This window comes from Mytilus californianus, unplaced genomic scaffold, assembly GCF_021869535.1.
Source record: "Mytilus californianus isolate M0D057914Y unplaced genomic scaffold, xbMytCali1.0.p SCAF_3, whole genome shotgun sequence".
Classification (NCBI taxonomy): Eukaryota; Metazoa; Mollusca; class Bivalvia; order Mytilida; family Mytilidae; genus Mytilus; species Mytilus californianus.
This window is the reverse complement of record NW_026262679.1, coordinates 85,864,999-85,937,087: the sequence shown is the minus strand read 5'-3', so window position 1 is coordinate 85,937,087 and position 72,089 is coordinate 85,864,999. Positions and strand designations below refer to the sequence as shown.

Below are 72,089 nucleotides of genomic sequence, written 5' to 3'. Positions count from 1 at the left end.
CAGAGTTAACCAATTAACATGCCTTTGTAATGCGTGCTTTGCCTTTTTAACGCATGTTTTTGTCTTTGTCCTTACCTTGTTTGACATTTTTATCTTTTTTATTATAATTGGTTTGGTGTTCCTCTAGTTTAGTTATTGCCGCCATCATTTGCTTTTTCTTACTAGTTAAGCATTTTTAAAGGTCATGTGATTTTAATCCTAACTTATTAATCTATAATGATATTTTGAATATTTAGTATGATGTGTTTTCCTTTAATGTGACCGTCGTTAAAGAGCAGGGTGATTTGAAAATAGGCTTTCGCAATACTTTAGTCTAAATGCTGCTACATGGCTTTTATATCAATTGTATGTTTACATTTTATCTTAATCAGGAAACAATGTTTAATGAAATGTTCCTATATTTGATTAGGAACACTGTGCAAATCTTGAACATTTTTAATCCCTTAACTTTCGTGATAATTTTATGCGGTTGGTGGCAGAAAATAACATATTCTTTTTTGATAAGGCAATAGTCATATATTCATTGGATTAAAAGATAATTCTTCATATTACCTCTGATTAAAAATATTTTTATATTTCATGATGTTAGATCAAACACTAATAAAATGTTATGCACTTACTGAGCCATTTTTACTAATTTTATTGAATTCATTTACACATCTTTGAATGTACGTGTATGCGGACGCTATCACTACTTGTTGGACCGATAAGGAATATCGTGTCGTAGTAATTAACGGATATGTTCCATACCACCGTCTTAGCCGCGATCCCCTCATTTACAATGTATCACTGTGTACTTTTCATGGGAAACAAGAGCCAAGGTTTCATAAGCCGATCAACAAATGTTCATATCAACGGCAATACCCACGTTCATTGCATGTTCTTTTAAATTGAAATGGTGTTGCTTTTTCTCCAGTTTTTTGTGCTTTATTTAGTTTTATTTTTCAATACAAAAATAAGTTCATTTTTAGTAGATGTGGTATAATTGCCAGTGAGACAACTATACACCGTAAGGCCTTCAACAATGAGCGCTTAACCCTCCCCTGACGTGGAGCAGCGACGTACATGTAACAGCACAACATAAGAAATAACTATAAGTTCTTATTCGTGATATCGGTACGAATCACAAAGACTACTTACAAAAAGGACACAAAGTTCCGATCTACGAGTACTCGCAAGTTCAAGGCCATTTTCATCTAATAAATAAACAAGGTTCACTCGGAATTTAATGTTAATAAGGAGACATTGAACGGATTAAGTTTAAAGACGGCATTAGCAGTCTGACAAGCATGACCTTGTGCAATGCCAAAATATAAGTATGGACAGAATTTAGGACAATAAGTGTTCATCGATGTATAGCAATATTCGTTCTTAGTAATGTTTTAATTTATTCAATGACAATAGTCAAAGATCATACTACAGTGATTATAAAAAAAAAACAATCTTATAAATGTATTGCGTCCGAAGCTGTTTTCTAGAACGCTCAAAGCCAAAAACTTGAAAATCATGGGTGCACAGGTACTTAAAAACGTGAGGAGTTGTACGACCAAAATCGACCCAAAAAGAATAGTGAAATTGATTATGTCAATTGATAACGATGCATGTGATATTTATTTCAGTCATTCATTTGTTCTGAATATCCTGTATCATTTTCTTCGTTTCAAAATCTCATTTACAGCAGCTGGTTTCGAAAAGGGTGTATATCCTAACGCAAGATACGACACAAATTAAATATATCAACATAATTGAAAACTGAATGCAAAAAACTTTCATCCGTTAAAAAAAAAGGATTTACGAAATCTGCAAATTAGTTGCTAGAAAGGTAAAGTTAAATTAGATCTGAAGTTACTCGTAAATAAAGTAATTTGCTCTTTTTATGAAAAAATTAGAGAATGTTTAATTACTTCTATCCAGAAAAAAATCTCAGAATTATTATTATGCCACTTTGATAAATAAGCAGAACAAGAAAAATTAGCAAAACCTACTAAGTTTGCTCTGCAAAGTGTGTCGACCAAAATGAAGGGTGTGGAATTTGGACTGGCACGGGGAAAACGGGGTATATTGCCCTGTAACAGTGACCACGGAACTCATCAAAGAGTTTTTGTTGGAAGAGTTCTTTTACGTGCAAAGAATCATAGGCACTGGAGTGTATGTCTCCGTTCTGATCGGACGTGAACGTACATGTATCAATGTATCCAGTATAGTTAAACCTACACGCCGTTATCTTGCGCAGGGTTAGAAAAAATTACAAATTGGTTAATAATGCAAAGCTTTTTGGGCAGAGTATTTAAAGATCATGGTGACCTTAGTTGATATCGAATAGAATCCTAACTGGTGTGATGTAGGGAAAATATCACTTGTTTTGCTTACAATATGCATATAGCTAACTGATGTCTATGCAAGAACACTTTGTGAGAATTATGTTGCCGATTTAAGGGCTTTTTGGCCTTCCTCTTATGTAATTGTTCTTATGTATCAAGGAAAGAACACTTTTATGGTTGAACAATTTCAATTTAAAATTATTTTTTTTATATATATATATACCCTGACTAAGAATTGAATCATCAACTTTCCAAACTTACGGCACTATCCACTAATCGTTACATCACATTTACATTAAAATACTTCTTTTCAAGGCTTAATATTAAGACACATAAATAATTAAAAAAAAACTGAATATTCAAAAGACCAGCTTAAACTTTTACTCCATCAAAGCATTTTTTAAATACAATTTATTGTTGTTAATGAAGCTAGCTGATTCTTGTGGATATACAGTATATTGTTCATCATTATTAATTACAATATCAAAGCGCTTTATTATCTGAGAAATTTAAATGTGTATTTATCCCACTTTGATGATGTCAAAGTTCCAATTCATGTCTCTTGTTTTATCAGACACACCTGTCATGAGGGAAGTTCCATTTAACTAGTAAAAACGTGTCAGGATATATATTACATGTAATTAATTTAAGGAAGTGACTCAACTTTCCTTAACACAAAAGAATAACTGCATGTTATGTGAAGGAATAATTTGAATTGATCAATCCTATGAGTCCTTTTTAAATAACGATACCATGTTCGGAAGAAAAGAATGTGTGCTCATGGGAAAACGAAGAATATGTAATGAAAGAAATATATATATATATATATATAAACTTTACACTCATGGGTTGAATTTTACATAATAATTTGTCATTTTAATGTGAAAGAAAAGAAACATCAAAGTAAAACAAAGAGAGAAAACGCAGTACTGATTTAAATTTTAAAACGTACATCTAAATAACTTAAAGGACTGTTTGAAAAAAGTATTGATCCTATAAAATTATATGCTTTTAACAAACAAGATTTGTTAAGTAAGAAAGACATGTAAGCGAGACGAAAACTTTGTTGTATTCTAGGCTTATGTATAGTGACGGGTCGATGCAACAGTCATGTGATGTCTTTGGGTAATTGATTGACAAAATCAGCATTCAGGTTCTTTGATTTCATTTGCAATCAACATTAAATCTTACAATTCTCACAACACATACTGTAAATTCAGAAATTAGCGAGGTTTTTATTTATGCGAATAATGCGATTTGGTGAGTATCGCAATAATAAGGACTCGCATTCTGAAATCTGATGCATATATCTGTATGGAGATGTTTCTGAAATCGCAGTAATTAATCTCGCATTTTTGTCGATTTCTCAAAAATCGCAATAATAAATGCACGCAATAATTTCTGAATTTACAGTATTCAATTATAAACCGATAAGAGAGAGATCTGATGTCATAGTGCATTCACAACACTTGTTCTGGAACTGATTGCTCTATTTGTTAAACAAATACAAGCTTGTGGCGAATGATCACTTTAATTGAAGTCTGTTTAAACGTTATGTATAATTATGCTTTTCTATGCACTTACAGTAACTACAAGCAATTGGAGTCACCAAAACGTGTGATTGTGATGATCTGTTGTAAATACTAGATATTTTAAATTACGTAAAATGTCATTTCTTATTTAATTTATTACTTTTACAAAGTAATTGTAATCTAGTTATATAATCATGTTCCATTCAACTGTGTCATTATAATTAAATTGGAAATTTTGAAAATGTAGTTATATATAATAATTTTATTACATCGCGATGACCTTGAGGTCATTCCGATGTATTGCTATCGCCTAGATTTCCATTATGTAAATTAGTTTTGGGTTTGTAACCGATCTATAAACATGATAAATACGCGCACATAAACGAGTGCAAAATAACATTCCTTATCGTTTGATATAAATACATCTCTTTAATGAATACTGATAAGAATATTTTTGTTTACAACATAAATTAATAATATGAAAATGTTTTGTAGTTAGATATATATATATAAGTAAAAAATCATTGATAATATCAATGCACACGTACCGAAAAATTGTGATCAAACATGCGGAAGAATATCTCAAAGAACCTTTTGCGACCATACCGGCAAGGACCGGTAACTCTATAATTGTTTTTGCGGGAAAATATGAATGAAATTGAGAATGGAAATGGGGAATGTGTCAAAGAGACAACAACCCGACCATAGAGCAGACAACAGCCGAAGTCCACCAATGGGTCTTCAATGCAGCGAGAAACTCCCGCACCCGAAGGCGTCCTTCAGCTGGCCCCTAAACAAATATGTATACTAGTTCAGTGATAATGGACGTCATACTAAACTCCAAATTATACACAAGAAACTAAAATTAAAAACGATACAAGACTAACAAAGGCCAGAGACTCCTGACTTGGGACAGGCGTATGAATGCCTACTCGTATCCAATCTTTAAGAAAAATTGAATTTTTACAGAAAAGTGTCCACCATGCACTTGCATTGCACTATTATTAGAATAGTAGAATAGAATGATATACAAATGGATGGAAATCATATATACATGTAACTGTTATTTTAATATGATATATAACAACAAATCAGTGTATACTGATTTGTATCACTACAATATAATAGTTATTACGGTGAAGTTGAATTTCCTGTCATTTATTCATCATCCCCGCACGAACTTGTCTCTCGCTGTACATTAACCTCAGTTTCAGGTAAAGAGATATGTGATTTTTTTCTGAGACAAGTGCTTTTGACCATCCACCAGAACTTGTGGTCATCCGATGTTCAGTACTTCAGTACTTTGATATAACTAATTACATTAGAAAAAAATATCAATTAAATCAAACAGATAGGTCCAGCAGTGAGTAATTTGGCAGACAGTGTAAATTCAGATGTTGGTAAGGAACGGAAATTTTGAATACCATCAGTTGATCTAAAAACCAACAAGTTTTTGAAACGATTCTATAACATGCAGAGACCGTGGTAGTTTGCACGTACAGCACAATCCAGCTTTTTCCATTGTAGACCAATATTTCATTTAGCCAAGTTTTCTAAACCTACGAAATATATCAAGTTTGTTCGCTTCATATAGAAAAACAACCTTTGTATGAAGAGACATAGTTATCAACATTTTCTCTTAACCCTCCTCAACTACAAATGTATCGACAACAATACCCGATGATATCAGCACATATCAACAAAAATAACTTTATGTCTTGATATTCATACGCACAATTGCCATTTTCAATAAATGCATTTTCCAAATAATTATCATTAAAGTAAAATAAAACAAAATAAAATTCCCTCTTGCTAAGCCCATTACAACTTAAGTTTTTTGACTGAACAACTACGGATGATTGTGTGTATGTTTATGTTTTTCTTTGTAATGGAGCCAGCTCAATTTTTATTTCCCTTTTAAATCTTATTTTGAAAACCTCTTCTGTTATTCAGACCTGATTTCATGCTCAAGTGATTGCCATCTATATATATATATATATATGTTACAGGCATTTTCTAAATTTAGGCATTTTGTAAAATGACTGAATTTTCAGGCAATTTATAAAATGACAAACCTTGCCAGGCATTATATAAAATGACTTAAAATACCTAGTCATTTTGTAAAATGACTGAAATTTTGAAACAAAATTCAACAAATTGCCTGTTCAGTTTCAGGCAATTTGTAGAAAAAAGGATATCATTGAGATCCATATGACAAAAAGTGGACAAAAACACAACATCTTGCAAAGAAAATAACTAATGGTTCGGTAGAATTAATTTATTCCCCCAAAAAAACAGCTGGGAAAGTTTTTATGTCATATGATATATTCTTTTTAGCGAAACTACGTTAAGTATGTACTCACTCTGTATTACAGATAGTAAATTTATGATTATTTTGTCAAAATGGCAGAAGGACAAATTGTTCTTTCAATAGAACAAAATTTACAAATGAATTTTTAGAAAATCCAGATTCAAAACAGTGAAGTGAAACATATGAAGCAGAGAAAAAGAAGTTTGTTTTAATTGACTGATTGCTGTTTGTTTGCTTTCAGTAGCAAATATTTCATGCATTTTAAGACGAGAACAATTTGATTATAATTCATATGGGTAATTTCTGCAGTGGATTAACCTGGATAAAGGACAGGAGTTTCGACTGCCGCTTGAAATGAAGGTATTTTGGATAGGGACAGAAAATTCCACCGGCAGAACAGTCAAAGAGTTCTTAACATGCAGAGAGTGTTGACTTTACTAACATGCGGCAATATATTTAATGTCCCCATTCAGAAAGAATGAGACTTTATACATCCACATGGGTGTCGCCAAACAAGGCCTTGTTTGGTTGTGATGCAAATATATGAGTATCTTCATCTTCACTGCCTGAAGGAAATTCCTGGGTTTTTGCAATCTGATGAATTAATGAGACAGTAGTTAACTGTGGTTAAAATCTCGAAAATCGACCAAGAAGAGACAAATAACGGTGTATTGACAGAGTAAGCGTCTCCTGTTATAGATGCATCACCCGGCATGGGCAGATCTGCTTCAGTCAGTTAAAAGCTATAAGCCAAAAGATACAAGTCAAACTAATCATGATAATGTACTAGAATCTTTTGGGAACATATGAAAAAGAAGATATTCATGTGTGACGTGTGTGCTTATTGCGAAACCCAATGTTGTCGAACATTCAGTGTTTTATCTGAAAAGGTAATGAAAGAGCTAAATGTGTCATGATCCAGGTTTATCCAAATGTGGTCGAAGTCCTAAAACCAGATTTTACTCCAAAATGTATTTGCAAAAAATCAGGACAAATATTGTGTAACAGTTCTGTCATCCAAACATTTTAAGAAATAACACATAATTGTCAAGTTCTGTATTTGTGTGAATTTAGAATAATTCAATTGATTATTTAAACTCTTAAATTGCAAGCTTTAACATTCAGTAATTATCATAAATAATACTGCTCTGTTGTTCAAAACTTTCAATTGATTTTTTAACATTTCATGCTATAAAATAATTTCAGGCATTTTGTAAAATGCCTTTCAATTTTTCCAGGCATTTTGTAAAATGCCTAGAAAAATTAGTCATTATGTAAAATGCCTGAATCTTGAAGGCATTTTAGAAAATGCCTAAAGTTTTAAGGCATTTTACAAACTGCCTAAATTCAGAAACGCCTGTAACATATATATCCCTATGGTATCTATCGCCTCTCTTTTATCGGTATTCATCATAAAACAATAAAGCAGTCGGTTTTTATTTTTGTAATTCATACACCAAATATATTCTATAGTGCCAGAAAATTTATTTACATTTTCCTTGCACTTGCGTCTAGAGATTTACAATCCTAGTGCACATACGTCGGCCATTGAAGATGTAATGTATCAACTTTAAAATTCATTAGTATTGTTCACAATGAATGTTTACTATCAGACAACAGAAATTGTTTTACCATAAAATGTTACAGCTCCTTTAACTATATAAATCACAACAAATTAAAGTTTTTTTTTCATGACAGTAAATAGCAAAGTCATTAATCTGTTTTAGTCAACACGAAAATGAACTATAAATCTAAGTAAAACATACATTTGTCTGCATGTTTACATGATAATGTAGAAATATTCACCTGGTTTGGATTATCAGGCGCATCGCAATTCTTCTAACAAAGTGGAAGCAAGAATATATAGATAAAATTTTACATGGCTTTGAAATTTATATAATTAATCTACATTATATATAAGTCACGCATACGCGATAAAAAATATGTATGCCCACCGTTTAGCCATACTGCTTTACGCAAAAGTTTTTAAAATGTGATATAGGGGTGCAACTTCCTAAGGGAACTATGGAAATTAATATAATTGGTTTTTGTATATACGAAACATGTTCTCTTTCAGCAATAAGACCCATCCTATGGAGGCGTCTGTTTGACAGTAAAGGAAACATAAATACGTAGCCACGTTCGGGCAGCATGGGGACGTTAAATTCAGTACTTCATGTTAGGATAGTACAATGTACCACGCTCTTTATTAATTTATTCAGTAGAAGGCCTGTCGTAATCTTCAATATCTGTCTCTTTCCAACATACTATCTTTTTCAAGTGGCAGTCTTAATCATAGATGGCCTATGCGGGATGTATAAATACTCAGCTACGTCCGTTCAGGTTATAGAATATATATCAACTTTACATGTTTAAAACCACTGTATCAACTCATTGAGGGGTCGGTCATTGGTATGTTGAAAGGCAACATTTCTGCACCTATCCAACATATTCCAGTGGCAGTCTTAAGTGTTTTGTTTTTATCCCGTTGATCCTTTTTACGGTTCATGCTTATGGATATTATTGTCAATTTGTTCTCGGACTGAATATGAATTTAATACTTCCCCTTGGATGCTAAGCAAACACTCTTAAAACACGTAGCTTAATGATATCAAAGGTTAGGCGATTACCCTATACGTCAGAGAAAGGCAACACTAAGGCCAAAAGGCATATGAAAGTCCTCGAATTTTATACAGAAAAAAACAAAGGATGAGCACTGAGAAAAAAGTCAAAATCTATGATGGACTCATTGCCCAGAAGGTTGAGAAATACCTTCTCAAATAGTGGAACATTTCGTTTTCCTCATTTCGTTTTCCTCATGAGAAGTAAAAAACCGGTGAGACTGCAAGTTGCCTTCGTAAATGTTATAAGCTAAGAAAGGTTTGGATTGTGGCTACGAGAAATGTAAAAATAAGAGGATGTGGTTGAATGCCAATGAGACAACTCTACAGCAGAGACGAAATGACATGGAAGTTAACTACTATAGGTCACTGAACTATATCTGTGGTCATCTATGAAATCCATGATGGTTTACTATCAACAATACCGTTTATATAACTTTCGAAGAGATGACTTAAAGAAGAAATTTGCCTTTTAGGTCTTGATTTACATAGTATTTAACTAAACATATAAATATGTTATGTCAGTTTCTTCCCCGTAAGTGAAGACTCCATTAATATAAAAATAAGGAGATGTGGTATGATTGCCATGGACTTGCTTTAATCTATCAAATATTAAATCAGAATATTTTCACTATAACCACTTTTCAGACATGACATGATTACTTAAGCCAATACATCCGCGCGCAAGAATAGAAAATCAATAATGCCAAATCTGTAAAATTGTGCGTGTTAATATCTGACAGAATACAAAGTATTCGTGAGTACGTTTACATCTTTTCTAATTCCATGGGAAGATCGCCCAAAGACTTAAGATCTCAAATATCCGTAAACAGCTGATATACCGGATATAGTTTGTCAAATTAAATATGATGTACGAGTTAATATCGATATGCAAATAAACCTGTATCAAAATTTCAACTTTCATAGAAAAAAAATTGATAAATAAAACCAAAGAAAATTATGCTGGTGTCTGTTTCGATTACTGATATATAATGCCATGGTGAATATGTCTTTGATAATATACTAAAGACAGCCATGATTATGCATTATATCTACGCAGGTGAATCATACATAGTTTAAAACCCAAAGGGTCGACTGGGATTTAGACATGGTCACCTGACTTTCTCACTTCAGGCAGTAGAATCCATGCTTAAGATGGGCGCCCGTTTGCGATGCGTGATTAATAAATACGCCGCTAATTTCGGTCGAAATGGTGATGTTAAATCCGATGCCTCGTGCAAGGAGAGTGAGATGCTATCGACAAGTGAACTAACACTTCTACAACCACTGTTTAAGCTCAAAACATTAAAACAAAAGATGTATAAATACTTAAATACCTGATCAGTTAAATGATCAAATGTAAAAATTGAAAGAAGTATTCATGGTACTGGTTTAAAATCAAATTGTATTGGTATATAGAACTGTATTTAATGAGCTAGTATTATATTATAGGAGTATTACACAAGTGTTATTGGACTATTTATAACATTGTCCCATCTAGTGCAAAATAAATATATATCATAAATTCTACTTGGGGCAATATTCTTTTATATTAGCTGTTAGTGCAAATAGATATCGGCCTTCGTGCACAGCCAAATATGATGTCGCTTTGCGTTTGTTTAAAAGGGTATTATATATTCACTTTCTTTGTTACATTTTGTAAGTATGTCATCTAGAAAAGCAAATAAGTAATAACATTTACTTATTAATGTATTGCTGAGACAAGATTTGCATCAAGGGAGTACATTAGAATGCTGCCTTTAATTAACGTTTTAATAATTCAATGTTGCGCTTTATGTTTAATGTTTTTGTAATAACTTGACGTCTTCATTCCATTAATGTGATAATCACCTTTATTCTGATTGTAATTTTCTCCTTCATATAAGAAAAAACCCATTTATAAATGTCATTACTCATTTAAGGCATTAGATAAAGGTTGTGTACTTTGACACACACTTCTTATATAGGACATAGTGGTAATATCCAAGTTAAACCTAATTATGAATCTTCGAAAATTAGGGTGAAATTCAATATTAAGGGGACGACCATTTGTCTGCGTGGGAGGAGTAAATAGAAGATGAATACCATGGCCTGGTAAAAAAAAACTTAATTCACGACAGGGTGATTATGAATACTCAACAACACAAATACAGGCAATAAGTGTGTACAATAGTGAAATAAATAAGCATACGTAGCAACAGATGAAAGTATATAGTCAATCCGCAAAAAAATCCTCCTTCCCAAGAATAAAAAAATGGTCGTCCCCTTATGCTTCTTGGTGTGTATAAAATGAACATCGTTGAATATTATATGGACTATTTGACAAATACAAGCAAAAGGACGCCTTTTTAGGTTTTTTATGAGTCTTTTTACCTGTTTTCCTTCATGGTTACTTGTAGTATATGTTTTACGAAAATATAATCTTTTCTATCGGAATGAAACACAGGCAAAAGACACAGGAGAAGTAACGAACTTTTCTTATATATATATATATATATATATATACAAGTCTAAATTGAAAACAACGTTCAAACCTATGATTGCGTTGGATAAAAACCGCAATTTTTATACGTGTGCATGCAAAACAAATTTCTTGTTAGAGGGGTCTAAATACAGCACAAACAACATTTTGCAAAAGATCAAAAAAGTGAAAAAGTATATTTTAACAAAACGCATTTGACTAACAGGTCGAACAACAAATGTTCTTAAATCCTGCTGACTGCCATTGGCGATTGCCAAATAAACGGATCGCAAGGTGTAATAAATGGATCTTAACTTTAAATTTAATACCAAACAGGAAACAATAAACTTGCGGCGAAGATGGTATACCGCAAACAAAGGTGCAAATATTTTTTGTACACCATATCCGGATTTCGACAATTAATGTCTCTTCAGTGATGTTAGGAATCAAAACGGTTATTGGAAGGCCACATAATTTACCTCAATTTGGGATAGACTCTTGAATTTTGAGGAGTCAAAATAGGATGAACGGATCATATAAACCCGAAGGCAAATATAATACAAGCCCAAACGAAAAAATATAAACAAGTCTAAATTGAAAACAACGTTCAAACCTATGATTGCGTTGGATAAAAACCGCAATTTTTATACGTGTGCATGCAAAACAAATTTCTTGTTAGAGGGGTCTAAATACAGCACAAACAACATTTTGCAAAAGATCAAAAAAGTGAAAAAGTATATTTTAACAAAACGCATTTGACTAACAGGTCGAACAACAAATGTTCTTAAATCCTGCTGACTGCCTTTGGCGATTGCCAAATAAACGGATCACAAGGTGTAATAAATGGATCTTAACTTTAAATTTAATACCAAACAGAAAACAATAAACTTGCGGCGAAGATGGTATACCGCAAACAAAGGTGCAAATATTTTTTGTACACCATATCCGGATTTCGACAATTAATGTCTCTTCAGTGATGTTAGGAATCAAAACGGTTATTGGAAGGCCACATAATTTACCTCATATATATACAGAATTGAACTTATTGTTACTTTACTAATATCAGTAATGGATATAATCTCGTCTAAACATAAAAAAAGAGGAGCGAAAGGTACCAAATGTACATTCAAACTCATAAGTCGAAAACAAACTGACAACGCCATGGCTAACAAAGAAAAAGACCAACAAACAAACAATTATTAATATAGTACACAAAACACAACATAGAAAACTAAAGACTGAGTAACACGAACCCTACCAAAAACTGGGGGTGATTTCAGGTGCTCCGGAAGGGTATGCAGATCCTGCTCCACATGTGGTACCTGTCGTGTTGCTCATGTTATTACAAACCCGATAATAGGTCTAACTCGGTAGGTCACATTTGGGAAAAGGGGACGGGATTGTAGTTAAGACATTAGGAACATAAAATTATCCGCTATTATCTGTGAAACGGATATTCTGTAACGGTCAACCAACTCGTGATGGCGTCCGTAAAATTTACGAAGGGATGATTTCAACTTCACCACTTGGAACTCTTGGTTTAATAGCTTCCTTGTGAGCAGCAATCCTCTATCAAGGAAATAATGATAGGAAATACAAGCCCTGGAGTATCGTATCAACAGGGAGATATACAAAAGAATAGTTGTATGTCCTTTTTTAATTTTTGGTATACTCTGAAATCGCCGAAAAAAATTTCTACAAGTGCAAGTCACCTCAAACACAACACGTAACAAAATTGTTATACTGGAATCATTCATTCAAAATGAGACATACGGTTAAGTATAAATAAAACCTGATTTAAAGTCTACTTTAATAAAATAGCTAGTCTAAAAAAAACCTGACATAAAGTGAGTATCGATCTTCAACAACAGACACGTGTTTGTACCATATGTAAAGATCTAACTGTTTGCAATTTGAAAACTCTCCAAAGAATGCCATTAACGCCAGTATCCTATTAGCATAAATTTGTCAAGTTGATTGTATGCATAAAGAACACCACCAGCGAGGTTCCCGACTTTGGATAGGCGAATTAACATGTGGCAATGTTTAACAACAACGAAGTTTTGTTTAATAGTCAACCCACTGAAAGTACATGCATTTCAAGAAAATCGAGCGGTTAAATTCCAGTTGATGCAAAATATTGCTTGCAATTACAGAAAGCAGGCTTAAACTACTTATTCTATGTAAACATAAATTGTGTCATCTTAAACTGTATCATCGACCGCTGTAGGTGCCATAGAGCGTTAAGTTGCTAACCTATGCTTTATCACTATATTCTATAATATCTTACCTTATACCGGGAAAAAAACACTAGCCAGCGAATCAGAATTATTGGCAGTAAAATATTTACTGAATATTTTATTTATAGCTTTTTCAAAACTGATTTTTATTGTACGCTCGTCTGAGTTTCTTTTGCTATGCCGCTGATGGAGATTGACAAGGGGCTGACAAAATACTAACATATTGGTTACCCGGAATAACCTCTGCTTCATATGAGTCAGAGTTGCACAAGTCATCAATCATTCGAGCAAAATAAGTACCCACTTACTAGACTAAAATTGATGGTATTGTATAAGTATGTTTAATGTAAACTGCAATAATGTACAGTCATTTGATAGTAAAACAAGAACTTTTTAATGGTAAGTACCAAACATTTCCTACGAAATGGCAAAAACTCCTTTATAATTGATAGGAGACACCCGACTCGTTATATAGACACTTTTGTTGTCTTGGTTTTATGACTTGTATGCTTATACATACACGTTATAGCTGACAAAAGAGCAGTTTGGTCTTTTCACAATGGTTTCAGACAATTGAGTTTTGTATGTACATAACAATAAATCACGCATTAATGGCGTTGAAACTGTAAATCAGACATGTTCCGCTACTGTTGCAGACAAAACATATAGTATAATAGTTATTCAAGTTGTTGTTATTATTGTAGCTGTCAAGTGGGTAAAGAATAATTACAACAGGAAGGTGTATATCTTGGTTGTCTACGGAATAAAAGCTTTCCAATTATTTAAATAACTTGCGTAATGCAAACATAATAAAACAGATGTGATCTTTGTCCAGCTGATGGCATGGTAATATGTAAAATTATTTTATTGATACCATTTCTTACATCATCAGACATTTCTTACATCATCAGACATTTCTTACATCATCAGACATTTCTTACATCATCAGACATTTCTTACATCATCAGACATAATGCTTGTAAATAATAGAAAAGTTATTTAAACAAAATAATAGTTTATCTATACTATTAAATTTGGAGACCATAATTTTTAGCCGGTTTGTCTCCAAGCCGACGATCGTCTGAAGTATTATATAATAATAAGTAGTTAGTGTATGTAATGTACTTTATAACTTCATATAGTAATTACCTTAATTAGCGTAGCTTAAATAATTAACCCCAAATAAAGTTCCGTAGCTGGTTCCTTACCGTCTACGTTTTGTAAGAAGGCGGAAATGGTTTTGTATTCAATTTGTCTTGAATTTATGACAACTCGGCCCACGGCCAACTCGACCAACTCAAACACTCTTACTAATTATTACAACTTGCATCACTTTATCAAACTCGCACCATTCAAAAAAAAAAGAAAAAAGAAATATAACAAACTCGAAAAAATGTGTTTTATCATTAGATTGTTTTCTTCTTCTCTTAGTAAATTCCTCCTTTCTCGGAGCACCCGTGTCACACAGAGACAGAACTCGCACCACTCGAAAAAAAAAAATACTACTCGCACCACTGAAAAAATGTTTTAAATCATCAGAAAGTTCTAAATTGTCTTCTATTAACTATTTCCTCCGTTCTTGGAGCACCCGTATCACACAGAGACAGAACTTGACTCGCACCTTTCGAAAAAAAAGAAATACTACAACCTAGCACCACTGAGAAATGTCTTGATCATAGTGTTCTAGGTTGTCTTCTTTTTCTCTGAGTTATTTCCTCCGTTCTAGGAGCACCTGTTTAAACTGAGACAGAAGCTACTAATTGGACATTCAAACTCCTATGGAAGAAGAACTGACAAACTAATCAAAACTATCAACATAATGCACCAGTGCATAAAAACAGTTTGAAAAACACGAACCCAAGCTGAGTATCACCATAAACATTTCAAGTAGTCTTAAAGCCGGGTTCGCGCGGGTTTTTTTCTAGTACTTTTATATTTAAAGACTATCGAATGAATATTTGCAAAACGCACTGTTGTGATTTGTATACTGTTGTTTGTCTTTTGCTCTTTTTTTTTTTGCCATGGCACTGTCAGTTTAGTGTCGACTTATGAGTTTTAATGTCCCTTTGGTATCTTTCGCCTCTCTTTTTCATCATTATGTCATTCGGGATATCCCCAGGGAAGCCCAAATACCAATTATGTTATACAAGAGTGTCCTGATTTCAAAATATATTTATCTACGTTTTTATTCACAGGGGGTATGGGTTCTTACCCTCTGTCTAGGTAGCCAATCGAACTGCAAGATTAGCCAAGATATATATGTACATATAAAGTCTCATTTCAGCACTGGAGAGTTTTTACGACGAGCTAGTTAGAGATGGTGATAGTATTACCTTAACCATAATATTTATCCATCAGGTATTAAATTTTCAATCTGAATATGTCCAGCTATAGAATTCTCTATGGCTCTGTAAATTACAAAAAAGTGTTTGAATTTTTGTCAGAAATAACACGATTGCATCTCAAAACGCAATTGGGTATCTTAAAACCATCACGTTTTGATATAAGCTTTTTAGCTACTCCATTTTTCAATTTCCTGCAATGTCAAAGCTAGCTAGCTAATCAAAAGGTCTTTTCCCTTACTGCAAGAATTCTTTGATGAGGTATTGTTTTACTCGTAGTTTTTTGTTATCTATTATGAATCGTTACAAAGAGGTGACTGCTATATTTTTAAAATAGATTTTTTTTATTCCATTAAGTTGAAAAAATCGGTACACAATGAAGAGAAATTTGTGATTTTGGTAATTGTTTATATTCGGGGACGAAACCTTATGATATCTGCAGGAGCAACAAAATGCTTTCCTACAAAATCACACCGTTTACTCATATTGACTGTTTTAAATATTATTTTTTTATCCTAAATCTTGTTATATATATATTCAATTTTTATTACCTTTGACTAAGAAAATCTAATTATCCCAGATGCTTATTAAGACTAAACAACACATTGGCAGTATTTGGCCACAGCCTTTAATATTATTATTCTCAAAATTTATACATAGTGCATATACTGATTCAATATATGTTGTTACCGCAAGTATTAAAATTTCTTCTGATAACATATGCAGCCTCTCCTGTTGGATCCAAATTCAAAAAGGATCGTGACGTCAAATTGTATGGTTCACCAACCACCAATGAAATTAGAGTTTTCTTAAACTCACTAATAACCAAACCGACCTAATTTTACATGGCACCGTGATAATTGAATTTAAGTACAGGACTTAAATTCTAATATTGAGCTAGCCATTGGTTGGATAAAAAATATAGAATAACGAACCAGCTAACTTAATTAACATACATGTAATACAGCAACTGTTCAAAAGTTGATTTAGGGATGATTATTTTATTGACAAAAAAACAATGATAAATATTGCCCATGTCTCGAGATGACAATACACATGATTTTTAGGGTAGAACAAATGCAGGTAAGACGCCAGTTTTCTGTCTACAGGAGAAAACATCCCCATCAATTAAAATCTACAGGCGACAAGAAAAAAAATACTAGATTTTCAGGATTAAAGATAGTTACTTAATCAAAAAGAAAATTCATCTTAACTATTCACAGTTTGAAAGGAATTAAGAAGCAGTAGAAATTTCATATATTATTTGTAAGTTCTAAAGGGGTCACAAATAATTGTTACTCATGTATCACAAAGCAATACATGTGTAACACTGTTTTTCTTCTTGTCATTTTAAACATGAAAATATTAATACGATCTTTCAAACTGCTTTCAAAGGAAAACTTCTTAAAACTACTATAAATTTTTAATTATTACTATAAGTTTTTTTTTATTGGGGGAGGGGTTCCCCGGTATACCGAATACAGATAGTGTGTTGATGTGGATAAAAAAGACAAATATTATAATGTAACAGAGACGTTTAGTATCATTTATACAAATAGAAATACAGACAACTTGAAATGGTTTTTAACACCCTAGGAGCTTAACTATCAACATATGGTCTCATAGTAGCGGGTCCGCCTCAAGTGCGAGAGATCATGTGTTCGATCTCCGACCTAGTTAAACCAAAGTATTGAAAATAAGTATTTGCTGCTTCTCCACTAAGCACGCGGCATTTATAAGTTAGAGCAAAGTTTAGTCGGCTCGGAGATGGATTATTGTGTCCGAGGAAGGTTACATGGTTTTTTTTCTGCTAATAGTTACCTTGTGAATTAGCACGTTACAAATCAAGCTTAGCCTGTCGATTTTGTACAAATCATGGTTCTTATTCATATCACATAAACATGTTCTCGTGATGAATAGATTTTTTAATCTGCCGCTGGACGTTAAGCAACCATCCAACATCATCATCTGAGCATTTCCCCTTACTTATTACTAAATGTATGTATAAGAAGGATTGAGATCTCGAGAGACTAGTTTAACCCCACCAAATGTGTATGTGCCAGTTTTCATCTTTTGTTATATGTTATTGTTTTATATATTTCTTTTTGTCTGTAAGAAAATCATTTTAAAGACTAGGAAAGTCTATATACAATGCCATTGACTCCTTATACCCTTGATTTTTTTCTATTTTAATATCAAACAAAGTGTTCGTTCTGGCTCTCTAAAGTTGTACACTAGAATATATTTAACTGGGGTGTCTGTATGTGTATGTAATATAATTTAAGAGATCTCATATTTTAAGATAGCATTTTTTAATCCATTTTGTTAAAAAAATCTTAAAATCGAGACAGCGACCGGTTGGATATGTTAAATAAAGAATAACGAATCGATCGCTCACTTTATTAGCTTGTATAGAATATATTAGTCAATCAACACATTTAGACCATTGCGACATCTATCGACAATCCCGAGTAATAAAAAACTGAGTTGTCTTATTTAGAAAACTGGACATCCGAAGAGTTAGGGATACTAGAAACCCATATCAAAAGAATTAATTCTTAATTCGAGTTATCTCTCTCGAAAGTGTCCACAATTATGATTAGTTTTAGATGTAGTCTTCTCATATCTGGAGGAACGTTAGTCCCGGCGATATTAGACGACTACATTTGATTTACATAGAGGTAAATTAAATACTTGGTTTTTGTTTATCTTTTCTCTTTTTCTTAAAAAAGAACAACAGCTTTGATAAAACAGGAATAGTGTCATTATCTCAAATTTTTCAGATGCAGTAACGCTTTCAGATTATGCTTTGTAGTTGTGTCTATTTTTCTGTCATCAAATTGATACCTTATCAGTGCTTTTGTATGGCAATAAGAATCTCTGTACTATCCTGTCTTTTTATGGTTTCTAAAAAACTACCAAAACCTGAACTTTTTGCTGACAAATGATAACACTTCTATGTAAATATACATACATGTAATACAGTAACTTTTCAAAAATTGATATTCTATATTTTTTGGGGAAGATTATTTATAAAATTGACAAAAAAACAATGATAAATACTGTTTATAGACTTTAAATTTCAATACAATTGATTTTTAGAGTAGAACAAATGCAGGTAAGACGCCAGTTTTCTGTCTACAGGAGAAAATATCCCTATGGATTAAAATCTACAGGCGACAAGCGAAAATACAAGATTTTCAGAATTAAAATAAAACAACTTAATCAAAAAGTAAATTCATTTTAACTATTCACAGTTTGAAAGGAGTTTGGAAGCAGTACGAATTGCATACATTATTTGTAAGATGGAAAGGAGCCACAAATCATTTTTACTCATGTATCACAAATCAATAACACTGTTTTTCTTCTTGTCATTTTAAACATGAAAATATTAGCACGTTCTTTCAAACTGCTTTCAAAGGAAAATTATTATAACTACATAAAATATTAAATTTATTATTCTTTGTTCAAGTTATCTTTTTTATTGGGGTTGGGAGGATTTTCCCGGTATACCGAATACAGATAGTGTGTTGATATGGATAAAAAATGACAAATCTATACTGCTAAAGGAAGAGACCGATTTCATTGAGCCGCAACTCCTCTGAAACCATACAAAGTCGGAAATATTTGTGATATGACGTATAAATGTAGTGTTTTGTACTTCCTAAATTTGTCTTTGAAACAATCTTTTTTCCACAGAAAACGCCAATTTTTGAGAAAATATCCAAATTCGGAGACCGTTATCGATCCGTGTCTTATACGCTTTCGCGCATACTCAGTCCACATACTGCCCGCGAAATCCAAGTGAAAGTAAGAAGGAAGGATAGAAAATAAGACAGTTAGGCCTACAGGGATCCTGTATTGTATTGTAAGTGCGTCATTTTGCTAAATTAAACGACAGCCACCCTTTTTACTCAGGTGCAGAACTGTCCATAAATGAAATATGCGTTGAACGTGTCGAAGTGATCCTCCCCCCTTTTTATGTGTAAACACAAGCACCCGTCGTCAGGACCCCTCCCCTTTTTATGGCACCCTTGACACTCTTTGTTTCAACACTTGCCCAATTGTACCGCGATTTCGCGGGCATCTTTTAGTATTATATAATGTTACAGAGACGTTTAATATCAATTACAAAAATAAAAATACAAACAACTTCAAATTAGTTTTAACACATTAGGAGCTGAACTATCAACATTTGTCAGTGGTCTCATGGTAGCGGGCTCGCCTCGAGTGCCAGAGGTCATGTGTCCGATCTCCGACCTAGTCAAATCAAATAATTGAAAATTTGTATTTGCTGCTTCTCCGCTAAGCATGCGGCATTTATAAGTTAGACCAAAGTTTAGTCGGCTCGGAGTTAGAATACTGTGTCCGGGTAAGGTAACATGTTTTCCTGCTGACAGTTACCTCATCAACTAGCAAGTTAAGAATAAGCTAAGCGCGTCGATCTAGTACAAACCATGCTTTATCACATTAACATGTTCTTGACCTGAATAATTAGATTTGCTGTTGGACGTTTAAAAGTCATCCATCATCATCATCGAAGCTTTTTTCTTAAATAGTCAAATGGGAGTAAATGTGATGACCTAATGACGATAAAGATTATATATATTCGAAAAGAATTTGCCAACGCGTGTCTTAATATGTTTAAAATCTGTCTTCTTTGATACGGTATGATTTAGTACTAAGTCTAGTGTAATAAATGAGTTCAGTAATCTATAAAGTCGATAACGTTATAATTGAATTAAGTAATTGTAAGTAAAGATTTGTTGTTCAGCAGATCGAAGGAATTATAGTGGGAGGATTGAGTACACACGAAATTAATAAAAAAATTTAGTTCCGGAGCGCTTGGAAATCATGGCACTGAAATCGTTTTGTTATTAAATACTAACAAGTCGGTGCCGTTGCTGGTGCACTCTCATTTTCCTAGAGAGTAAGGGATTGGGTTTTGATATGGTTTGAATAAAATAATAAATACAGTTCATAAAATGACAATATTCTGCTAAAAAAAATGTTAAAACTCCCAACAGGAGCTTACTTATACACTGGTTTGGATGTTCTGTTTCCGCCCTTTTTGATTAATGTGCTCTTAAACGTTATAAATGTTTGACTATTAGTCACGAATATACCTATAAGGTTATTTCAGAAACACGAGGTGTGTGAACGGAAATCTTATCAATTTATTCCAAATCGGTGGTCGAATGGTCTAAGTAAAATTGTGAATGATAGTAGTCCAACTATCACTAGCCTATCAACACTGAAGTTGTGAGTTCGAAACCCGCACGTTGCAGGTGTGCTCGACCCCATTCTTAATTAATTGACTAGGATTGTCAGTTTTTCTCCTGATGGCAGTTGTTCTCTTTGGGCTTCCTCCACCAATAAAAACTGACCACCCAAAATAGCTATGATAATAGTGCCGAAACTGGCGTTAAACACCAATCAATCAATCCAAATCACACAGACACATATATTTTTTTCAAGGTCAAGATTCTCGGTTTTTTTCTTCTGTCTGTCCATTAAGACTTTGGTATGCACGTAAGTGTTAGATATTCGATCTTAGTGGAATTTATTGTCAAGATTAGATTTTGTACATGTCGGAAGGTTATGACACTGGTTCATTCTGTTAGACCACATGGTGCTCTTTTTTTAAATTGTTTTGCTTGGTTGTGTTTTATTGGTTTGCAATATGTTTCCCGTCAAATCTTTTTCTGTTTTTATTCTATAATCCTGTTATACAGCAAGATCTGAGGCCACGATGAAATATTTTTTTTTTATACTAATAAAGAATTTGACTAAAAGAAGAAAATTCCTGAAAATGGAAAATATATATATTGAAGTTATAGGGAATGTAAGAAGCCTAGAATTGATTTTGGGGTCAAATGTCAAGGTCAATTACGTTTTGTTTTAAATGTTTTCCAGGTGTTAGCTTTATGTTCCCTTGCTTGATTGGAATGAAACTTATCGTATGATCAATTAGATCAAAGGTCACTATATTAGATATAGGGGAAAAATAATTTAAAAAAGGTTTCCGGAAGGTAACTTTACTTTGTGTGTTTGGACTGAAACTTATACAGATGGAAAATATAGGGATTGGGCAGAAGCCTATTTATTTTGGGGTCAAAAGTCTACTAAGTTACTGTTATTAAAAAAGCAGTTTTCGGATGGTAGCCTGTGGTATCCTTCCTTGATTGGAAATAAAGTTATATAGATGGGAGAGGTAGGAGCCCATTGATTTTAGAATCAGCAGGTCCAAGGTCATTGTAAATATAAATATTTTTTTTTAGATTTAGTCTTGTGATGGCCCGCTATGAATTGTAATATATTCATACTGGTGAAAAACTAGCAATGTAAATACGAAAAGGTCATGTTTATTTGTCCCTCTAATATAAAAAATTAGACGAGATGTGATGTGATTGCCAATCCACCAGAGTTTAAAGCACACTAGTATTTTGAAATTTTGAAATAAAATTCTTCTCTCAAAAAATGAACGTTTTGGGGAGCATCAGCTGACAGTGCAAGATTTTAAATTGTTCTTTGGTTTCTTCAAAGGCATGTTTAAAACGTTTTAACAACAAATTATGCATTCATAGCTCACCTTGGCGATGGAACTGACACCGCTCTATTTTAATGTTATTTTTTTTATTGTAAAAGAGCTTTCAGAGTACATATAGTTTTTTGAACTCATGATTCAGTAGATGCTAATTTTGCTATACAAGTATACTGATTCTATAGTTGGCTTTGTTAGATTTTGACTTTTATCTCCTTTTTTTATATATAAGTCTCAAGATTAAGTAAAAACAAAATTAAATAATAGGGGACACATTTCACCTCAGGTCCCTATACAATAAACGTCAAAGTAAGAAATATTCAAAATTGATACAAAAAAAACTGAAATTGATGATTTTATTCATACCAACATGTCTTATAATTAGACAAACTCTCAACAAATAAACTCATCATAATTACCAGGATTAAAAATGTAATAGCCTGACGCGCGTCTCGTCTACACAAGACTCACCAGTGACGCTCGAATAAAAAAAAAGTTAAAAAGGCAAAATAAAGTACGAAGTTGAAGAGCATTAAGGACCAAAAATTCCAAGAGGTTTGTAATGGATATAATTTTCGCGCGCGCAATACATGCAACTTTCTTTTTAATGAATAAATTATTCAAAAGTAAAGTGTGCATTTTAGAAAAGACTCAAAAGAGACACTCAGCCTCAGACAATTAAATGTACTAATACGATAATGTATGATGTCTTATCATTAGATACGACTCAACAGATTTATACAGGAGTAACACGACGGATGTAACCTGTGGAACAGTAACTGCTGACCCTGCCAGAGTACCTAGGGTCCCCGGCTGTTTTTATTAATTGTAGTAATTATTGTTTACTGTGTTGTGCAGGTTTTGTGGACTTTTGTTGGTCATTACATGCGTGCGTAGGTTTAACTAACCACTACATGTAGCTTTAGAATATATACCCCTAGTATGTACCCAACATTTTTTGTATTGCTACCTTGGTATCCTTAGTTATTTGTACCATAAATACTGTTTGCACAGTTTAGATGAAATAAATGAAGAAATTTTGAATACCATTTTAGATTTGAAGTAAAGATTAAAAGGACCAATTTAAAACATATATCATGATATATCTGACTCTGATATTAAATGACGAAATCCCCTCAACTTTATCTTATTCGTTATTGTATCAAAAACAGAATTTTGTACTTCGAAAACGTCAGTCCTAAGATACTGTTTTTTTTTTACTAGTTGTAATCTAGATATCATGCTGCCTTTTTGCCAATGCTTTAATGTGTTTTTTTTTCGAAATGCATGTACTGTCTGTTAGAGCTAATCGTTGCCAAAATTATCACTAGTTAATTCACGTGAATGGTTCAAGAGCCATCAAGGCTTAAAGTATATTTAACGCAAGCCATGTTCTCACTTTAATGAACTGTTTGGAAAATCGGCCTGAAAAATGGACGAAATATTTGCCATTGTTCGTGAAGCAATCAATAAAACAACCAATCTGACAGTATCAGGTTCATCACAAGTTATATAATTATTTTAGTTTTCTCATTAAAGAGTCGTCAAAGTTCCCATACTTATAATTTATGCGCCAGACGCGCGTAAAGCTATCGTAAAAAGTCGAAGTTTTCCTAGAATTTTATTAACATGTGTGTACATGTTGTGAAAATTGTTCAAGTTCTTCATTACTTTTTTATAGAAAAAAACATAACTATCAAAAACAAAACTAACTTACATTTATTCGCTATAATAATGTCTTATTATTCATATTGATTAATAATGTTTTTATCAAAAATGATCCATTTAGACATCACAATGGTTTGAATTACCCCTCAGACGATCTGGACATATAAATCTATGGAAATAATCTAGATAGCTGTCATAAGTTGGAGTAGTTTTACATGATGTTTTACAAATATCTATTTTGACACGTTTTATTATAGATGATTGCTGGACCTTTAGACTGGAAGCGATATATATATGCCTGATATAGAACAAACAGATAAAGAAAATTAAACGTTAGGATATAACTTTTCTTTCCAAGGTCCAACCTATATTTTTGTTCGTTCGTTAGTTTATTTGATTTATATATTTTACATGAATAAAGGGATATGTTAGTGTTGTTGTCAATGGAACAAATACCCGTTAACACAAATACTGTATTTGTATATACAGAGGAGTGAAGTCATAGCCTGTATTAAAGTTACCCTGGTACGTCGAAAAAGTTTCCTAGATTGGTTCAGTCAAGTTGAACCATAACAAACGGTAGCTTTGGGCATGCATTTTGACTGTTTTGCAAGATAACACGCTTTTAGTATGCATTATAATTGCCTGAATAATAACCGGGTTTATTAATTTAGTGAGAAAGCGAATCTGCTTTTAACAATTATACATTACAGCGAGACTATAGTAAAATCAATATTTTTAAACAAATTTTTGCATTAATTGTGCAAACTCTTTTTTTTTCCCATAAAAAGAAAACATTCTGTTCGACCAATTTTGTGATTGATCAATTATATATTATCTAAATGAAACAGCAAAACGGTTCCAGTTTGAAGTATATACATACTATATCGTTTTGTTTCGAATTATCAGGAGATATGTTAATCTGTCTGTCATTAATGCATAACAATAAATAGATTTTATAAAGATCTAAAGCAAAGAAAGTTTGATGCCTTGGGATCGATCATTAAATATTTAGGGAAGATTTATGACAATCTGATTGAAATACAGATCCTGTATCCACGCTTTGCTTCCATATAAGATTGGATTTGAGATTACAAATGCTTGAATGACACCATCATAATCATTTGATAACAACAATTATGATGTATTTTCCCTAACTAGAGAATATTATTCTAAGAACCCATTATTTGTAAAAACGGAGACAGTTGAATACCCAAATATAGATTTTGATATTTATCTTAATATCTAAATACATGTACCAATATGTAGCTTGTCGAGTAACAATTTGATGTTATCATACATACCTCATTACTGAGACAATCACGGTATAAGTCAAGATATCATTACATAGATTACATGATTATCATAGACATATTGAACCTCGTGTAAAAATAAATTTAAGTAAAGCAAATAAATAAAGACCGATTTTGTTATCATTTTGAGAGGTTTAGCTAGCTATAAAACCAGGTTTAATCCACCATTTTCTACATAAGAAAATGCCTGTACCAAGTCAGGAATATGACAGTTGTTATCCATTCGTTTGATGTGTTTGAGCTTTTGATTTTGCCATTTGATTACGGACTTTAAGTTTTGAATTTTCCTCGGAGTTCGGTATTTTTGTTATTTTACTTTTTGGATAAATTACAAATATAAGATGAGCACGAATTTTATGTAAAACATAATGGTATAACTATTTAACTAACTCAAAAATAAATGCATTAATTCAGATTTTTATGTTTCTCTGAAAGGTGTATTTTCCTAGAAGCTTAATGTTAAAACTATGAACCTCTCAGTTTGTCTACTGAAAAATATGTTAATAAAAGAAAAAAAAAGGTATAACTTAAAAGAATAACAACGCCGTTAAATTTTTAACAAGCAACCATGCTCGTTTTCATTCTTCGAATATTTTTTTTCAAATGGAAATATCAATTATTGCTATTTTTTTCAATGTATTTAATAGACAAATCCAAGAGCTTTAAATCAATCAATATTTTTCCTTGTATATAACAGATCTTCGGTGTTCATAGCATCAGTATGTTACAAATATAGTAATGAATAGCGGCAGTGATGCCTATTACGCATGTTTGTTTAATTCCTTGCCAATCCATGTTTCTTCATTTGGAGCGAAATTCAATTCAATGGATTTAACAAAGACATGGAAATTAGTGCATTTATTCACAAACTTTACAAACACCTGGGATTGATCTTTCTGTTAGTTGTTATAAAAGGTAGGATCCTTTTTTTTTTATTTTAATTTAGTATAGCTCAAATTTCATCCGAGTAGATGAACTGAGCCAAAATAAAAACATCTAAGATGTGTTACTCCAGAGCTTTTTTCAATTTTAAAATGTGTACTTTATTTATTTGATGACACTTTATTTACCTCATTTCTTGGCATGATGGCTTAATAATAATGACCTATTGTAATGTTTTTTTCATTTTTTTTGTGTGTGAAAATGCTACACGAGTCCCAAATGAAAACTGCCAAAATTTAAATCCCATGAGGACCTTGTAACTTTCTATTCTATCGACAATCGTCTTTTTAATTTTAGTTAATATCAGAAGCTTATTGATAAAGAACTTTTTTAAATAAATGAACATTTTTTTTTCCAAAATGCGTGTAATAAAACTTAATTTGATCAATTTTCATATTATGTGGGTTAATGAATAGTTGACGGTCGCGTTAAATATTAATATTGTTGTACGTTCTTCTCGTGGCACATCCTGGTCTTTAGTTATCTGTCTTCCCATGACATACTGGTTTTACTTTTGCTTTTACTTGGATGAAAAGAGCATCAATCAAATTACTTAGTATTTTATTCTCATGGACGTGTACGGTTTACCTTCGGGAAAGGATTGAAATATGTAAAAGTAGTAAACATATCTTTCGAATGCATTTGACTACACAAGCACCCTACGAGTACATAATTAGTTGTGCTTAATAATTACACACATGTACATGTAACAGTGGAAAGATTTCTGTTCATGATTAAGGATAACATACTTGCTTCTTTTTTAAACGGTCAAAGAAAGTTGCCGTTTATGTAAACATTTCCTAGAAACAGAAGACACGTCTTCCTGTGTGGAAACTACTGAATAACTTATGAATAAACATGTTAGGCGAACTTGCACGAGACAGTACTGTCAAATAACACAATTAAAGAAAGGAACGACATTTAAAGATAAACATGCTGTCTTCATTGACTGACATGCGTCATATGTCAAGCGCTTTAAATTGCTTCGAGTCGGGCGGTTTAAATTTAGAATGCATTGAATACATTTCTAAAGTTCTATAGCGATTTCTTTTATAGAGAACAAAATAGGAATATGCGTGGACGATTAAGACTGTACTTATATTTATATATATTTTCATTAATTAAAATTTTGTATTATGTAATGTAAAACGAACATGCTTTACATATTGCTCTATTAAAAATCAAAATGCAAAATTTTGTTCATTGGAAGTATTCTTATATCCAGAGTAGATTCTTTGTAAATTGAGTTATTTGTGTATTAGTCTCCAATAAAGTCAACTAATACTATACATACATGTATCAGTCAAAAGGTAGTAATTTAAAAACTTAATCTATGTTTATTATTAGTATTATTATTTTATTTCTACGTTTGCAAAAGAGAGACGAAAGATACCAAAGTCATATTACACCTTCTCCCTTTCTGTTACTTGACTTTTCATATTGATATTGATCTGTACATTGAGTAATGTATAAAATTTTGCTACGTGATTTTCTTATATATTCTTATTTAACGAAATCATATATATCGGTTTCTTAAAGCTAATTTATGGCGACTGTACTGCTTAGTTGTTTTATTTGGATTTTTTAATTGATTTCATTGTGAATATTATTAGTACATGTATCTTTGTTCTTTAAAACATTCTCTCGTGATCCTGAGAAAAATACTCAAAATCGCCACGAACTCCGGTTAAGTATGAACATAGTATAAAACTATGATATATATGCGCTAGTTCATTACTGAATGGGCTTTGGTGGTCAAGGTAGTTCATCTACTGTATCACTAGCCAGTCAACTTGAGGTTGTGAGTTAATCTACTGTATCACTAGCCAGTCAACACTAAGGTTATGAGTTCAGTGGTCATCTCCGGGCTCTGTGCTTTCTTTAATAATAAATATTGCTGCCAAGAAAGAGATAATTGTGCTGAATGTGGCATTAATCATCAACAAACAATCAATTAGTGAGTCATTACTGAAGGCCGTGTGCTCTTCTCATCATGTCAATTGTGTGAAAACTTGTCTAGTTGGTTTGTGCCTCATTAATGTTTACCTTACATCTAGAAAAGACAAGTCAGATAAGGACTCTTCAGAGAGTTTTATCAACAGATCAGAGTGCATAAATATGAGTCTCTCCATATTGATACATTCCGTAAAATCAAGATAATGTCAACGCGATCAACACAGAGTCCGTTGTCGAGTGTGAATCATGCCACTATAATATTTCTTTATCCTAGTAACCTTTCGGAATGAGAAAGTATGTTATAGAAACTGTTTGTCTTTGCTTTTGTTGAACTTTGATTGTATTCTCGTTTTCCGTTTTATGCGGTCAAATATTACCTTTTTATCCTACACATATCAATGTTTAATATCTAAATAATTCATGAATTTGTGAAAATATACATACATAGATATGATGATCTTTTTTATCTATAAATATGCATTTTCATGTTATGAAAGATTTATTTTTTTTATGAAATTTTATTCACACGTCTTATTCATTATTCTATTTCATATCAACTTTAATTTATCTTAGAAGCAATCATTTATCGTTCGAACTATAAAGATACTATCTAGTACAGGAAAAAAATACAATATTTTATTTGGCACGACTTTTCGGAATTTTTGGTTGTTAGTGGTCTTCAGCTTTGTATCGAACGCCACTGATGTGTCTAATTATATGTAGACGAAACGTGCGTCTAGCGTACCAAAATATAAGCCTGTTATCTATTACAAGTTTAAATTCAATAATTTAAATAGTGCATACAGTATATACAAATAGGGCTCAGAATAAGCAACATTGCTTATTTCAATATGTCTGGAAAAATAATGAAATACAAAATCATGAATACTTAGTCTACTTCAACGTGCTCTGTCAGTTTGGATATAGACAGGGACATGTATACAAAAGAAGTTTCATTATATTGTAAATGGTAAAAAAGGGAAGAACAAAATTATATGAATATGAAATAAAATAGATGAAATAAATCAGATGACATGCAAGGAAAGCATGTAATTGAAGCTACCATGTTATGGTGTGAACCATTTACTTTTAAATATGTACCAATACCAAAACTGTACTGTTTTCCTAATCAGGTAAAAGGTCTCAACCAACAAAGCAGATATTGGCATCAAAACGGTGTTGGGGATTATCAGAAATTCAAAAACTTTGGCGTATGTTAGTACAAAAAGGGCACAATAACAAAAAATGAGAGCTTGCGTCTAAATAGCACCATAACAATTATGGGAATCTACTATATTTGTATTACAAACAAATAAAAGGGAGATTAAAGCGATTGATTTCATTTATAAGCGTGTATGGATATTGTTGTCATATGCGATTTCCAACGTAATAATATGTGGTAAACTACCTTTTTTAGTCACAAATATATATTTAAATTAAGAGAGAGAGAGAGAGAGAGAGAGAGAGAGTATAAGCAAGTTCTTGTGTCTAGTATTTGTTCACGAAAATAACTTGTAGGTAGTAGTAGGTAGTAAGTCATAAATATTGCGAACCCAATGAAAGTTTTCCACAGTGCCATCTCTATCTTGACCAGGTATTTAAACTTTTGCAAGTTCACCTGTCCTATTGAATAAATACAATAGCTATTGTTCTCTGTGTAGTTTATTCTCTGGGACCTTTAAATTTCTTCTAAGAGAAATCTATCATTCATTGATTAAATTACCTGAGTAAAAAAAAAATCTTATATGTAGACAAAAATACTTTTTTTATACTCATTAATTGCGTGTGATGATGTATTTATTCAATATTAATAATATATTTTCATTCAGTTAATTTCTAACAAAAGTTTTATCAATGTTCCTATTGAAATTTGATTTTTTTTTTTTGTTTAGTTATAGAATACATTTAAGAAGATCTTAATTTGAAACATCATTATTTTCAAGTTCTTATTCATGTCAAACAATCTTTTTTTTTAAAGGAACAATGTTGAAAGTTTTGTCAGAAATCAACTTTTTATGATTGAATCAATGTTTATATTAAACTGAATGAAAATATATTATTAATATTGAATAACTACATCATCACACTCAGTTAATGAGTATAAAAAAAAGTATTTTTGTCTACATATAAGATCATTTTTTTACTGAGGTAATTTAATCAATGAATGATAGATTTCTCTTAGAAGAAATTTAAAGGTCCCAGAGAATAAACTACACAGAGAACAATAGCTATTGTATTTACTCAATAGGACAGGTGAACTTGCAAAAGTTTAAATACCTGGTCAAGATAGAGATGGCACTGTGGAAAACTTTCATTGGGTTCGCAATAATTATGTGACCACATTTCAATCTTAGAATTTAACTCGTTCCGATCACTTTTCCGTTGAGTTGCACCCTATAATTTATCAATATTCGTGAGTTTAGATATCTCTCATTATAAATATGCGTACCGCATCAAGCTATTGAGTTAAGTTTATATCATGTTTGTTCAATAAAACATCGGCGTATTCTTCAATGCAGTATTAACCTTATAAAATGCATATATAGTTTTTTCAAGAGTGAAACGGTCAGTATGTTTCTTATCTTTTTAAGAATGTTGACACTTAAATAAAAACAAAATCCTTATATATTCGTTATAAACAAACCGACATCAAAATGTTTTTGACTGTCTACTAATTTAAGTTCTTGGTTATTCGTCTTTAGGAGTGGGTGATTACCATTCTGTGGGTTTTTCGTACTAATTTATACCTATACTAATCAATCAAATGGAAATATTTTTATCACAAAATATGACCTTTCTTCTTTACTTTACAACCGTCGAGAGCTTTACTAAAATTATTTTAAATGGTTACCGGTTGATTTACAACTGAATTCTCCGGGTTAAAGTCATATTGATATTGCTAAGAGATTTATGACAGTGTTAAGTGATTGTAAACATGTTCATAAACATATTGTTTCATACGCTTTGATATTACTCTCCAATGGGAAATCGGTCTTTTTTATTTTTACATCATTTGGTGAGTTACTGTGTTATTTGAATACGGGGAGCGGTTATACTATTCTACTATTTACTGCGTTACACATTGAAACATTGAATAATTTACACAAAGAAGTTTCAAGAATTGATGAAGTTTCTTTTAACAGTTTTTGGTTTATTAAGTGTGGACCTGCAGCTTTAGATGGTTTAATTATACTAAGAACGTATAACACTTTTGCTTCGATAAGTTCTATTTTGTTGATTGTAGCTTATTATAAGAGGTTTTCGATTTTATACCAGTAACTTGATTAACGATTTTCCACCGATTCATATTTGCAGGGATGTTTTAATTTTTTTTTCCAAGAAACTTCTAAAATGTTTTTTTTTAGATTTTCTTACTAAATTTGTAAATTTTTTTCATATTTTCTAAAAGTATTTGAAACATTAAGATCATTACTTAATTTAATAATTATTTTCTGTGTACTATTCTTTTTCTTTTATCTCATTAGTCAACGAAGGATGTCGATCCTTCCGATTCGCTATTTTTTAGTTTGGAATTCATTTGTCTGCTGCATCTAAGATTATAGTATTTGTGATATTTCCCGTCATTCCTTTCAAAATTGTCTGAATCTGTTATTGAATTCCAATTAGTTTCGGATAAAGTATTTCTGTTTTTTGCATGATTCTCAGGAATATGACAGTTGTTTTCCATTCGTTTGATGTGTTTGAACTTTTGATCTTGCCATTTGATAAGGGACTTTCCGATTTGAATTTTCCTTGGAGTTCGGTATTTTTGTTATTCTACTTCTCACAACCATACAACCATGTTTTACGTTTGAAAGATTTATGACAGGTATAGTTGTTGAAGGATTTTAACAATTATTGTTACCACCCACGTCATATGAACTCTGATGGAAAGTTGGCTCATTGGCAATCATACCACATTACCTTATTCATACATAGGGAAAGCTGAAAGTCTATTAAAACCTAGGACGTATGTTTGATATCAGTTGTAAAGGCAGCAATACTGCAACGGATTGGTATACATTATCTCTCCTTTAATCTTAAGACATCACCAATTTCATACCACAGCATTTACATTGTTTATCACGAAAGAGTACTATTATAAGTTATAAAAGAATAATGCGGATTAATAGAATGAGCTGGTTCGTCTACAACCTGATTCAAACTAAATTGTGTCATTTTTTTTTTGTATATAAGATTCGGCGCAATTAATTGTACATCGTTGTCCTTATATAAATCTCCATGATAGTCAGTTAGGCCATATCTAGTGATTATTCTAGTTGCATCTAAATATCTTGCTTGAAATAAGGGGGAATATAGAAGGTCCCAATGAGATTATTTTACAATGCAGTTTTAGGTCTGAATTCTTATGTGACAATACTGAAAATCTGGTCAATTAGTTGACAAGTTTGAATAAAATAGTGTCTGGTTGCAAGTTTTCAACTGCTGGAAGAAACTGACCAGTCAAACATACAAACGTGTGGTGTAACGAGACAGTGGCTGTGCGTAATATTTACGACTTGAATGAAATCACACATAATAACTTGCACTGTACAACACCATCTGACTTTCTGGATTGATCTAATTGCGATGATCGGGATTCAGTAAAATGGTTCGGAGCTGAAGAGCATTTTAGAACATCAGAAAACGCGGAGGAATTATTGTGACATTATGGTACATATAAACCAAACATCTTGATAAAGTAAAAGGACATAAAGGTTACGGTATTTGATGTGAACAAACATAGGAATAACTAATGCACGATAATTTTGAAATCAAACACTTTTGATAAAGTGTTGGATGACTACAATTGTTATATATCAAACTTAATCGTTTGATCAGTATTATATTCCTTTTTATTATCGACTAAACATTATTGGCATTTGATTGCATGTTTTATCTGTTGTAAACTTTTTAAGAAATCTTGGCGCCTACAATAATAAGCAAGTTCATAAATAAAAATAGCCATAGTTAAATGCTTTTCATGTCCTACTTTATTGTGCGTTTTCTATGTAATTCAATTTATCCCCTTATCAAGAAATGGTAGGAGGAAAGAAAGAAGATACAAAGATGGCGATAAAAACCATTCTGTCGAAGAAAGACAGGCAACAAATACCGAAAGAAAAGAATGAAATAAACAACGAAAAAAACTGTTAATTCATGAGCATGCTCTGGAAGGGTTATAATGGCTTTCTAAAAACTTTTCTAATGGATCTGTAGTACCCATGACTAGTCCAGACGGAAGCACGGGTGCCTAGACAGGTGCTATACTTGGGAATGCACGTCTAGTAGTTGCTACTACCTAGTCTCATTTTTTTTTGGTTTTGGTAGTGCCCCGAATACATTAAATATCCTTTATTGCCTTTCAATGCGTCAAGTATCGTTTATTGTCCTTCAATGCGCCAAGTATCGTTTATTGTCTTTCAATGCGTCAGGTATCGTTTATTGTCGTTCAATGCGTCAAGTATCGTTTATTGTCCTTCAATGCGTCTAGTATCGTTTATTGTCCTTCAATGCGCCAAGTATCGTTTATTGTCCTTCAATTCGTCTAGTATCGTTTATTGTCCTTCAATGCGCCAAGTATCGTTTATTGTCCTATTGTCCTTCAATGCGTCAAGTATCGTTTATTGTCCTTCAATGCGTCAAGTATCGTTTATTGTCTTTCAATGCGTCAAGTATCGTTTATTGTCCTTCAATGCGTCAAGTATCGTTTATTTTCCTTCCAATGCGCCAAGTATCTTTTATTGTCCTTCAAACAACAGGAGTACACCAACACAAGATTGCTTATAATATAAAGAGTTATATAACAACGCTATACAATACAAAACAAATTCACATTTTAAATGAATTGAAAAAAAAGAAAAATTTACAGGTTGTTGCTCTTTGCTGGGGGCCGTACAAGTACTTTAAAAGTTTACATCCTAGTGATATGACATCCTCATACCACATTGTCTTATTTCCCATATTTAAAAAATGGATATGCGTTCGTGATCAGATGGGGAAAAAAACATGTACACAATGAAAACAGACATCAGTGATTCTTGTTAAATATTTTTAAAATATCTACAGTTACAGGGAGTTATTTGTGTTGATTAAAATGACAAAGTAACTGAATCGGATATTCTGATGATTTTTTTTCTTAGCACTCGGCACAGACATAGAGTTTTAGCACTATTGAACAAAAACACTCAATTTGATTGTATCCTTTTAACACATCTCTGTTCTGTATTGTTTCCCGCACTGTTTTATAATAGTCAGGCAATCATACAATACTTTAATGGAAGGTTAATTGATAACTTCAGGAGACTGTACTCCAGACCAATTTTGTGTTATTACCCTCATCTGTGAAACATCTTAACTACAGGCTATACTTTGTTTGTATTTTGTGATTACAATTAATCAATTGCAAAGGAATCAAAAGATGATTAACGACAGACATAACCGAAATGTTCTGAGACAGCAATGTTAAATGGAAGGAGGACATTTATGGTTATAGAAAAGGTTGTGATGCCTTACATAATTCACAAAGAAGGAACATGTATGAATCACACAAATGTCATTGATTTTACTTCCGGGTTTAATGCAATTGAATCTTATTTTGGAATAAAGAACCTAAAACAAGATCATCGTTTTTGGCATGATGGACAAATTAGTGATCATCAGTTCCTTTTTTTTAACTCTTCTCCCGAAAACAAAACAATAGAATGATCTAACAATTATATATATATCATAATAGACAAGTCTAGATTGAAAACAACGTTCAAACCTGTGATTGTGTTGGATAAAAACCGCAATTTTTATACGTGTGCATGCAAAACAAATTTCTTGGTAGAGGGGTCTAAATACAGCACAAGCAACATTTTCCAAAAGACCAAAAAAGTGAAAAAATATCACAAACAACATTTTCCAAAAGATATAGATATAGATGTACATGTAAATTTAATAAAATTATGGCCTCTTTCAGATGACATGACAATGCTTTAAAGTGAACCAGCCATCGAATAACGTTACAACTATCAACGTTCATAATTCCAATGCCAAGGGTCTTGCTGTACTTCTTGATGAAAACTTAACATCCTCGACCACCTTGAACATCGAAAAACATCACAAATTTGCGTGTTAATGGAAGTTTCCAGGTCGTTTGATTTTTAAATTAATCTTTAATGACGAGGTACTTACAAAGATCAATTAAGAGAATAAAAAACTTTAAAACATAAAAGATATACAGGATGTTTGCTTCAGAAATCTGAATTTGAAAAAAAAACAACATTTTCATAAATAATTCGTAAAAGAAACGGTTTATCATAGATGACACTGCAGTTATATTTCTGTGCATCTAATGTGTATGGCGAATGTTTAAACAATATAACATTGATTTAGTACAACGAAAATTAATATGATTACTGTTGATTTTATAAAATGTAAAACAAATAAAGTTTTAACTAAAATCTTTTTAAGTCATCTGTGGCTTTACTATCTTTGAAATTCGTTTCGTAACTTCTTTTACAAAAATTGTTTAGCAGAATATGCCAATTTTTTAATAATTACATTTTTTAACTCGGGCTTGCTCGCTTGGAAAAAGTTATAGATTAATCCTTGTTATGGTATGATGTATTCAGATCGACAGATAGATAAAACAAGCACGCTCTTGAGTTTGACGATAAGGAATGAATTTCAATAGAGAGGATATACAATTTAAATTCTAGACGATATATTTTGATCCATAATCAAATCTTAACCAAACTTGGCTTGTTCATGCCCCGTTTGGTTAAAGTCACCTAACAAATTTAAAGATCACTAGGTCAAAAGCTAGAAGAAAATTGTACGGAAGTTTTCGTATGTTCCTCAATCATTTCTTTTGAGCTATAAATCAGATTCTTTTCAATTTATGGTAGATTAACCACTTCGTCATGAAAAATATTTTTTTTAGACCAGAAGGTCAAATGTTAAGGTAACAACAGCAATTGAGAAATTGAAAGGGAAAAGTTTGTTTTCTGTGCGATTTCTTATGCACCATATGTCCATCTTGAGCAAACGTAATTTAAAATGACCCTTGGAAATTTGGGCAAATGTTTGGATATCGGATATCTTTTTAACCATTCCACCAAAATGTTTCCACAGTTTGTTAGAGAATTTCCATTTGGAAGAGAAAATAGTTTTGGTAAAAGTTTGTTTCTTTTGGTCCAGAAATTGTAACTAACCAATCTTGCATGGAGACCTTTTCGGGAAAGAAAGACAACAATTGCCCTTAAGGTGTAGGTTAACTATAAATATACAGACATTTGTCTAACATTTGGGTTTCCAGGAAGTTCAAGGAAGTATGTGTATATCTAGATACTGCATGTCCGTAGACACTTATGTCTGTCATTATTATCATAAAATTGTCAAGTGATTTTATAGTTTTCATTATCAAAAGAAACTAAGGTACAAAAACAGTTCTCGACACGAAAATATTTCTTTTATCTTTTACTATCGCAATCGATATGTGACAATTCCTATGGATTTTTGCATTTTAAAGTTGTTATTCATAACACTCATTAATATCATAATTATGTTATGTGAGCCTATCAACCAATTAAAATGCAGTGAAGTATCCCATTTTGAATTTTAAACCACCGCTAAAATCAAACGTAATTAATGGAAATTCATAAAATGACAACTTAAGACTTATGTGAGACAGATGTTTATGCAATGATGACACGGGAACCAATATTGTCAATAATAACATAAACGGAACAAATGTTTTCTGCACCAGATGCGCATTTCGACAATAAATGTCTCTTCAGTATGCTTGAGGCCAAAATATTTGAAAATCCAAAACTTATTAAAATAAATGAAGAGATTATACACTAAACTAGTTGTATAGTCAAAGCCGGGCAAGGAACTAGAGCTTTGCATGAGGGTGATATATTCCTTAATTTGAAATAATTTTCAAAATTTTGTAACAGCAAATTTTAGTTACACGATATCCAGTACCGAAGTAATGGCTATTTGGCTGGTGATAACCTCGGGGACTAATATTCCACCAGCAGAAGTACCGATCCTGTGGTAGTAATAACATTAACGGTTCCAATGTGTCTGCACCGGATGCGCGTTTCGGTAATAAATTTCGTATTTATAAATAATTTACCTGACTTTAAAACGAATCTTACTAAACGTAATATCGTCTCTTATTAAAAATGCAATATTGTTAATAATGTTAGCAGTATTGATGAAACATAAAATACTGATTTTCTTTTAATAAATTTTTCTCTGTTGGTTAAAATACATTTTCTTGTAACAATTGAACGGCACACTCATTACCCTTTTTGTAGAATTTTGAATTTCATTAGTTCACATTCAGTTCTTTAAAATTTCATTTTTCCAGAAACTCGGGATATGTAATTGTACAAGAAAATTGATTTCGCCCATTAAAAGAGTTAAAGGTACCAGTGATGATCAATGAAGTAGTCAATGCATAAAATCTTTTTCCCTATTGTTCTTTTGGGACTATATTGTAAATCATTGTTCCTTTTTCCCGGAAGCTTCCACATCTATAATAGATACGAAATCTGCAATATCTTTGGAAAATCGGGAAAACGATGCATCATTAATGTTCTTTTATTGTGATTAAACGTTCGTTTTTTACTATAAATAGATCAATAATTAATACAATAAGCATGTAAATCAAAGCTTAAGTCAACAAAAGAAATTTTGTCATTTCAACGTTTTTTTTTTTTTTTTTCAGATTTTTCGTTTTACTTCCCAGTATTTCGCTTGACTTCCGTGAACAAGTATTACTCAGCAACAAATTATAAATCCTACAAATTCAGATTCATAATACCAGGAATTTGTTTCAGGACATGTTGTGGACAGGTTGATTTTATGAACAAAATCCAGGTTCTCGTTAATCAGACTTTCGTAGCCTCTGTGTGTTCGTTCTGTTGACTTTTGTCTTTTTGTTTTTGGTTTCGTCGTTTTCCTTTTTAGCCATTTTAGGCACTGTACAAGCATTCCTTGTATTGTTTTTTTCTGTTGCTTTTCACGGATTTCACGAACAACATTGTTGTGAATAAATCTTTAGAAATTGAGATTAAGCTGTATGCGATGCTTTGATCAGCTCTACCTCTGTTGTTAGTAAAAAAAAAACATTTGACCTTTACTTTAGAACAATATAATAAAAAATCGTTGTACATGTAATGAGGCTCAACAACAAACAGAAAAAAAACGTGATAAGTAAACTTTATGTATCCAATTACTTGACTATTTGCAATTAGTTACAGACATCAAATACAAATCGGGTTATAACTCTTTGGTTATGTACATTTTGCATGGAAGTGGACAATTAAGAACTCCAAATATGATCGTATGTGTCAATAAACCATGCCGTAGATGGACGTTTATCTTATTTTGCTTTAATCGAAATAGTCCTCGTAATTATAAAAGACCTATTCAAGTTGATTATCTCAACTAAGGAATAACATCTTCAGATTCCGTTAATGTAGTTTGTCACTATTCTGTCAACGTAAAAGCTAGCTAGGACTAGATAATAACATTTAGAATACTAGACTATAAAAAAAAGAGTTGATGGTGCAATAAGAAAGGAATTAAAAAGGGAAATATCAAACTTACCGTATTATATGGGGAATTAAAAATTGAATTTTGTGTTCTTACTGTGCGAAGTTATTAGTCATGGATCTCCTCATTTTCCTATCAGGACCCTTTCAAGTACAAGGGAAGTAACCAGATAATTTATTTAAGAGTAATTTAAGTATAAAACAAGTGTTCAAGTATAAAACAAGTGTCCAAGTATAAAACAAGTGTTCAAGTATAAAACAAGTGTTTGCTAAAGGTTGCAACAGTTAAGTTTATTTAGAGAATTTGTTTTACAAAAAGTGGAAGAAAATAAAACTTATTCACAAACAATAGCAACAGAAATTATGAAATATGAAGTAGAAATTCTTCTTGAGCAATAACTTCGACATTATGATTAAAAGGCAAACTCGTATCGATTAATGCAAAAATAAGCTATTTTGTACTCTATTCCATATTATGAAATGGCGCATTGATATACTCTTGAGAAAATTAAACCCAGGTCGTAAAATATGTAGTATAGAACAATCAAATTAAAATACACGACTAGAGCCTTTTTATTTAATTTCTTTGTAGGAAAGATTTATCTACGATGCATTTTTATATATTTCACTGAAATAGTCTGGTAATTAGTGCAAGCATGTTATATGCTATGACCCATGTGTTTGATCAAATGTTCATAGTCATGTCAATCATTTTTCTTTTACATACTACAAAAAAGAAAATTTTGGGTTTTTTTTATTATTAAGGAACAAATATTATATGGCGTCTTTGGTATCTTGTACACAGTCGTTTTTAAACTAAAACAAATCAAATAATAACTCATTGGTAAAATTATATAAATCAAAGTCAAGTTTGCTGCATTCGATTAACTTTCCTTGATTATTAAACTACATGCAGGAATGTTAAAGGCCAAAATTATGAGCATCTTCAATGAGATTAATACACGGAACACTGACAATAAAATAGAATAACCTTTAAAGGTCGTATTTAACTTAGGGAACTCAAACTTAACATTCACAGGAACCAGACAAAAAAAAGAAAGAAAAACAAGAGATTGAAAAGTAGCCTAATCGATCGATGTTTGGCTTTTTACAATCAGAATAACATTTGTGGCGAGGCTTAGAATAATTCATCAGCTAGCTAAGCTAGCTGTCCTTAATATCAGTTTTATAGACAAAGTATTACGTACGATAAAATCTACATCAGAATAAAGATTGGTGCATTACTCAAACACAGAGATTAGATAAGATGAGCATTCAGTTGTTCTTTTGCCTCAAACTTTGAGTTTCTTGTATTGTATAGGCAATATAACATGCTCATTATAATCAAAGTATAAAATAGACATTTCAATATCTCAGGATTTTCGTAGGAATATCCAACTTTTATGTATTTACCTATAATTGAAAGTATATTGAGGAATTACAGGAATAATGAAATTCCTTATTTGCATTATTGATCATATGTTTTATAGATTTTAAATTTGATTTTAGACTTGATCTCGTTAACATGCAGGATTACTTGATCAAACGGTAATCTTTAAGATAGGCGGATAAGGAGCTACAGCTTATTACCTATCATTAGAAAGCATACAGAAAATTTTCTACACAGAAATGCAATAAAAACAATAAAAACAAAAAGAGATGAGGTATGATTTCCTACGAGACCACGACTAATTAAGACCAAAGTATAGATTGAACAATGACAGGCCACCACATGGGCCTTCATCAATGGAACAAATCTAATACCGTATAGTAATCTACAAAGGGTCACAGGATGACAAAATGTGAAACAATTCAAAAGGAAAAACAAAAAATCTTATTATAATAATATGTTTATAATACAATAGACGAAAAACAATTATAGAAGACAGAAACCAACGACAATCACAGTGACAGGCTGCTTTCGTGTGACTGACACATACATAATGTGGTGGGGGTAAACATTTTTGTGAGCGCTAAACCCTACTCCTAACATGTGACACTGGTGTAACAACACAACATAACAAATTGAAAACCTCAATTGGAACGGGTTTCATCCGATCGAAACACATATAAATACAAATAAAACAAAAAACAAAAAGTTACTGAACGTTAAATCAAAGCCCAATTTCACAAATAAATAACCTATATTATCCCAGATAAAAATATCAATCAGTACACCTTCAAAAGATTTAGTGTTAAGATCATAAGCAGTTTTAACAACCCGAAAAATACAGATGACAGGTGTCTGTCTATACAATATCATGCTCTAAATTGTTACTAGCTTTATGAATTTGGTAAATAAATTTAACAGACATTATCAAAGATCTATCATCAACATGAAATTAATTTAACAAAATAAAAATATTAAGATATCATGACATAAGACACGGAGGAGGTTCCTGGCAATAGAATGGTACCTATATATTTGGAGGGGTAATTCTGTACTATTTTTGGGAAATCTGAACCCTCCCCTGTTAATCTCGACCGATGGACGTACAAACGGTTCATAAACGAATATGTAATATAGATCAGTACAGAAAAGCACTAGACTTGAAAAAGGGTACGACATAAATACAAGTATAAACCAAATGTGATAAAAATATAACCAGTATACCGTATTATAGAATGCTAGCAGTGTTACTGATAAGCTCAACTAATAGTTCCCGAGATCACCCCCAGTTTTTGGTCGGGTTCGTGTTGCTCAGTCTTTAGTTTTCTATGTTGTGTTTTGTGTACTAATATTTATCTGTTGGTCTTTTTCTTTTTTAGCCATGACGTTGTCAATTTATTTTCAACTTATGAGTTTGAATGTCCCTTTGGTATCTTTCGCCATCTTTTAAAGGTCTAGATCTTTACCTGTTCATACAGATAATTTTATTCGGCAACATAAAACAAAAGAGTAGGAAGGCAAAGCCCAGTACAGACCGTACGATTTCAGTTCAGAAAAGCAAAAGAAGTATTTTATTTGATTCAACTATATTAGCAAATTGATAATAATCTAAAAAAAACAAAACAGACAGAGTGGTGTAACAACGACAGTATCATCATTATTTATAAGCTATGTATAAGAAAATATAGTCATAGTTAAGAATATATATAAACATAATTATTATATATTGTAAAAGTTCCAAATGGAAATGTTTTTTAATTCCTTTTGTGATAATAATTTTACGTACCTCATAGCTTAATATTATTTTATATTATACTTTATGTGTGAAGATAAATTTTATGTTCATTCGAACAATATTATGGACGTTCGTCATAAACTTTATAAACACCAAGGGTTTACATGCATTCCCCCCCCCCCCCCCCCTATAAATAGTGTATTTCAATTCTTGCTGGTCTGCCCAGAATAAGTAAAATGTTATTAGGAAGGAAGGAGTATTCTTGTAAACTGATTTTTTTTGTGTGAGGCAGGAAATTATTATAAATAATTCGACTTGTCGTGACGGTATACAGACCAATCAACACCGAGGCGATGCAGAAAAATTCTTGCAAAAGCGCTACTAGTTGACTCCTCGCAGGATTTCAAGCTAAAATAACGTTTGGGTATTTAATTGAGAGATAAGAACTTTTTTTTTGTGAGGTTTTCATGATAATTTAATAAGTTATTTTGTATTTTCATGTCAAAAGTTAACATTTTCATTGTTACATAAAATGTTGTTACTTCGAGCAAGGATTTTAATAACCTTAGTTAGACTATCATGATAAACTGTAACATGGTTTGTCTTGTTTGTTAACATTGGTTTAGTCCTAAATAAACATGTATTATCGCCACTGGACCTGTAATATCCATACACCGACCAATCAATCATACATGTATAATATTTGATTTAATTAGAGACATAATACATATACTATCATACACTTATTGACTGGTTGTGAGGGTAATAGCAAGTTTGTTGTCCCTGAGATACCAACTATTGATCGAGGCAAACGAGAGCAATAGTTGGTATCTCAGGGACAACAAACTTGCTATTACCGTCATAACCAGTCATTAAGTGTTTTATTATACTAAACAAAACAATTTTCTAAAAAAATCTTCATACTACACCACGTGGTAAAAGTAAACTAGTAACATATATACATGCAGAAGATAACTATAAAGGTTTTATTTTGTCCGTGGGGTATTTGTAAATATTTTATTTACTGTTATCAAAACAATAATTCATTTATAAATTTCCCATGCATATACTAACCCCTAACTAAAATTTATTACTGTACACCAAAGCAATCACAGATTATGAAGACGACGACAGACCCATACCATACATTTGTTCTGTTGTACTTCTATCAATATGTCAATATATTTTCTTTTTCTTTTACAATTTTTCCTGGTAAGTAATATATCAATTTGAAATTACGACAGACACATAGAGAAGATTTTTGAGTTTTATATTGAGTTTAAAGTTCCCATGCGAAAAAGTTCAAGCAACACGAATAGTCAATGACGTCATTGTTGTCCAATGAAAAATAAGTATGAAAAAGTACGAGAAATATGATTATAAAACTATTAACCGGGGAAATAGTACTTGAAGCTATTGACTGTCAAATAGTCTTTGGAATGAAATAGCACAACTGTTTCATTCTTTTTTATATAGAAAAAACATACTGAGGTATAATAAAATTTATTATTAACCAATGACTTAAAATACATATATAATAGGTCGTCCATTTGATATAATTCCATTTGTCTGAGAACTGGTAATTTATACAGGTTTTCAAATTATACAAAATAAACCGGCTAATATAGAATTTTAACTGGTCTTATACAGAATTTTATTTTCCGGGTTTTGGTTCAAAAAGGTTTCTCTGATATGATCAGAACGATAACATCAGTTAAAATGTACATTAAAACTACAGCACCGAAACATGCATTAGTGTATAATGGCATCGGTCCACGACAAACGATGCTTTTAAAAAGTGTTCTATTCAATATCTGATTGTTATGTTGTATTTTGACCTATACAGCCAAACGAGAAACTATTATCTCGTTACCAGAGGTTGGAATTTTTCACGTGATTAAAAGTCACAACGTTTTGATTATTATCTAACTACATGCTATACGTAAAGTTTTTTGTCTTGTTAGTGTCAATGATTTAACACTATTTGGTATAATTATAAGGTTTTTATTTTCTTTCATGGACATACATATAATTACTAGCTTTTACATGTATATGTCAGTTATGTGAATATCTTTTTCCTGTTAACAAGCACAAAGCAGTTTTATTTTTTTCTTACATGTATGTCTAGTAAAATTTGCATTAGAAGGATATTAAAAATATGCAGTTTATCACGAATAATTCATTCATGAAATTACTTTTACGATTTTTATATGATTGTTATATTGTGTAAAGATTTTAAATATTAAGGAAACGATTAGACTATATACACGCATAAATAATGCGTGAATAATAAACTTCAAGTAGGATAATTAAAGTACGTTTTTCTTGTTCAGAAAACTCTATTAAAAGAATGATCTTTTATCGAAACGCGCGTCTGGTGTACACAATTTTATGATGTCATTGAGTTTATTTGAACCTCTCAATGTCTTTTCAAAAGTTTACTGTCTCCAAAGTGAAGCCGAAATACACTTGAATAATCTGCAGTTTTATTCGTTATCCTACAACGAATTACCTAAATCATTTATTTACATGTATTTCATACATTTACTTTTATAAATTGTAACTTGGATGGAGAGTTGTCTCATTAGCACTCATACCACATCTTCCTATATCTATTTCAATATAGCGACATTAGACGACTGTTTTGATTATTTAATATCATTTAGGGTAAAGGTGACATCTGTTTAGAGCTTGCTACTTTGAATGAGTCGTTGCTCATTGAAGGAGGAAGAGCAGTTATCTTCCTTTTTAAGATTACAAACGTTGAGATTGCGATTATTTTCATTAACATGCAGACTGATTAACATTTGTCCATTTACCTGTTCTTGAAGCGAATAGTTAAAATACTATTAAAGTTAAAGGGTACATATAAACTTTATTGATTATTGTGTGCTACGTTCAGTTGGAACTATTTTCTGAAAAATGAAGAGGAGAACAAATTAATCGGACCTACCGAATTAGACTATTTACCGGATATGTAATAACATAAGCAACACGACTGGTGCCACATGTGGAGCAGGATCTGCTTATCCTTCCGGAGCACCTGAGATCATCCCCAGTTTTTGGTGGGGTTCGTGTTGCTTAGTCTTTAGTTTTCTATGTTGTGTCATCTGTACTATTATTTGTCTGTTTGTCTTTTTATTTTTGGCCATGGCGTTGTCAGTTTGTTTTCGATCTATGAGTTTGACTGTCCCTCTGGTATCTTTCGTCCTCTTTTAAAGAATAAACCAAACCAGTAGGTTCTACCAGAGACATACATGTATTATATGTCCCTGGTTCTACAAAGCGGATCTACCCTGATGAATCGGACTTATATATTAGGTCAAAATCTACTTAGACGAACTTTTTAGTTTTTTAGTCCCAAGCGCTGTTTGTATTCAACAAAATATGGTCTCTAGTATACCATATGAATGTTTGTCCATAAAAATGTGTCGTGTTCCCTTGAATGACACCATACGTTTACACATGTATTTTTTTAATATAATTTAGAATGAAAATGGCCTTCAAGAAAGGTTAGAGCCCTCTAAAAGGATAAGTTATAAGTAAACCCGTAAGTTAAAAAACAAGAGACAACTGACGACCTAATGTGTTTACTTCAAGAATAAAACAATATTTCAGAGAAACATTTGAATAATTTGAACATAATATGATGTAGTTTTTTCCGTAAGACGATAATTATTTAGCAATCAATAAACAATTCTTGTAAAGGAAGAGAAACTTTTAACTGCCTGTGTGTCGCAAGTAAACACAGTTCAACTTGAAATTCGAATATAATATTGTTTTGTCAGATATAAAATGACTAGAATTGGATATACTTTTTGTACATAAAAAAAAATAATAACACAGATATCAAGTGTGACCCCTTTTTGGTTTAACGGATCTTCATGTTTTAACACTATTTGGCTATCCCAATTTGTTGGTTACGAGTGTTTTGGTGAACCCATATAACCCTATTGAAGCACAACGATTCATATTTGCTTACTGAAATGCACTGACAAAAATTCATTCTGATAAATGGATAAAATTTAGAAAACGAATGTCATATTCTTAGTATAGATCGGACACTAACTGAACTATGTTTCATTAGCATTCAAAGCTTGTATTTATATACAGCCTGGGTCGTACAATTTTGATTCACTATTGATATCTCCTTTTTTGTTTGAAGATATATAAGAAATCCGAGTTCAAATAAGTAACGGAGTTCATTAATAAAGATGATATGAAACTATTACAAAACAAGTTCCTTGATGACAGCTGGATGCTGATAGTTTTGATATAAAAGTCCAGGGAGGTATTGATCGCAGAATACAAAAGATAAAAGAGATAATTCAAAGGAAGAGAAGACTCAAGTACAAGTATAAGCAGAGATGAAACTGAATCATCATGATACAATAATAAAGGCTTTAGCTGAGAATCTCTACTATACCCTATTTTCACTGCACCAAGTTCTTTAGACATCAAACATACATGCAGGAATTGACATTAACAAAGCCACCAAATCGATTTACATAATCTTAAGGAAATACCAGTAAGATATTCAGTGTGTTGAATTGAGTAGAGGTAAAACTTGAAAGAAAATAACAACTTTTACAAAGGATAAGAAATTCAATATAAAAAATCAGAAGTCTGTTCATTTTCAAAAGAATTTGAACAATAGCCATATAGTGAAAAAATACATTATTGAGAACTGTTATTTAGATCAAGTCGATAGGAAAGATGTTAATCCAATCCACAAGCTCCCATAGGTGCTTGTGGCATGGCTTCCCATTTTTGTTTTTGTGTGTTTAAAATTTATATATTATGTGCTGTCCCCTATTCTTATTTTCCACAAGGCAGGACAGATACAAAACTTGAACTTACTACAATTAAAGAACTTATTATCATCTTTTGCAAAATGAAGAAATGGGATACATTATTTTGGAGTGTAAATAAATTTTTCTTCTTCCTTTAAGAACCACAGATTTATACTCATTAATAAGCTTATCGTATAAAGATAAATAAGAAGAAATAGTAATTGCAGTACCACACGACAGAGCCGGGATACTAACATTGATTTTGGTTTTGACAAATTAAAATAGCTGAACATATATTAACTATTCAGTTATGAACACTTATGGTCCAACATCGTGTCCATACTTATTGCATTGCAAAAATCATACTTTTTCTCAGACGATTTATGACGTCTTTACACTAAATCCGTTGGATTTGTACTGATTGACATTCTAGGCTGGGAAAAATATGATTAATATTGTAATTGACTTTGGACTTTTTGGATTTCGGTAACCGTGAGTAATTTTAGATCGGTTATTTGTGTCTTCTTTCTGTTTGTAAGTTGTGTTTGTTCTTCGTACCGATCTGATGAGACACATCTTTTCCAACTGATTTGAACAGTTTATTCTATAGAATGCTGTTACGCCACTGTCCAAAGTTCGGTGAGTGTTGAACGCTTACAAACATGTTTAAATCCGACACATTTGTTATGTGCTTTTAACAAGGCAAGAGCATATTGTTCAGTGGTTGCGTCTACCATATATTTTTTGCGTTCATTGTTTTAGCGTTGTTCAGGCCGATGGTTTTCTAATTTGAATATCCACATTTTGTCATTTCGGGACTGATTACAGATAAATATATGGTATGCGTTCTGTTCGTTGTTAAAGGCCGAATGCTGACAATTGTTACCATCTATATTTGTTTGTCTCTGGTGGATAGTTTTCTCATTGGCAATCATACAACATCTCCTTATTCTTATATTGAGGCGAGCATATGCACGATATCTACAGTTTCTATCTTTCCTACCTTGAGGAAAATGAGAATAGATTAACAGCACGTATAAACTACCGTTATTGTAGGACCGTATAGATAAGACAAAACACATATTAAATAAGTTGTAATAAAAATAACAAAACAAATATTAAACGAGGAAAGAAAAGAAGTATGGTTTATGCTCAAGTCACTTGTGCATACTACGTTTTTGAAAGCGTTTTTCGAAAAGGCAAATGTTAGCAGGCAACAAACGAGAATCCTGGAATATATCCTGCCCATAGTACAGACATATTATATGGTACATTTCACCATCAACAACCATAAAACCAAATCGATTTTAGAATAGATCTCATGAGCAACTTAAATCATATACACATGAGACAAAAAAAACAGAGTCAATGCAAAGTTTGTAGCCTAAAGGATTGTTTTAAACGGAATGACAAATAATTAACCTTTTGGTCACGAAATGCTTCAGTACAGTCAGTAAAAGCAATCTTCATATGTTGTCCGACTGTCAGTTACATTGAACGTAAAAGTAGTACGTGATATCAGTGATTTTATCCAAAAACTTAATGCAGAAAAGAACTGTGGTAAAAGATCATCTGGTTCCATGTAAAACGGATTTCAGAAAATTACAAAGCAAGACAGAATGACATAAGAAGCAACAAAAGGCTGGAAAATCCAACCCATCCAATGACGCTGAAACAAAATCCGACGCCAAAATGTTTCTTAAGATAGCGAAAAATTGAGAACAGATTCTCATTCCAGAGTTCAAGATTAGGCTGTCTTCCTTTCAATATTAACCACTCGGTGTTAGGAGCAGAGTATAAGATAAATACCGTTTGAGACAAATAACCTACCCGTCCATCTGTGGACACCATTTGTGGTAATTAAGATATTCCTTTGATTGAACTTAGCAAATCAGATAAGAGCTTATTTATTTTTACGGAAGACTAAACGGATGCCCCTTTGAACTATCTATCTTACATACCCCTCGATAAAAAGCTACAGGTTATCATATGCAAACTTGCATAACTACCTCAAAAATATCTAGTTCAATTGGTTTTTGACATTTGGAACCATGTTAGCACGCGTCATGCAATTCCAAAGTCGCACTATGTCACATGTTTCATGGTCATTACATGGCTTGAATAACATATCACCACATAGTAACAATAACAATAACAATAACGAGAAAGGTTAAGACATCACCGCATAGTTACAGTAACGATAACCCAGTTGCCTAGGCGACCGTAGAACTTATTTTTTTTTATTAATAATCATTTTTGGTGTTTTTATTTCACTTTTATTTGTGAAATGTCTAAAACATCTTCTTGCATACCGGAACAACTGAGATAAGAAAACGATACATCGTGGCAGATATTATGTCACAATGTTCAATTTATTTATGGTCTATTTCACAAATTTGAATAAATTATATCTCAAGAATAAATGCTACATGTATCATTGTTTCGACATACATGTGCAGTTTAACAAGGCTTTAAGCTCTTAATACATATAATTTTTTTTAATTCGAAATACCGTTTAATTACGTACACTATGGCTTATTGAGTGAAGGGGACATCACAATTGTATCTAAGAGGAAGAATTTTGCCAGATTATTCCTTTCTGTTCTTTTTCATTTAGGTAAGGGAGCACTTTTATTTTAGAATAAGGGATTGTGTTGTAGGTTTTTGAAAGTCGTTAGTGAAGTATTTGTTTTCGAAAACTGTTAATGTTATATTCGTTTTGTTATATTTTTATCAGAAGATGTGATTCAATGTTACTGCTAGTTTGATATATATTCAGCACGAATATAAGATGTATACAGGTGTCATGTTTGTCTAATTAAGGGTTAGTAGTATCTATTGTATAAAAATTAGATGTGATAAAATTGCCGATCAGACAAATATCCACCAAAGTTCAAGTGGATATCATCAATTAAAGCTCACTGTAAGACCTTCGACAACGAGAAAACCCCATCCATATAGTAGTATATAAAAAGCCCCGACATGAAAAATATGAAACAATTCAAAAGAGAAAACTAACGGCCTAATTTATAACAAAATAATTTACGAAAAAAAAATATGACAGATATGTACCTGACTTGGGACAGGTGCTTAAAGAATTGGACGGGGTTAAACATGTAAGTTAGCGCTCAACCCTCCCCTAACCTGGGACAGTGGTGTAATAGCAGAACGTAAGTACAAACTGTAAACATCAGTGGCAAATGGCTTAGCTCAAAAGATCAGTACGAGACACAAAGACAAGTAACATTAAAGCACCGATATACGAGTACTTGCAGTTACTGACAAGCTAATTCAAAGCCAATTACAACTAATAAATAAATCATGTTCTGCAAATATAAAGTACCATGCCAGGATATGACAACAAATCGCCAGTTGCTCGACTAGTGATTTTTCTTAATTAATTCTAGTAGACATGGTTACTAATTTCTTAAGACCTTGAGAATCATTACATTTGTTATTCCCTACGCATTTGTTCCTCGCAAAATGACAGTAGACAAGTTTTAACGTTACATAATGGTAGAATTAACAGCATGATAAGTGATGTTTTTGCTGTGAGTAATTTTACCCAAGTGTACTTTTTCATTTCCCTAAAAGTTGAATACAAAGTATAGTGTGATTAATTGACTATCTTGATTGGTTTTAGAGAGTTAAGTATTCATTGGTCGTATATCATTGTCTGGATTTGTGATCTTTTGGACACAATATCAATATCACCCGTCAGTTCCAGACAGAGCTTGACCACAAAACCATTCATTTATCAGATCACACATTTGTTTTAACATAGACTCTGAAAGGACATTTTCTTGTTCCTATAATTGGTTGGCGGGTTCGTGATGGCAATTTCAAATAAGATTAATTCCACCAATGAAGTACAAATATGTAACGCAGCAACAATGTAGCACAACTAGGGTTCAGCTTTTACGACATTGTACACATCTAAATGTTCATGATATATTTGACATTGAGTGTTAAATAATAAAAAAAATAAGAAATCAATCAACCTAATTTATGATTTTGTGATACCATTTCTTTAAAAGTAAGCACACATAATTTGGTTTACATCTTTCATTTCGTACAACCTAGTTATGGGTGTCCTAGATCACTCACTCTGCTTAGCCAACGACCAGATTAAACTATCGAACAAACAATCATTCAGAATCATCCTTCTGCATTTTCCCATTTCTTGTCCCAGAACCTATTAATTAGGTATAACCTTACTCAATCAGTTTACACTAACTTTTAATACAAATGTTGACCCCTTCATATAAACTAATTTTCTTTGATCCCATAAATACCATGTCGGAAAATTTATTATCGTTAATGCAATTAATGGCAGTCTCAACTGAAAGTAATCGTATTATTCGTGAAAAACAAGTTACGACCAGCATGTAAAATCATTGTTTTATTTCGCAAAGACAATTACAGCTGAAGGTTACTTTTTCAATTAAGAAAATGAAAGACAAACATAAATATTTACAAAAGTTTAATAAAATATAACGATTAAATAAAATGTAATATTTGATTTAGTCGTTCAATTTGCAATGTCGTAACATGAAAGCTATAGATAATCGTTTTAATTCTATAAAATCTAGCACACCATGAACTACAATATCCTCATGTTACTTGTCCACGCTAGAATAATTAAGCACATTTAGAAAGACACAAAGAAAATCTTATTCACTATTATATTAACAGTCCATAACGTATAGAAATAATAACATTTACGGTAACAATTTTACTGCAACAGATGCGCATTTCTACAGTGATGCTGAAGTATGCACATAGTCATTGTTAAAAGGTCTATACAAATAAAAACGCAATATAGATGAGTCCTGCTTTAATTACTTGAGGACAAAAACGTGGATGACTTTGGTGGCGGGACCAAAATTTTGTTGTAATGACGTCATATAATTCATCTTTCAGTGACGTTGTGAGCGACTGGTACATACTGCATGGACATATGATTTGTTCTCGTCCTGATTGTGTTATAATAATAGTCAATAAACGATAAACCTTCTACGACAGTTTAAGTCTTGCTAAAGATCTAAATAGGTGTCCGTTTGGTTGCGGGGGTGTACAAATACGCAGGAACGTCCGGACATTATATTGAGATTATCTTCATAGTTTCCTTTTGGAAGACTACCAAGCTCTCGCGCATTAATGAACCTTTTCAACACCTCTTCGAGGGGTCCGTATGTGGTCTGTTGCTAGGCAAAATACCTTCCCTGTAATTCCAGTGGCAGCCAAAATATCCCAGCCTGTGTCAAGATCGACCAACTCTGCAGATCCTAAACAATCTTCCTATTATATTACATATATTTATTTATCGTTTTGGTCCATAAAGTTGACACTTGGAGTAAAGCAAGCAACAATCTATTACTAGTAATCAATCAATAAAACGAATGATACCAAAAGAAAAATTACGCTCATAAGCCAAAGAGAGACCGATAAGATCATGACAAAGAACAAAAGACGATGAAAAGACATACAACAGTCTAAACCACATAAGCAACTAAAGACTAAGCAACACCAATCCCACCAAAACAATTGTGTTCCTCTTCTTGCTGACTTGTTCCTTTATTCATATGAATCAGACTTTATATGGAAACTTCTTTGGATGAATAAAAAGAAGCTAGTACTTTCCTTTAACTTCACGTTCCGCTATATAGATAATGTCCTCTCGCTGAAGTATTCAAGGATGGGTGACCATGTTGAACGGATCTCTCCAATCGATCTTGAAATAAAAGAAACACCAGATACATATAATTCTGCGGCATATATTGACCTACATTTAAAAATTGACAATGAGGGTCGGCTGAGAACAAAACGTTACAACAAAAGGTATGAGTTTGAATATTCCTTTAGTATCTTTTGCACTCATTGTGTTGCTAATGGTCAGAAAAATTCCTTGTTGGCGTTCGTAAATTTTGGGATGACTTCAATTTTACCACTAGGAACCATTGGTTCAATAACTTCCTTGTAAGCAGCAACCCTATGTCAAGGAAATCATGATATGAAACGAAAGCTCTGACATATAGTCTCAAGTGGGAGCTATATGCTTCATATGAAATGCTCTTTTGTTTTTTTAGAAAACTTTTGTTCTCAACCTACACATGCACATAGTCAATTTCTAAATGTAATTCAAAATATGGGACAGACTTAATTATATCTGTGGTATACTTTATTTCAAGTTGGATGGGATAGATGAGGTCAACAAATTAACCAAATCTTTGAATTATTTAGTGAGAGAAAATTATCTTTATAGTGGAAAGTGAAGTTAAAGTAAACTAATCTGTGCAATCATTCAGAATTTTTATCATTTTATCAACTGTTATATCTTTATGGTTTAATAAATTGCATGTATGATTCAGTTATACGGTAATATGTCATTTGCCATCGATATCATTATCATTTAAATGGTTTAAACGATAGTTAGCGTGTCAGAAAAAATTTCTGGGCATTTCTGTTAAGTTTTAAATGTTTCTACTTTATTTCCTCATTGATTAGCGTTGTTTAGAAACAGTTAGAAAAAGTAATTCGATAAAATATAAATTGGTCTTTTCCTGTTGATGGCGACGGATCAGTCTAAAGATCAGAGAACGTACAAGCACCAATGAGAAAAATACCGAATTATCTGGATCAAGGCAATCCAACATCAATAACAAATGAATTAATCAAATGTTTTGACGTAACAATATAAAATTTAGCACCAATATTCTTCGACAGTCTTAAGCTAATTTCACCGGTTTCCTGAAATGTAATTGCTTATTTGTACAATTTTGGTTTTTGTCCTGTTATGATCTATGATTTACGGAAAGTAATGCAATTTGTAACTTGCAGATATAACTCACTGGTAACTCATGGTTGGTACGTAATTGTGTTATAGATCGGGCAATATAAATATTTCTTTTGATAAAATGGTTGTAGTTTATGTTTTTTTTTATTTGTAGTGTTGTTGACACATCGTTCATTTGAAATTTTAAATTTCAAACATGTTCGTGCCAATACCGGAATATTAACTAGTGGTACATGTGTGCACCCATTGTGACTAACAGTGTCCCATTGGTGAAACCGACTAAATGAAGGTAAAACGATGTCGATTTCAGTGCTCTCGACGTGCATTTCTGAAATGACAATCCCATTAAACATTAGGTAATTTAAAATTTATTTAGGAACTAAGGTACTCACGCTCTCGTGCTAAGTTGACCATAAACCAATTTTGCTATTCTTTGTAAGGTTCCATTTTTGGTCATTTAGGTTTGCGCGTATTCGGGTATGTATACATCCTTGGCTTATAAATGTTTGGCTTCAATTGTTCCCGATGAAGGTAAACCCATAAAACCGCTACGGATGCATACAATTTATAAAGTGTTATTTACAATTTCGAAGAGCGTTGGGAACAAAAAAGATTTGTATAAAACCTGGCTAAGCCAACATATGCTGTTGGGAAGAAAAACCTTAATGTTTTAAAGTTTTGAACAGGGGGCTTCCTACGCAGCTTGTGAAGTGGCATCGACCCAGCGGTTGTAAATAATAAAGCGTTCTTATTTTCACCTCCCATAATCAATGTTCTATTATTTATGCTTACCCCAAAGTGTGACGGCACCCTACAATATAAATTTAAAGCTGATTATTTTCATTTTAAATAAAAGCCAAATAGTATTAGTTTTCAGATACAATTAATATAAGTGTTTGATCTGTTTCACCTATCAAATGTAAATTGAGCTTTATTCATATTTATTTTGCAAAAAATATAAAGTACGCAATGAAAATTGAATCTGAACACTTAATTCCGTACACCTTTAACATCGTCGTCGTCTCAAATATCACTTCTGTCCTATCATTTGCACTGTAGAACCGTGAGAAATACGGTACAAAGCGAATTTGGAGACACATTAACACACAATGATACGATTATTTACTTAAATGATACCACTGTTTAAATATCGGTGATCTATATTTCACCGGAAGAGAAACAAACAGATCTGGTTAGTTTATTCAATGATGTGTATTGACATTACAATGATACAATTACAAAATTGTAATTTTATTCCTGTGAACTTAAATGCGTTAAGGGACCTGTCATGTTTTACCAAACACTGCCAGACAATCAGAATCAATGGATAATACAATTGTCAATATTTTTAACTATATCTATCTTGTTGTATGATTTTCACTTCCATCGTGTCGTCTTGTGATTTCCGGCAGTATTCTTTCTTGCTCAAACGACTATAATTATTTTTTTATAATCAAAGACACATACTTGAGCGGGATTATGAAATGAATATCGACCATAACACATTCAAAAAGTACAAAAAGCATTGACGAACGATTTTATAACTATTTTAGGAGTGTTTCAACATGCTCTTTAATATAGATATGAAGGTATTCATAGGGAGTGAAATTAAACAATAAGCTTAAACATTTTACCTTTCTGCTATTTTCATTATGCTGGTAGAAGAGTACGACTAGATTGGCCTGATAATTATGGTTCTTTCTTTAAATTTGGTTTTAAGGAATGATATTGAATTCTTTGTATTATTCATCCAATCCACGATAGTTCTATCGGTAGTAACAATAAATTTTCTTGAAGATTCAAATGCAATCACTTTTATATTGGATGTTCTCTGATGCAAAATTACTAAAAGCCGTGTCAAATTTTCAATGTTGTCTTCAGCGTGAATGTGTAGCGTGCTGATACGGTGGATCATGTATCTACGAAATTGTTGAAAATATTTTAAGTATTATATTAAAGACTTTTCAACTTATAAATTCTAGGAATTTCTATTAACTTTTTAGTTTTGATCCCATGTCGTTGAGTGAAAGTAATATGAAGGGAGGCTACCTTCTGATTTCTGTCCACTGGATAATCCACGTGTCCTCAATTTTATTTTAGTATTGTCTATCATGATTTATTAACTCGAATGGAAATAATTACTTTACAGTATTTATGCTACAAAAGACGGCAAATGGATCCATTGGAACTGAAAAATATGAAGACCGATTATCATATAAATAATGCAAACCCGATTCTACAATTTCAGTGATCGCGATACACCAGATAAGAACAAAACATACTTTTCCACCTCTAAAGTATCATAAAAATCAAATTGAAATAAATTAACGGAAGATAATGGTGTATATTGATGTAATTTGTTTATATTAATCTGATTCAATACCTCATTGAATGCTAGATTTTAAATATATGCATTGTACATATGATTTTTTATTGTTAATATTCACTTTGACAAAGTATTACCATTTGTAGTTTTCAAATCATCGTCCCATATCGAAACAATCCATATATATTATTCAAACTTTCAAACTGATGATTAAGAGAATACAGCCCATTTATTCTATGTTAAATTTAAAGATAAATTTGAAAAGTGTATGTATACCAATGATCTCAATAGCGCTAATTTTATTTGTGTTTAGTCTAGTTTTTTATAATTTATATTTCGCGTTCTTTTATACTTTAATTGCAGTTGATTTAATATGACATTTTCGAAACGTACAATCGATTAATGCTCATATTTTTTGGGGGGAGGGGGAGGAATCAAAACGTTTTTCGATTTTGGAAAGTAACGATCATACATTTCCTTTTCCTTAAGTTTACACACAAATTAGAATAAAATTGAGAATGGAAATGGGGAAATTTGTCAAAGAGACAACAACCCGACCATAGAGCAGACAACAGCCGAAGGCCACCAATGGGTCTTCAATGCAGCGAGAAACTCCCGCACCCGGAGGCGTCCTTCAGCTGGCCCCTAAACAAATATGTATACTAGTTCAGTGATAATGGACGTCATACTAAACTCCAAATTATACACAAGAAACTAAAATTAAAAATGATACAAGACTAACAAAGGCCAGAGGCTCCTGACTTGGGACAGGCGCAAAAATGCGGCGGGGTTAAACATGTTTTTTGAGATCTCAACCCTCCCCCTATACCTCTAGCCAATGTAAAAAAACAAACGTACAACAGTACGCACAGTAAAACTCAGTTCAAGAGAAGTCCGAGTCGGATGTCAGAATAGGAAACAAAAGAAAATAAACAAAATGACAATAATACATAAATGAACAAAGGACTACTAGCAGTTACTGACATGCCAGCTCCAGACCTCAATTAAACTGATTGAAAGATTATGTCTTCATCATATGAAAATCAAGTACAATCCCTCCCGTTAGGGGTTTAGTATCATACCTTACAGAAATCTTGAAGGATTAAAAACTTGAAAATCCAGATGTATACCAGAAGTTAGCATTCAGACTTGAAGAAAGTCTTTTCCGTAATACTTTTTTATGTTTATGATCATAAGGATATATGCATATAGATCATAGTACAATGTATATTGCATTTCAAATAATTTTATCTTGGATACATGATTTTCATTAGTTGTGACTGGCTTTGAACTACCTTTCAGTAACTGCGAGTTCTCTCAGATTAATGCGTTGTGTCGTGTGTTGTAAGTTGGTTTTGTGCTTTGTATCGATCTGATGAGTCAAGCTCTTTTCAACTGATTTCTTTTTTTTTTTTATGCTGTGATGTTATCCCACTGTCCTAGGTTAGGGAAAGAGTTGGGCGGCCATGTTTAAACCCGCCAAATTTTGTATGCGCCTGTCCAAAGTCAGTGGCCTTTAATTCAGCGGTTGTCGTTTGTTGTTGTATATCATATTGGTTTTTCTTAGGATGTTTTGTACACAATTAGGCCGTTGGTTTTCTCGTTTGAATTGTTTTTTATTCAGTTATATCGGAGCCTTTTATAGCTTGCTCTATGCGGTATGGCTTTAATTCACTGTCGAAGACTGTACAGTGACCTATAGTTGCTTATAATTACGTCATTTAGTCTCTGATGGATAGTTGGCTCATTGGCAATCATACCACATCTTCTTATTCTATATTCAAGGATGGTCTTATCTTTCAAGCTCGACTAATCTTTCTTTTAACTTTAAGTGTTGTTTAATATTCATGTAGTCAATCCGACACGGTAATGATTTTGCTTCATTTCGGGAAACATTAAGTTCCATAACAGGGAATTCTATAAACATTGACACAAAATTATCAAAAACATGCACAGAAATTTAAGCCAGGATATCTTTCGGTTTTGTTTGGTAAAATTATGGAGCAAAATGTATAAAATTATAACGCGATTCACATTCAATTGTAACAAATCAAAAATACGTTAGTGCTTTCTAGATGCATTTTAATATCAGGAAATAATCTGCAAAAACCACCGGATGAAATATGTAAATCGTGTGCACAATGAAAGGCATTTTAACTTAAACACTGTTAAATGGCTGGCTATTTAAGATCGTACATTGTAATCTATAATTACAAGTAAATAGTAATAATGAGATGCATTAAGGATCAAATAATATTCTAGAGTATCTGTTAATTTGTCTGATTGATTCAAAATACTTGCATCTGCTGCATTGATTCTATTTCGAATTCTATTTGTTTTTATGAATTAAAGGAGATGACTTGTAAATGTAAAGCAACCCAAGGATACACACACATTGCAGTATTAAACATTGTTAAAAAAGTATGTACATATTTGACTAGAACAGTTGCTAAATATGCATGATTTGACATGGTCATGTGGTCCATCAACATAGAATCACGTGATGTAATTCAATGTACAAGTTAGAATAAATAGTTTGGGAATGAGTTAGTAAATAATAAATAAAAACTCGCTATGGAACACTAATTTTAGTGCCATATTCACTTAAATGTTTTATCTTGCTGTGTCATTATTCTCAACAGAGAATATTACAATTATTTTATTTTACAGTAAACCTGATCTTATCTGAATTGTATTTTGAAGTCAAAGAGCCAAAGCTTTTTATCGATATATCAGTTTTTACATCTTCACAAGAAAAAAATATTAAACAAGAATTGATATTTTCAATCCTACATCTGAAATGATTATTAATTTCGGTTCGTGCAACAGTCAAAGTTATATTTATAACGATTTTGCTGTTTGTGGCCATATTCTACTGAAATACGACATTTTCATGAAATTCATATGATCTTTATATATGTTTGATAATTTTATGGTCTTTTACAGTTAAAGGAATATTTCAAAGCTTAAACAAGTTCTAAACTTTCCAGGCAATGATATCGACATAAGATACCTTCACGCATTTGCATATAACTGAGAGGTTCTCAATTTCTATTATCTTTGTGTTCAGTCAGTAAATTGATTTTTCGTTTTGATCTTCCTGGCTTCCACATTGTCATCTCGGATCAAACAATTATCTCGGGTTCCTCTAGTTACAACCTACCCTAGAGAGCGTCTTCAAAGTTAAAGTTTATTATAATTCCGATGCCTAACGTAAACATGTAAGCGATATTACATATAACACTTGGAGATAAACGTGTCAATGTGCAATTACAGTTGTTTAAAATTTTTAAGTGGTGTTGCACCTCAATAAACAAGCTGGAATTGTATGTGTAATAATGCAGGCTAATTCTACAAGTAGAATTTTTTCAATATATTTGAAAAATGGATTTTATCAAGATCCCTTGCGACCCATTTAAAACTAGGAGCATCAGATAAGAAGAATTTTTTTTTCAGTCGATACTTTTCTTTAGAAATCCTTTTAGCGTTTAAAACATGTTAACTGTTTCCTTCAGTGAACATAAAGTACATTTTAAAATTGCACTTTCCTTCTTATATAGAAGTTAATAAGGACAAGTATCAATCAGAACCGGTTATTAAATATCGAATATATCTAATAATCAATAAGTAAAAAACTCTGATGACAGTTCATATGTAGAGAATTCTGATTATATAAACGAAGCATGAAATAATGTATCAGCCAATATATTGGTACATATAAATTATGCTTGTAGAGTTAAAAGTGTTTAATTATAGTACCAATTTGATCTCTTCCTAATTGTATACATGAAACTGGACGTTAAGCAACCAACAGTAAATCAATCAATCAGTGTTGATATAATTATGCTACTCAGTGTACTTTCCAAAAATATGCACAACTTGGTTGATTGACTTAATAAAGTGCTTGATATATAACTGCCATATTGATGTTTAAGTCTTCATTTATTTATACTTACCTGAATTATCGTGATATTGTATTTAATTTGAATGTTTGATGTGATTTCAAAGATATTTTCATTATGACGAAACTCAGAAAATTATTTCATGGAAACCTTACTTCAAGAACTTCAAGAACATTTCTCGTTTTGGATTATAAAAAACATAGCTGCTTAACTTGCCCTTCGACTCTCATATTAAAGCATAGTATAGTTGTAATAATAATCACTTGATGATTAATAACAAAGAGTATTTTTAAGTTTCAGGTGAGCTGTTTCAAAGGCATCTCCAAACAACCTTTGCACCAGAACGAAAAAATCACGTGACAGTATATAAAGGAGAAACAGCTGTTCTTACATGTGCAATTCGAAATTTGGGTCCAAAGACAGTAAGTAGTCATACAACTAAGTATAACGTAAGACTCTTTTGTTAGAGCAATTACGCTATGTTTACAATGCGATTGCAATGATTACAACGGGATTGTAATGATTACACAATTTCATTGAACACAACGGGCATACACATCTTCACAGGAACTAAACATTTATAAGCGAATATTTTTGCACCTAAGAAATTAAAATGGGATCAACAAAACAGGTTAACTTTGTACATTTGTGCTGTATTGTATTTTAGACCAAGGATAAACACAAATCGCTTATGCTCCGCCTACGATAGAAAGGGGCATTATGTTTCCCGGCCTGTGCGTCCGCCCCTTTTCGGGTTAACAAAGTTTTGTTTAAGGTAGTTTTTTTATGAAGTAATGGTCGAACACAAATGTCATGTTCAGTATAATGTGAACCTTTTTTTATTTATACCACATTTCTGTGCTTTACTCAAATTTTGTGGTTCCCTGAACATGGAAGTATGGTAGGGAGATTAAGGCACAGTGTCCTATGGAGACATGTTTTTCAAGTGAGGATTTCTTACTTTTCCTACTTCGAAGCTATTTGCAACGATCATTTCAGTGCCTCTAAAATGTATTATACTCGAAGTAATAAGATAATGTGAAACTCGTTTAATATCATGTGATAAAACTGAAAAGTGAATTAAACATTAAAACAGTTGAAGTCGGGGTTGAATTCATGCAGACATAAAACGGATGAAGAAATGACACAAACTTAATCTATAAACAATAAACAATATATAACTTACGTTAAAGTAATTTAATTTTAATGGTATTGTAGCGTGCAGAATGTTTTGTAACTGTGACGAACAAACATCTTGTACGCCTCATATATCCATTATTGGAATTGATAAATAAACTGGTAAATAACATTTCATAAAGTTCATTTGTTTTATGATAAAATATAGTTCACTTTTGATTTTTTAAAAGAATCATATCTTGAAACAGTGGAAATAGCAACCCCAAAAAAAGATTAAAAAAATGACGTGATAAACTGCAGATATAGGCACATTTTTTTATGCGTATATCGTCCAAACGTGTATCGTGCGTGTGTACTGTTTTAATTCCAAAAGTGTTTTGTAGGTAAAACAAACGTTTTCAATTGACTATTTGTTTTCACATGTCTCAACTGATTCTGGCGCTTAGGCTTTTAGCTGTTGAGCAACCAATTCTAAGTTATTATATCTTTCCAAATGTTAAGGGAGTTTCACAAAATAAAGATAAAATATAAAAAACAAAGCAAAACGATCAAACATGACCGTTTATTTGCAAAAGTACACGGGTTCGACACAGCGAAGTATTTAACAAGAAATTCAGTGATACATGGCAATTAAGTTTGTATAAAATGTCACAAGAACGCTTTTATAGCGTAGTGAAATTAAAGCATGATGCTTATATTTAAGATTCATCAGATGACATTTGCTGCCTTGGCTATTATATATTTTTGTATTCAATCAATTTTGGAAAAATATTCGCTTCAGTTGTTACGGGTAGTTACAACTCCTTTTATTTATGTCATTACTGCAAATCTGAAGAATTAGTTAAATGACAAGGAATTATTTAGCTAAACTGTTGCACAACCCCTAAAATTACAAAAACGTTTTATTAAATGAAATATACATTTATTGATAAATCTCTAAGTAATCACAATACTGCATCAAAACTGCATTTCGTCTTATTTAAACTCAAATGTATGTAAATATAATTTTGTGTATGTTAATTCTCGACATTTAGCTTTACTTCTTTGTCTTTGCCATTGAACAGGTTGCTTGGCGCAAGGTTTCGGAAGACTTCCCAATATCTGTTGGCAAAATGATGTATGCTCCAAATGATGAAATGAGCATAGATTACCAGCAGATTGGTCACGTGACTCATGTTAATCTAGTGATTAAAAAGACCCTTCCATCACATTCCGGCAAATATGAATGTCAACTAATTTCATCGGAAATTCAACTTCATCATGTGACTCTTACTGTTCTTAGTAAGTACTTTATAACTAAAAATATATGGTCTCTACAAAATGTAGAAATGTAGAAAAATTGGGATAGCATACACCTTTATTTATATTATTAATACAGCAAAATATTCAAATATAAATCAGTGTTTTATGTTAATTCAATGCAGTTCGGCAAAAGTGTACACTTGCTACGGTAACATCCGTGCCATATCAGAAAAAATAAGAAATATGTATCTTAATAATCGATTTATGACAACTTACTCATCAACGACCTTGTAACAGCAGTAACACGACTGTTGTCACTGGTGGAGCAGGAACTGCTGACTCTTCCGGCGCATCCTAGTTGATCATTTTTTGTGGCTTTCGCTTTGTTCAATCCTAAGAAGATTGTCCCCTGGTTATCTTCCTTCCTTTTTGAAGTTTTGTTTTGTAAATTGGTGGACAGTACAGGTTATTGAACTGTTTAGGCGTTAACATATATTTTGTTAAGTTTTTATTGTTGAAAATAAAGTATACTGAAAATAATTGTTTAAAACAAAGGTGTAAAACAATAGTTTCATTTGTATTTAAAAAGCTAATGTCAGTATTATTGATCTTTATTTCAGAGAAACGTCCTGTGTTTAAGCAGTGTAAGTATTATTTTTTCATATAAGTTAAAGTTGACCTAAGTTGCTCTATTTTGTACCCTCCTTAGGTCGATTTATCTGAACACTTACTGTGATTGGACAAACAAAACAGCATATACTGAACATATTTTTCCAAGCTGAAGGATGAATTAAGTGTAAGAAATATAAAAAAAATGTACAAACAGGTGCAGAAAATGAATTTCTGAGAATTTTTGTATTCATTGCCTGTTCAAATGTTCAAATGCCGCAAAACACTGGTGGCATTAGTTTTATAAAGATAGTAGAAAAAGGAGACCGTCATCATACATATTCACATTTATTTTTGAATATTATTAACTAATTACTTCAGTTAACTGTGTGTGTAGGTTACGGGTCAGTGTTACACAGTAGTAAAAAATCTACAAAGGGTGTCATTTTCCTTATGGTCCAGGAAATACTACCGTTCCACCTAAAAGTATTCCATTTAAACACATCTTATTGTGAATTCAATTTATACATTTATTAAACATATCACATGGGTCGGTTGTACACTCAGTCAATACACATTAAAAACAAATGTGTTTGCTCTTAAGAACACAGATATTGTAGAAGTTAATGTATGTTTTGAGCAATTTACTGAAACAGATTTTTTATGTAGTCATTTGTATATTATGACGTCATGATTAAATATAACCATGGGGCCTGTTGATCTGTCAAAATTGAACCATTAAGTGTTGTCTTTGTCCGTCCGTCCGGACGCCTCAAAATTAGTTTCCGTTCTCTAACTTTAGTTTGCCTCAACCGACTGTTATGAAACTTATACACAATGCTAATTACTACAAAACACAATTCAAATTCGAATTTGGGTTGCGTCATTTTTACCGTTCTTGAGTTATTCCCTTTATAATGTTATATGCAAGCGGGGGCATCATCTGTGTCACATGGACACATTCTCTATTTAAATATTCATTTCCAATGCTCTTCAACTTTTGTCTTGATTTTGGTCTTTCGATAATGTGATAGAGCCCCACAGATGAGACTTATAAGACGAAACACGCGTCAAACGTACTTAATTAAAAGCCTGGTATTTGATGAGTTTTTTCAGTAGATAAATATAAGAAAAATAAGAACTAAGTATAACAGAAGGCGGATAGTTGGCTCATTTACAATTAAACAACAAAAGAAAATAAATTGGACTGAAATCAAGGAGGCAAACAATATCATATGTCAAAGAAATACAGCCAACACCCTGTACAAAAGTGAACCGCCAAACTATAGAATAGAAACAATTACATGTACATAGAAAACCTCGGATTAAGGAACTATAAACCACCCAAAAACCGTGGTGCTCTGATAGAGTAAGCATTTGTTCCTTCTCCGCTAGCGACCCCGTCGTGAGGGTCAAGTCAAGTAGGAGTAGAGTAATATATCGGGTTAAATATTAAGACAGTAATAAACTGATAAATGTGGATACATGTAGGTAACATGTAGCTACTATTGCAAACGGACAAATCCATATTATCTTTTTCTTTGTACTCATGCCTCCTTTTCTATCCCAATCGTTAGTATTCATTGTCGTATTATACGCATATTTCATGTCTAATTACAAATACTTACTTCTCTGTAGTATATTTTCCAATCTCTGTATTTCTACAAACAGCTATATTACTAGACGGATCAGTGTACCTAAGTCCAAAACAACGACTAAATTTAACTTGTAATGCTACTGGCTCAAGCCGTGCTCCTGAATTCATAGACTGGTTTCATGATGGAAATCTCATCGATGAGCGAAAAGTACATTGGAGAAACAGAGCAGTGATATTTAATTTTAAACCGGAAGTACCTGGACGTTCACTTATTAGTCAGTTGACAATTGAACATGTTCAACCGAAAGATGCAGGTGTATACGTATGTCGTAGTATGACCCCAAGTGTAAACAGTGGCGTTGATACTACAAGTATTACTGTACATATTTTAAATGGTAGGTACAATTATCGTATTAGTAAATATCAGGTATTAACATAATAAAAAATGGCAATCATACCACATCTCTTTATTTATTTATATCAAACGATTACCAAGTTTTGTACGTTTTAGTTGGTTCAAACATAATTATAAGTCATTGTCTTCAATGAATCAACATTTATTGATTGATTGTGGCTTTCTAAACGTCCAATGGCAAATATTTTAAGCATATTCAGGTCGAGAAAAAATAAACAATATATTCCATACATATGTCTTACTGAGGGGTCGACCGGGGATTAAGAATGAGAATTTCGATCGTTTCTTTAGAAAAAGAGTGTGTTGGATAGGACAGACATTAGCATTTGTTAAACAGACCACCTACGATCTTTATTTTCCAACACAGAAAGAGCGTAAATCATAGTGTTAATAATTGTTAAACAATAAAATACAGAAACGAGAAAATGGTTCTTCAAACTTTCAATATTCAAGACTTTAGGAGACGAATTTATTGCAAACTGTTCAATGAGTTATATGTCTGATTTCCCAGTTGCAGATTCTTCATACTGGTCCTATCATTTTAATTGTTTGCATTGCACGTATAGAAGTTATACTATAAACGTAATTTTTAATGACAAATATTTATGATCAAACTAACAACTTCCAAAACGATTTACTTAATTCAAATCCTTTCATAATACCCGCTACGTTAGTCCTCCGTAACGCAGTGTGCCTGCTACTTGTTTCAGACCTATATATTAAGCCTAACATAGTTTGTATGAAGAACCAAATATTTGACTGTCATGTGTTATAGAAATAACGTCACCTGGACTTTTTGGTTGCATATTCCGTGTTGCAGAATTCGGTGGGCTGTATGGTATATAAAAATATGCATCCAAGTCTAGCCTGAATAGGGTGTTCAAATTTAGGGAGTATTACATTCTATTCGCGTAAAAGAAACGCTGCTGTAACTCTTTTCAAGGGCGAACGAGACCTGTTGCAAGACAACATTTCTGGCCATACCAAACACCTGAGCGTTAAACATAAAATGTATTTGTTGCATCGTATCTTAATCCTGCGCATATTCCCTTTAATTGAACCAAATGATTCGAGCATCTGAGTTAAAACTACAAAACAGTATCATGAACATAAATCAAGACTTTAATATAAAAAATAAAATGGTGAAATTAAAGGACATTTTATGAGCATACAATTTTAAAGAGTTTTGTTAAAAGATCAGGGATTCTTACTAAATGTGGTGATATCACGATATTCCTTGCGTGATTACAATCAATTCACTGACATATTCATTAGAAAAAAGCTTTTGTCGGTCAAATCAAATTGAATGACTGTTATTTGATTTTAATTGCAGTGCAAATTTAATTGCAAGTTTTAAAATCTTGACAGTATGAATTAAATATCTTGATTGAGATTAAGGCATTGGAATGAGTTCTTGTTGCAATATTGTAAATTGCATTGATAAATATATATTTGAGACAGTCTTAAAATGTTTATTAAATGAACATTTAAGTAAATAATTATTTAAACAATATTTGTTACTTTTGAAAAATGATCTGCTAATTGCTGTCACATGCAATTCTAAATCTTGGAAACAAATCTTAGCAGTCATATGTCTTAACTATGAAAGACCAAAAGACTATAATGGTGCTTACTGGTTTAGTTCATATTTATTTGCTCTGCATTTTTCGCGTTGTTTTATATTACCCAATAACTGGAACAAAATCAATTCATCAATATTTAGTGAAACATTTGGTGTTCAATTCCACCTGATGGTCTTTTGGTGTGAATGATCCGGTATCATGTTTATATGAATGACAACATAAGATCTGAAATGTGAAGAGTGTTTTTGTCAAATACTAAAATAATAATCTTTTTGGCTACGACACAGCAATGACAATATTAATGATCAATATTGATTAATACAAACATTGGATGATGAATATAATTCATATTCATAATGATGATTGTGGCTAAAAGAAAAGATGTGATTTAGGTAGAATTATGCAACCGTAAAATTAAACCTTTCAAAAATCAACATATAGATATTTCAAAACCTCAAATATATCTAAATAAAATTTAATCAGAATTGCAATCTAATATCATTTGTATCCACATTTAGGGCGTTCTGGTTGGAAAAGGGCATCTTAGTCATTGATTTCCTTTCAATTTAAACTAAAAATGCATCAACAATCTATCAGCAGTTCCATTTTAACAAAATAAAATATAATACGCCACTGATACGTCACGGTCTATAGTTTCGTTCGTAAATATAAAAAAAAATTAAAAAGTGGTGACAAAAGCGTTCGTTTATTATCTGGTATAGGTCTATTGCTTATCGTTTCTAAGTGAAAGACTTTTTCAATCCAAAATCATATTTTAGTAAACAGTTCTCGAACGCCAAAACTGAAGTTCAAACTTATTCTTTTATATTTTATTTCGCAGCAGAAAAGGATCACATGAAAAAAAGAGAAGGTGAGTAGTACACTACAATAACAGCCAGTATTTAATAAAAAAAAAGCATGTTATTTCCGCCATTTTAAGGCTCCACCTTACTGACTCAATCGACATGGTTCTCTGATATAAAGAAGCTGTTGCAAGTGAATCGAGGCAAGTGTAATATAAGCACATACTTCTCATAATTCAATATCTTAAATACACGTATATCAATATCCGAAACAACTTTTCAAATGAATTGGATTTATATAGTTTTACTAATTTTTGTTCGAAAATGTATAAACGAAGCGAACTACCAGTATCTTATTACCAGTGAAATTGAGCAGGAATTTTCTACCCATTCGCAGTGTCTGATTTCAACCAAGTTATTATGGAAGTGATGTTGCTCAATATAAGGAGATCTGTCTAATGTATTGTGGACTTTTCTCTGTTGCCTTTCTTCTATGTATGGTTTTTGATTGCAGGCTCCTTTCTCTTTATATTTTATATTTGTCTTTATGTTGTAATAATATAAATAAGGTCAACTCCCGATCCTTATAGTTCATTTTGATATTTTTTGTAGTTTCATATTTTTGTTCTGAAGTGTCCAATTTCACGTCTCCCTGTGCTTTAATAATTTTTAAAGCTTGTTCTTAACGATTTAATTAAGCATAAAAGTGACATATTATCGGGATTGGGATGCGCCTAACATGTTTTATAACTTAAAAATCTGAAACCCTAGTTTTCCACTTTTGAAATCTCCATGTATCTTCAAAGGTTTAAGCACCGCTGCGTCAATATCTACTTTTAATACATGCTGGATCAAACATTGCTTTTCATAAACGGGTTCATATCTCAATTAAATTTATCATTTCAGTTGTTATATATTAATTTTCATAATTTACATGCAGTAATGTTATAACATCAGAAAAATTAAAAATTAAGTTGTCGTGTCATGTTTTACGTCAATAACTTTGATATCTTGAATTGGTACAATAAATTAAGGCAATCGAAGTTTACCAATGATTAAATTTCATAAATCTAGTAAGAAGATACAAATCAAGGTAACACAAAAACTGAGGGAATTGCATGAACTTCAAAAGGAGTGAGACCGGGTGCATTGACAGGATAAGCGTGTTCTGGTATGCATGTATCATCCACAATGCGAATACAAACTCGGTCAAAATGTTACTATCGGGAACAGGTCTGGACACAATTGGTAAAATTATAGATTACACGACTATTCTGGTATCTAAAGATCTAAGATCGCGAAAAAACAATAATGATTTAAGACGCATGCATATCATATCAATGGACCAATTCGTAGTGGTGACCGTAACACTTATGTAAGTGTCGATTTTTGTCGTTCTTTGCCGTAGCTCTTTTTGAGCAGTTTTTCTGCAAGAGCAAACTCCTGTTAAAGAAGTCTGTATAGTGTGCACGAGAGTTACGTATTAATTGAGATATGTAGATGCAGTTGGAAAAATGAAATCATCTAGTTTGTTATATATTATAATACAATTTAGCTTGAGGTCCTCCACCTGTGTCAATTTCGAGGAAAAGATGAAGATATGAAGCGCACCTTCTATTATCTCACGTTCACTTGGATATTTTAGATGCAATGAAAATGAACCTGTTGTAGCTACAATTATGACCATTTATGTTGGTTTTTTTTATTTGCTCTATCTTCAGCTTATTATAGGAAATGCCTTTTATAAACATACAAGCGTTAAAATTAACGCGTGTAAGTGCTGGTCAATCATCTTAGTTATTTAGATTAAATTTAATTATTTGTCTTCTAGGTGAAGAAACTAAAATTAACGCATGTAAGTGCTGGTCAATCATTTTAGTTATTTAGATTAAATTTAATTATTTGTCTTCTAGGTGGACAAACAAAGGTAGCAAATGAACTGATAAAAGGCGACAAGAACAGGACATTCAAGATAAGGGGATGCTACCATCTTGTGCTACTTGCTATAATTTTTCAGATATTTAGCTGACGTGTTTGAATAGAATAAACAGTTTTGTGCCTTATGAGGAGAAAGCTTTTCAAAACATGTTTTGCGGTACAAAAAGAGAAAACAATTTGCTAATTGAAGTTGTTTTAGTGCCATCACATAAATAAAACAAATAAGAAAATCAGCAACACGCATTTGAAAGACCAGGTTTGGAATTGTTTGAATAAGATGATTCGTACTGCTTAATTTATCTGTCGAGTTCTGTTTATTACTATAGTCTACTGTTTTAGCATTCCATTAATAGAAATGATGGTCAGGATTCGGAGATTACATTGTAATTGATGATTGGATCAATATGCTACATTTTGTACTTCAAAAGCGTTTCAAAGCCATTTTCTGCTGTCAATGTTTATGTTTTAAAGTAGATTATTTGATAATGTGTTTATACATACAATGAAAATTAAACATTGATAGAAGTTGTAGCCAGTTTAAATGGAACGAATTGAAAGGTACCATTGGCATTCTTTATACTCTTCAACATTTGTAACTATTTGATGGAAAAAATTTCAAAGGAAGTTGTTTTCTATAAGTGTATTACAGTTTTGTTAGCGGAAATCGATCACTTGCTTGAAAAAGAAATTATTCGTTATGCTTCTTTTAATAAACACTTTATTGAATACTGAATTTAAATGTGAGTTCAATGTTTTGCCAAGACTATATAGTAACGAATTGTATCCATTTTGTATATAGATATATATATTTCAGAATCACAAATTAACAAAAATATGTATTGTGATAATATCTTTAAGTTAATTTGTCAATACATTAATAGCAATTTTAAAAATTCATATAAATATTAATCTCTATCTCGAGAGGTTTCTCAAAATATTGCTGATAACAATTTTTCTTCGTACCAGAACGCCACTGTTCCGTTCGTATAGATACGTCTGTTCTTTTTTGTTTTTATGTCTGAACTTTTTTCGTACAGCATATAATGTTAAAACCCTCAGTCTATGTACATCGAAGCCAACTTAGATCTATCTTATCAAAATTTCATTACAACTGTCCTACGTGTTAGCGTATAAGAAAATAGAAAAATAAAAAATGAAAATATCATAATCAGATTAATAAAGCACAAATAACCAATCGATATAAAATTTGTAATAATTATTGTATACTGTAATTTAATTAACCAAGAAAAGAAAAGTTTAAAAACTTCTATCTAAGAATTGAATAAATGTATTATTATATTAATATTACAAATAAGTATATTTTTTGAGAGAGTTGAATTCAAAATGTCACATCAAAGGTAAACAAGACACATACATATGTACATCGGTGTCATAAACTTCGTTAAAATTCTGAACCATGTGGGAAGTCCCAAGACAGTCTTAAGACATTTTGTACCATTGTCCTAAGAAACATTGGATTAACAGGTCTCTGTATTTGCATCATTCAATCAATCATTATGTATTAAACAGATAAGAAGAGCTCACACCCCAACCAGTAACCATGCATGGTATTATCAGACTGTAACTTCTTACTATTGTGTTTATTGTAAGTTACACTATATTACTATCACCATTTTACATGTTAAATATGAAACAGATATTTAAGATGATTTGTAAATATGATTCTATGTATTTTAATGACGTGAAAATAATTTTACAATAAATATTAAGTTTACTTTTCAAGGCAGCTTTATTTTGAAGCCATCATTAGTGAGTTTAGAGGTTTACATGTTGGTATTATATGACCATTGTTTTTAACCTTTGAATTCTCCGATTACAAGTATCAAAAGCATGCTTCAGATTTTCACAAACATTTAACTTTCTGAAAACACAAATTTAAGTTGTGTGATACATATGGTGTATGCCTTCAAACTAAAAAATTAAACTGCCAAAATTGACTTCTTCTGAAATCTTCTCGTGAATTTAAAGCTATTTCGGGTCACAGCTACCCAGTTATCCTCAATATAATGGTGCAGGTCAAATATCATTAAGGTAACGATGGTTTTATTTTATTTTATAAAACAGTTATGTAAAAATTTGTAAATGATTTAATTTTTATGACGTCATAGTGATGTCACGAATCACATATTTATGTGACGACGATTTATCATCATATTCTCTGATCCATTATATTGATATTATTTTAAAAGATTGGAAAATGTATATAGTTTTCAGCTCTTAGCATGACTCTTTTAGAGTCAGTGTTATATTTCGGATTCCATCGACATTTGACTCAATTTCTTTTCTTTGCTAGTACAACAAGGCTATCTTAATTATTAATACGGCGAAAATTGTTCAATATTTTACTGAAATACATTCACTTTCTTCCCAGTAAAAAAAAAACTTTATCAAAGATACCATGCTTATGATTTTGTACGGCAGACGCACGTTTCGTCTGCAAAAGACTCGTCAGTGACGCTTGAATGAAACAGAAAAAGACCAAATAAAGCACTGAATTGAAAAACATTTAAGACTCAAATTAACGAAATATTTGTCGATGTTTATTGAAATCAACTTGGCATTAAGCATTAAAAATACAACTGAGAACACAAGGTACGGATTTAAGAGTACTCGCAGTTACTGATATCGAGTAATGCCGATTACAATTCATAAATAAATCATGTTCTCCCAGACTAAAGTAACAATCAGTACACATCCAGCAAATTTAGTGTAAAGACGTCGTAAACGGTCTGAGAAAAGCATGAGCTTATGCCATGCCATAATATAAGTGTATAGTATAAACATGGTGAACAACCAAGTTTTCATAACTGTATGGCAATACATATTTAATAATGTTCTAATTCATAAAAAATTAAAATCAATTTTAAATCCGATTACAAACCATTAAAACATCTTACTACGATGTTAAGGATGTTCGCTCCTCTTGTTTTTTATTTTTTGTCAGATATTCGGAATCCTCTGGTTTTATCCATGTTTTTCCATTAAGAAATTTTGT

General features: G+C 32.0%; 1 protein-coding gene across 1 annotated transcript; it reads left to right on the top strand.

The window, feature by feature from the left end:
- Window positions 1–26,098: 26,098 nt before the first annotated feature.
- LOC127735296 (hemicentin-1-like) lies at window positions 26,099–69,878 on the top strand. The gene is made up of 7 exons (XM_052245423.1): window positions 26,099–26,268; window positions 60,044–60,171; window positions 61,951–62,167; window positions 62,749–62,772; window positions 64,409–64,729; window positions 67,174–67,203; window positions 69,049–69,878. The coding sequence occupies exons 1-7, from the start codon at window positions 26,196–26,198 to the stop codon at window positions 69,162–69,164; spliced, it is 909 nt and encodes a 302-aa protein (XP_052101383.1). The 5' UTR covers window positions 26,099–26,195; the 3' UTR covers window positions 69,165–69,878.
- The last annotated feature ends 2,211 nt before the right edge of the window (window positions 69,879–72,089 follow it).

Bases quoted from the DNA above. Each gene is read 5' to 3' on its own strand.
- LOC127735296 (XM_052245423.1), top strand. From the start codon at position 26,196: ATGGAAATTAGTGCATTTATTCACAAACTTTACAAACACCTGGGATTG. The intron at 62,773-64,408 runs GTAAGTATTATT...TTCTACAAACAG, and splicing joins ACGTCCTGTGTTTAAGCAGT to CTATATTACTAGACGGATCA. The intron at 64,730-67,173 runs GTAGGTACAATT...TTTATTTCGCAG, and splicing joins TACTGTACATATTTTAAATG to CAGAAAAGGATCACATGAAA.